This window comes from Nansenia antarctica (assembly GCF_963989245.1).
Source record: "Nansenia antarctica genome assembly, chromosome: 15".
Taxonomy (NCBI): domain Eukaryota; kingdom Metazoa; phylum Chordata; class Actinopteri; order Argentiniformes; family Microstomatidae; genus Nansenia; species Nansenia antarctica.
Window position 1 is genome coordinate 12,269,276 of NC_137685.1, and position 60,948 is coordinate 12,330,223.

The 60,948-nt window shown below is 44.9% G+C and overlaps 1 protein-coding gene and 2 pseudogenes across 3 annotated transcripts; all 3 read left to right on the forward strand.

Moving 5' to 3' along the window:
• The first annotated feature begins 33,589 nt into the window (after window positions 1-33,589).
• On the forward strand, window positions 33,590-34,521 carry LOC308171124 (annotated as a pseudogene). Its single transcript has one exon. The product of its transcript is annotated as an uncharacterized misc_RNA (transcript).
• Window positions 34,522-35,619: 1,098 nt separating this feature from the next.
• Window positions 35,620-41,096, forward strand: LOC308171126 (annotated as a pseudogene). The gene is made up of 5 exons: window positions 35,620-35,830; window positions 36,396-38,048; window positions 38,264-38,548; window positions 39,834-40,171; window positions 40,866-41,096. The product of its transcript is annotated as an uncharacterized misc_RNA (transcript).
• Window positions 41,097-41,532: 436 nt separating this feature from the next.
• LOC308171127 (inverted formin-2-like) lies at window positions 41,533-60,691 on the forward strand (the record flags this gene model as incomplete). The annotated part of the gene is made up of 3 exons (XM_080545996.1): window positions 41,533-41,743; window positions 42,338-44,002; window positions 60,516-60,691. The coding sequence occupies 3 exons, from the start codon at window positions 41,533-41,535 to the stop codon at window positions 60,689-60,691; spliced, it is 2,052 nt and encodes a 683-aa protein (XP_080402122.1).
• Between the last annotated feature and the right edge of the window lie 257 nt (window positions 60,692-60,948).

Sequence of the window (60,948 nt, forward strand, 5' to 3'; positions counted from 1 at the left end):
TTTACACTGTCAGTCAAAACAATGGTTTTAAGTGTATATGATTCATGACTACCAATAATTATAGTCATGTGTCCTCAAAAGCTAGTTAGCAGCATTCCAATCCTAACTGCCAACCCCATAATGACACACACATCTTTAAACTTCAAACTCTGCTTTTGGGTACAATATTCAAGCTCTTATCACCTCAGAGAAATGCAGTATGCTACCTTCCTCTTCTTGTCCTCATCATACTGTACGTGTGTATGAGAGACATTATCAATGGTTATCAACGGTAATGGCGAGGAGTCGACCCTGCTCTTTGAAGTCGGATTCGACTCCCTCCAATTGAGAGGGAGAAGAATCGACTCCCATGACTCTGTGACTCTCAATTCCACTGCTAATTTATGTCTGAGACAACAAAAGTGGTAGCTAAGGTCTAGGGAATGGCAATCTTCTCTCGATGCTAGCCCATTGAAAAAAAAGAAAGAAGAATTAAGCACTCACGCACACATCCTGATATCGCAGTTACAGTAATCATTTTTGGAATAGTTTGCCATTTTGGAGCCATGCTTTCATCACCTCTGAAAGCAGTCGTGTTGGGCTTTGTGTTGGGCTTCAGACTCCAAAAATCTGGTCGTACGCCACTAGACATGGGTATAGGATCTCTCCTTAAAAAGCAAATTCCCACCAACCTAGATTGTGTGGCAACAAAAGTATCTTGTCTTGTATGTTTTTTTGCCTGCATTGATGACCACAGAGAAGTCCCCCTCTCGTTTGAGTGTGTTATTGACAGTAGGTGGGTCCATTCCACGTGGTCAGGGAAACACTGTACCCACAGCGACCATCTAAGGCAGGGGTGTCAAAGTCAAACTTACTGAGGGCCAAGCTTTGTGAATTTAGGGCCGGTTTCACAGACAAGGCTTAAGCCTAGTCCTGGACTAAATCACACTTTCAATGTAAAATCTCCATTGAAGATGCTTTTTAGTCCAGGATTAGGCTTAAGCCTTGTCTGTGAAACTGGCCCAAAATGTTTGTCAGAATTTATTGGCGGGCCGGATTAAAAGTCGTTAAAAGCGGGCCTCGTAATTGACATGTGTGATCTAAGCAGAAAGTAAAGTAAGATTCTGAACAGGGAATAACAAGGTTATGTAAGAGACTGTAAAAGAACATGGGGGGGGGGGCGCTCAGGGAGGGGGGAGTCGACCCATGTGCCCTGAGACAAAACACAGGGCACACCACTTAATGGGGGCGGAGCGTTTGGTAAAAGCTTGGATTCAAAGGGCAAACGCGTTGTTGGTTATGTGATAACTTAAAAGTTCCCTCAGTCATAATTCACTTTCCCTTCATAGAAGTGTATGTACATGTACGTGACTGATATTTCATGACGTTACAGTACCAGTCAAAAGTTTGGACACACTTCCCACTGTATAGAATTAAAGAAAGCTTATATTTCAACCTAGTTTTCAGTTTGTCCTTATGAATGAATGAATGAATGAATGAATGAATGAATGGTCTTTATTGTCATTGATATAGTACAGGTACCATACAACGAAATTTGGGAGGGGAGTTTGTGTATGTGTCAGTGTTGGCTTTCATGACCAGAAGGTACATTCTTATACAGTACTAGACCTGCTGATGCTACTGTGTAGGCAGTTCACAACCATAAAAAAAGACCTGTTTTCAAACTTCGATCCACCAAAATAGATGAACCATGAGTGTCGTTGCCAGTCCTCCACCCAGTATAGAATTGCCACAGTTATATATTTCTCTGCGCAACCTCCTGAAGTTATAACTCCTCCCTGTCCCTCTCGGCATATCCTACTGTACCAGTCGTACCCCAGCTGCGCAAAATGTGTGTTTACATTGTTTAGCATTGTTTAAAACAATGGAGGAAAACTAGTTTACATGTTGGTTTCTGATGCGGGACAGCTGAACTAAGCTCATGAGGCATTTATAAGTTAAATTCTTCAAGAATCAATATATATATATAATGATTAAGTCCAAAGAGCCGTTGACTTCCGCCATTCTATGTCTTTAGGCTAAATAGGTTCATCAATCACCTGCTTAGAATGGGTCTCTTTTTTTCTCCCAGTTCACTCCAGGACTAGACTGTAATAGTAATGAAGTTTGCCTTCCCCTGTTCAGGCCCCAAACCCACTCCCCCGAGGCTGCCATAGGTCAACAAGAGGGAACAACAAGCTAGCCAAGTAGTGGCTAAACCCCCTGATCACACTTACAGTTAATAAGAAACTATGTGACGGCAAATGGGGCCACAAGAGTCTGAAATTCATTAAGAAAATACCTGGTTAGTGGTGTTCATTAGCAATTGAAAAGTATTTTAATCTGAGCTCAAGTTTTGAGAAAAGCTGTTAAACTCTTTGTGCCTTTTTTTGCATTTTACAGTAAATTATGTGTTTCTTACTGTATGTGAATGTGGGTTTTCTTTGGATATCTGGGAAGAAAGAGCCTAAGGAAAAGCATGTAAATGAATGCTTGATGTGGATAAATGAAAAACATAGTTTTCATCTTAAGTCTTTAATTTCAAGAGACAAGAAAGAGAAATACGACCCAGATTTTGGTCAAGTCATTTGGCATACAGTCTCGAGAGAAAGTAGGAATAGAAGCATATACTGTATACACTCAGAGGACGGCATTCTCTCACAGCGCTTGCGGCCGAGAAAGAAAACTGGGATGCTGAAGACATTCAGCTCCAGCTGGACTTTATGCAGACACACGGTGTGGTTTCAGGGGTGAAAAAAGACAGAGAAAAAAGAAAAAACATTCCTAGTGCTTTATGCAAGTTTTCACCCTATCATTGTTATGATTGCCATTTGTGTTGCCTTCCTGGAAAGGAAAAAGGCCTTTTAATGGAATGGTATTCATGGAATACGAGAGGGAGTGCATGTCTGTCTCCACGGTCTAAATATGGGACATGCGCACATCCACGCACGCACACACACTTAAATACACACACACACGCACACACGCATGCACATAGACGCAAATACACGCAAATACACACACACACATGCACACTCACACACAAATACACACACACATGCACACACACACACACACACACACACGCACACACACTCAGGCACATACAGACACATTTGCTACCAATCACATTTGGGGGATTGTAGAAAGATTTGAATCATAAACGTGCTACATGTACTACTCTTAGCCTAAGTTGTGGAGGAGAGTACGTGTGTGTGACTGTAGTGGGTGGTGAGAGAGTTTATACTTACTATTTACATATTATGTGCCTTTCTCAGCATGCATACGCAGCCCGTAGGAAAAAGAAGCAGTAGCTGAGGACATACAGTATAAACAGTATGATGATCGATGACAACTGTTAAGTTCAGGTATCAATAAATGTATCAATAAAGGTATCAATAAATGTTGTTTTCACCTTACACTTACTCGTGTATTGTGTGATGTTTTCAGAGGCATCATGCCCCTCAGATTGACTATGACTATACTTCAATCAGCATCGCTCATTCACTGACTTATCAATGTAGCTAGCATACATACAGTACATTTCAGGTACTTTTTCCCTGTACTTGACTCGCCCCCTTCTGCACACCTGGCCAGGAGTTCTTCTGGACCATCAGACCATGTGACCGAGAACTAGAGCCCAGAGATTTTACAGGACGTGGCCCTACAGTATGTGCTATGTATATTATTATGTATACAATATGGACTTGATATGTCAGTGCAGGAGCCATAGAGTCACAGAGGATAGCCCCGCGGTGTACGGTAACTCCGAGCCGTTTTACATCCCAGTAATATGCAGTGGCGTGACGAGACGGAGAGGGATCCTATGACCTAGCCTCTCCTCCTATTTCAGCTCATTCCAGCTGTGGATCTCTTAGGTCTAAAGCTTGATGTCCGAGGTGGTTCTCTCTCTCACATAATCAGCCGCAGCTGGTGTCATAACTTATACATCTTTATTCCCTTTCATCTCAGTCATCTGTTTCTATATCATAAAACTCAAGCTTCATACCTCTGCTTGTAACCCCTATGGCTCCCGATATGGGTTATACTGTACTGTATCAATAGCTATGAGTTATACTGTATCAATGAATGAATGAATGAATGAATGAATGAATGGTCTTTATTGTCATTAATACAGTACAGGTACCATACAACGAAATTTGGGGGGGGGGCTCCCCTGGTGCTAGGAAAAAAATACTAAAAACAAGAAGGGAAAAGAGCTGGTTTACATAAATAAAGGCTATATACACTATCCACTATACTATACTATACAAATAAAACACTGTGCTGTACTCTATGCTATGCTATAAATATCCTAACATTTCCTATCTCTGAACCTTATGTACACGAGGGTTGTCATATTGCACATAGTATTATTGCACATTCATTTAAAGTGTCGCAGTTTGCAGGTTTGAAATGTTCACAGTTGTGTTTCATTATTGCACTTGATTACAATCTAGTAGCGGCCATCAAATTGTCTAGATTGTCCAGGGCCCAGAACCTAGGTCTTTGCTGTGTACAAATATACAGATATGAGTTATACTGTATCAATAGCTATGAGTTTTGCCTGACCAGGAAAACCTCAGCAGTGCCAACATTGGCTATTGCTCAAGGCTCAGAGTTGTTCCTGGTTGTAAGGTCGTACTTAAGTCATACGTACAGGTTATACTAGTCATACGTATGTTAAGATGAATTGAAAGTTGATATTGTAGACAGGAGAAAGCTTAGCAGTTTCTTAAGAAAACAAGTTTTCACAAGTTGTACATTGATATCAATGGAAAATATCTCAAAACAAACTAAATTGAATTACATGTGCAGGTCTCAAGTTTGGGGATTTGTTTTGGGATCCAATGACATCAAGCTGTGGATGGATGTAGCAGGGGATGAGGTGAGTTACTCTAGTCTAGCGTAAGCCAAGCCGTTTGAGATCTCGAAATAAAAGACGGTCTGTGTAGTAATACGCAATCCACAGACATACGCATTGGGTTTGTGGACTCTCGTTCAATTTCTCACTGTTATATAATCTTGGCGCTGCTTCCCTGGGACACAACGATGACTGATTTATTTCAGACCAAGACTCCTCTTGGAGTCCGTAGTCTGCATGAACGGAAAGTCATAGCGGTGCATATTCGTCTCAAAACCCCCTGTGTCTGAATAGGGGAAAATGTCCAAAACAATAAATGAACCATTGATTCAAATACAAGGTTAAAGATCACCACGGCCTGGTCCTGCAATAACAAGCCAATTGTTATAGAATTGTGTAGCTCTGGTTTTGTGCAAAGCAGTCAAAGAGCTTCAAAACAGGAAACCAGCCTTCTGGCTTAATGACAGTGCTGGTAAGCTCTCTCTTGTATGCTTCATTGATAATTGCTATGTAGCTCTGCGTCTGCATTAAGCGCGAATAGACCGCAAGTGTCGTAAGCACCGTTGGCCGAGTCCTAATTTGAGATCTCTGTGCGTAACTCAGGTTTTGATGCCAATCTGCCATTGGTATCAATAATGTCTATGCAAAACTCTCAATAGGTTATTATTATGGGTGGCCCTGCATGAGCTATGAGCTGCGTCCGTGGAGCGTGAGTTTGAAATGAAACAAGTACAGAGGGTTAACAAAACGAGTCAAGGGTCAGATGATAGGGAAATACTTGGTCCTGACAGTACCATGGGTCAACTTCACCTCAAGGAATCATCTAGAAATGTGCTGTAATCATTAACACCACCGGCACAAAACCATGAGAGCTGACAGTTTCACGACTGAACGTATGGGAATATTCGCACACCTATGAATGCATGCACACAAGCACTCACAGGCACACACACACACACACACGCACGCACATGCACACACACACACACACGCACACACACACACACACACACACACACATACACAGGGCTGCACAGATGCCTTTTCATGAGATAAACTGCAAGTTTGTTATGTAATTCCGTGATCGGCCAGATGTTTGTTTGCCTTGGAGGGGTCGACCTGTCGTTGCACCACTGATAGCAAACCCCAGAGGGCCTTCTCTCCCAGACAGAGAAGCACTCTCCTGCTGCCCCTTTCCTAGGCTGTCTAGGCTTAGCAGTCACACTGCTCTGCATTGACTATAAATTGGTGCTTTTAAAAACTACAACTAAATTAGCTCTGGTCAGGAGGGGTGGAAGACTCTGCTTGTCAGAGTTTGTTTAGCGGAAAACACAACCCTCAGTGTCCACCCTGTGTAGGGGTTACTGTGTCGTGGATATATTTCACCATGGAAACTTGTGTGTGAGGTCATGTCTTGTCGCTCTGCATCTGTGCATGAATACGTTTTAACTTGTTGATTGACTGGACTGAGATGAGTGTGTACCTTGTTTGTCGGGCCGACCAGGATACACTTTTACTCTCACTCTTACTCTTAACTCTCACTCTTACTCATTCTTACTCTTAACTCTCACTCTTACTCTTACTCTCATTCTTACTCTTAACTCTCATTCTTACTCTTAACTCTCACTCTTACTCTCATTCTTACTCTCACTCTCACTCTTACTCTCATTCTTACTCTTACTCTCACTCTTAACTCTCACTCTCACTCTCACTCTCACATAAGTGTGCATGCACAAACACACACACAAACAAACATATGAACAGACAATGAAGTCATGGTGTCATTCAAAATGTAAATGAACCTTGAACCGACCAACAGCAATGAATGACACATTTCAGCTCGACAGAAATCTCCTCAGTGACATCACTTCTAAGCTATTACCTGAGATCGGTTCCATTGGAACCACTGCTTTCCATAGACCTGTCATCTCGGCCAATGGAGCATGATGGTTATGACTACATTACCCGTGACCTCCTCCTGGAGCGAATTGTCAGGGTGCCACTGCTGAAAGAACTAGAAGAGTGATAAGACTGGGAGGAATGTGCTGTACAGGTCTGAGCTGAGGCACAGGAGGAGGACGGAGGGTGGAATGGTAGGCACAGGAGCCTGGGGCAAGCAACGTTTTAAACACAAAACACATGTGGAACGGTGAATGCCGATGCCCCAGATGTGTGTGTGTGTGTGTTGTGTGTGTGTATGTGTGTGTGTGTGTGTATGTGCTGGCTTGTGTGTGCGCGTGTATGTGTGTGTGAGAGAGAGAAAGATGAGAAGAGAGAAGAGAGAGAAGGACCGAAACAGAGAACATTTGCTATAAAGCACAGTACCTCGGATCTTGGCATACTTTTTTCACTGGCCAGAACGTCGTTTTGGACCCTTATTGTTCCGCATGAGCGATAATCGGCCTGATTGAAAGGAACACAACTCCCTGGCCTCGGCTCAAGCTGAGGTTTACTGACATCTGAGCAGCAGCCATTTTAAACACTTAAATATAAAGACAGAAATGAACCAAGAATGTATAAGTCATTATCCCGACTGGAGCACATAACAAAATGCTTAGGGAATCAGATACATGTATACAGTTGCAAAAACACACATATACAGTACATACACAGGTATACCCACATAAGAGACAAGACTGAAGCCGGTTTGATTTCTCACTGTTATGGCTGCTTTCTCATTGTAATTACTTTCCCTGAATTGCATCGCTTTTAAGTATCATTTAACAATGACACTGCAGGATCTTGAGCTTAGTTGCAGCTGAACTACAGAGAAACTACAGAGGATGACTTTATAGTATACGTTTGGAATATACTGTATATACGATCGGTTCCTCATAGTCGTGCAATGTCTCAACTTCGGCCGGTCACCCATATGCATGTGCCCGCACACACGATAAACACACTGGATAAAACATGCGTGCTTTCATGCATCAGCCAATAGCAGCTGGCTGGAAACTACAAAAGGAAGAGTGGTTTGTTAGGTGGTAGAATGGAGTGGTGGAGGGCATATAACCAAGAATTTCACGGTTGAGGTCGGCATTGGGGCAATTTTGACAGAAATGCTTTTAGTTTGATAACGCCTCCCTTTGACGACTCACTCTTACTATAACCACTCAGGTTATGCCTAATAGGGCCTAACCACCATGTTAGTCTTTTGCTGCATTCATGACCAAATCATCGCCCACCTGTGATCTCGGACCTCGGAACATTGACCCCGTTATAATGGTTTTAACTTTCAATTTTGCACGTTTACAACTCTCCAAAATGCATCTCATGTGTGACAACAACAAACTGCAGGGTGTTTTCAATAGCTTAGAAAATCCTTGTTGTTATATTTCCACTTCACTTAGGGTAAGCTTCTGAAAACAATGCCATGCTCGTGGTTACTTTCTTTGTTGGGATGGACGTCAGAGAATTATAGGTTTGAAACTCAGAGCTAGAGGATAATCCCAATGACGAGTTGGGGGGGGGGGGGGGCCTTTACATGGATTATTTCCACTCAGAGGTTGCATTTCAGAGTTTCTCACTTATCTTGAACGACCATAACCACTCAAAGTGAATGCCTAATACCATCTAAGTGCTGGAAGTAAGTCGAAGTACCAGATTGTAGTGGCCTTTTATCCCTTCTTGTGGGTGGCTGATTGAGCGTACTCCTGTAGATTGATACTGACTGGCTTTGAGCAGCAAACAATTAAATGAAAGGTAAATGAGGAATGTCCACAAATGAAGTTAAAGTTGAACTCAAAATGGCTTTATTCCATATTCCAGGTTTCCCAAAAAAAGGTTTCTCCGCATACCTACTGGTTATGCGGAGTTATTACAGGCATGTGTGTGCCTATACTGTAATTCATGCGAAGTGAACGTGACTCGTAATAAAATTAACAATGTTGTTATCAGCCGAGAAAATGAGTTTAAATTAGTTTACCTATGTGATGGGTCATAATGTGTGACCTATGTGATGGGTTGTTCAAGAACATTGGACTTGGTCTTGATCTTCACTGAAAGAAGGCCTTTTTGCATCTGGCATGGTTTCCGTTACTCTTCCCAGCATCCATGACCCTCTGTGTGCATTTGAGGCAACAGTCATGACAACATCACCATTTTCAATGCTCTTCTTCTTCTTTGTCCATTTCTGTGGCTCTTGCATGAATGACAAATATTCTTGGGGCCACTTGACTCTTCCAGAATAAGTCAGCTTTGTATTGAGCTTGTCTCCATCGGCGCTTGTGGTACATGTCAGACTTTTCTAGTGAAAATACCACTGCTCATCCGTTAACAGATTTAGCTGAGGTGCTGGAGCTGCAGAGTACCAAATAGAGTGAAACAAGCAGCATCCGCACACTCACAATCTGGGCAAAACAGATGTGAGTGCGCAGATGCTGCTTTTTTCACTCCACATGTCAGACATTTGAAAGAGCCCTGTTGGCAGAATGGGTTCAGATGTTAAGATCAGGATATAGTTGGGTGTCAGTGCCTCCACATCTTGTAATTGACATGGTGGTGATGGGCCCGACTGTTGACAATCGCTTCTACCTCACACAGGATGGTACATGGCCTTCATCGTCTAGCACTTGCTGGTGTAAAACTGATAAGAGAACTTTTCTCACCATTCGGATGAGTCTCTCCCACACTCCCCCGTGGTGTGATGCTGCTGGAGGGTTGAAAGACCACTTGATACCATCTTTCAGCAAGGAATCTCTGAGTTTGTCCTGGTTTAGCCGCCTCACAGAGTTCTCTTTTTGCACCAACCAAATTGGTGCCATTGTTGAGCAGATGTGAGACACTTGACCTCTCTCTAAACCCACTGCTCTACTGACCATACAAGTAAAAATCACTCCATACCGTTTGATAAGACTTCTGGCCCTCCTTGTTTCAATTGGTCCAAAGTAATCCATCCCTATATCCGTGGACGGTGGAAGACCAAGCATTTGTCGTTCTTGGATCTTCTGCACTCTTGTCTTCCCTGCTAAACATCTGCACACCATGCACTTGGTGATTACCAACACTGGATCCAACTTAAATATCCATGATATCCACGCCGCCATTTGTGACTTTACCAATTCTTCAGAAAATGTTGAGTTCCATCCGTTTCTTTTTCTTGCAAGCTTCAGAAGCTCTCATCTTCTGAACTTCAAGTACCATGCTACTGCCTTCTGGAGTCTCAGCCAATCATAGTAGTGTGACAGCAGCTGGTCTTGTTGGGTTTTGTTTGTCTAGGACATTGGTTCCATATGAGACGATTTTACTTTTGACCTGGGGTTAGCTGGCCATTACTTTTTCGGGTTTCGTGAAAAACGATGGACCTTGTATCCATCGCTTGCATTCAACACCTTTCTTGGCACTTAATCCTCTGGACGCATCATCAGGTGCGTTTGACTTTGTGTCTACAAACCTCCATCCTGCTAGCAGCTTTATTTATTTGTCGCTTGTTTTACACTTCAGTAGTGCTTAGTGGAAGCGTGCAGATTTCATGCTACAGTAACGTGCAGAGGAGCATGTGACGGTGACCTTGTTCTGTGTTTCTGCATGCACGTTTTGCTAGGAGACTAGGTTGCAATGTTTACGATAAGGAGCCCTCTCTAAAACGGAGACTTTGCTAGGATGTGGTTATCGTTGCTATGGTGGTGATGTCTATCAATATACTATCAAGCAAGTGTGGGTTTCCCCGAGCATGGCCACAGCTGTGTACACAGCATACTGTATCTGTGTTTATGAATGAGACATGGGAAATAAATACAAAGCATACCACAATGACATATGAGCCATATTGATACTATCTAGAAAATGTTCTCTTCATTCATGACCACGACGTTGAACATCTGTTTGACACTCTAGACTCAAGAGAAGAGGGGCTCCAATGTGAAGATGAGGGAGGAACAGAAGTGATCTAGTTGTGCTTATTTGTGTTCATTTTGACACTTCCCTACCATTATCATCCTTTTACAAGTGTTGGACATAGCCTTGCCATACAGTAACAGTATCTGTCTTATTACGTCCAAACATGTTTTTTTTTTTCAGAGAAGACACACTTTGTATGTTGATGCTGTCCAAGGCCTCAAAACAAATAAATGAACTTTAGTCGATCTAGGCAAAAACACAGGCATTTCTGTGGATTCCTTAAACACAGTTTTTTCGCTGACTCATGCACATTTGGCATGGCTTGTGCTGGCTACAAAGATTCGCCCTCAGAATGAAAATGACTCATGGTTTGGCCACCATATGTGCCTTTTTTGTATTTGAACATAACACTTTCAGTGCTGGGGTAAAAACAAAGTATGCACTGACTGAATCCACCATTTGGGAATCTGTCATAGTCTCTCTGTTTTCTCTCAGTTTGTGTTAAGTCAGCCTTACTACTTCGGGTTTATGGTGAGTGATTTGAACATAGCATGAAATGGGGTGTTTGTGGACATTTTATACAGGTGGGACGAATTGATAACAGAAATCTGTCTTATCCTCCCTTCTCAGACAGGCAAAATATTAATTTTACGCTCCATAGCTTTGAAACTCAAATATGAATTATGGATCATGTCATAATTTACAGGCACATGCAATTTTACCTAGCAGTGCTAGCTCTTAGGAAAATTAACAGACAACCAGAAAAATGAATCCTTTCCGACACATCTGCTGTCCAGATATATCATTCTTTCCCGGTTGCTTTGGATACACCGAAATAAATCCAGACATGATGTGTCATATAATAAAACTCAATGTCAATTCCCAATGATGGGTGAAACCTGAAACCTTCCTAGTGAAACCCTGCTCAGTATTCACATCCACATGACATACACATTCCACCAGCACATGTCTGCCCAAGCCGAGGTGTCATAAATCCACTGGGCTGCTTTCATCCAAGCGTGGCAAGCGGAGCTAAATTGACAACAAATGTCGTCCCCTCTTTTCCTCTCCCTCCCTCTCGGTCTTTACAAAGTGCTTCCAGAGAACAGGCTGGTGAATAGCCGCCACGTCCAGAGGGGTCAGATGAATGGCCATGGGAGCTAGCTGAGTTATGTGTGTGCTAATGTGCAGTGGAGTCACATATAGCTCCATGTGGTACACTGTCTAGTGTACAGGACTATAATGCACAGGAGGGACTTAGGGTTTTGAATCCCAGCCCAGGGACTCGTGTTCTAGCGCTGACGGATAGCCAGTGACACACTATTCTCAAACACACTGTTTTCCATTTTGATGGGATGCCAAGTCACTTTCATGTTTAATCGACCGACATGGAAAAGGTTATCGCCACATGATGTAGCGACGCTAAGTCTTAAAACATTCAACGTCGCTTGATTTAACTTTTATTTAGATAAACGTAAAGTAGAGATCCATTTTCCTTGTGCAAAGTAACCTGTGAACTGTGCAAAGACCTGGTGCACTGGTGACTTTGGCATTTTCGAGTCACCTTGCAATGGGTTTGTTGCACAGATCAACACAAACCTCCAACCTGTCCATATGTTTTGGAAATACTGACGTAGGAGGCTCTATCTCCTGAGCTACCACCACCCCACTGATCCCAAACATTCAGTACCTGCCAAAGCTGCACAGTTGAGATCTGCACAGATATGAACCACACAGTTGAGATCAGCCCGTTTTGCTCAAGGCATTTTGCTCAATTGAAATGTTGCCCGGAGTGTTAGGTTTGAGCACAAGGCCCGAAAGTGCCTTGGAGAAATAACCAGTAAAGCATGATTCACTATATTTTATGCCTCCTCTGTCTGTCCAAAAAAACTGCTCTAAGCAAAGACTCTATCCACAGATATCTGGAATAAACTGCCCTTTGAGCTGACCATACTCCAACAGCACTATTTTAGGACTATTTCCCCAGCTCCATACATGAGTTATTATTTAATAAGCAGTTTTTCCTTGCTTGTCAACACAGACAGAATGTCGACACTTAAAGCCGCTTTGATGGATTTCAGTGCGCTTAAATCACTAACAAACCCACCTAAACACATGAGATTTGAACAGCACACACGGAAACAATATTGTCTCTCATTTTCTGGCAAGCAAAGACTCTTTTCAGGAATCACCAGTTGAGTATTCACATTGACACTTGGTAGAGCTCCAGCAACGCCCCCTTTTACTTCCACGAATCCTGTCTTGAATCTAATCTTGTCTGCAAAAAAACACACAGAGTACTCTGACACACACTCACACTCACTCACACTCACACACTCACACTCACTCACACACACACAATGCCCATTCTGAGAGACCCCCAGGTTAGCCAGTAGCACTGTAGCCAAAGTCCACACAGAGCCATACACCCAAGTGTTCATTTTCCACCAAAACATCATGTTCTCCCCGCCGCCTGCCAACCAACACAAGGAGTAAGGGAATCGAAAGGCCAGGAACACTTTGCTTAAAGGTTATTTTTTGGAGTGTGGTACACTCTTGTATTTTTCCGTTGTATTGGATAGAGATAGTGGCGAAAGACAGGAAAGTAAGGAGGAGCGGGTATGTCAGCAGGGCATGGGCTGGATACGAACTCATGCCAACATGGGTATATGTGTGCCCATGGTGGTAGACCACTAGACCTCCCCAGGCCATGGCAGGAACACTTTGTTAAAACCGCACTCTACACTATGTAGACAAATCAACATTGTGTCTCTCTGTTAGGGCTTTCACACCGCCAAGGAACCGTCGCCTGTCTGGCGAACCAGCCCACGTTCATACCAGTGTAACCGGAACCATCAGCGTTGGGTGACGAAGGGGAGGGATAAACAAAAATGTCACAACAAGATGGCAGCTACTTCACTGGAAATGAGGATAATATCTTCCACTACAGTATCTGAAATAAACACCATTTTCTATGAAACAAAAGAAAAGACACTTTCTAAACACGTACTATCCAGCTGCTCCATTACTGGAATAGAAATGGCTTATGAAGTTTGCGTTTGCATGTGTGTGTGCGTTTGCTAAGCATGTGAGGATGATAGAGAGAATGATGAATAGATTACATTTTGTCTCCTTCCTTCTTGCTAGTCTTCACAGCCTATAATATGACACACCCACTGACAACGTCATGGTTGTAGTTTTTGGTTTGCGCTGAGAACCAAAATGTTTTGGTTCCAGCTGCGAACCAACTTTTCAGCCTCCGAACCAATTTATTTTCAGACTGAACGCGCCGGCCGGCCCTAACCCGGCTGATAATAACAGTATATAAGAGTTATATATATATAACAGTTGCTGATAATAACAGTAAGTTATATATATATATATCACACGCCTACCGCCCAACCTGGATCCATACCAGTTCGCCTACAGAGCCCACAGGTCCACAGAGGACGCCATCGCGACGACTCTCCACGCCACTCTATCCCACCTGGAGAGGGGAAACAGCTACGCGAGACTGCTCTTTGTGGACTTCAGCTCCGCCTTCAACACCATCCTTCCAGACAGGCTAGTGACCAAACTACTAGACCTGGGTCTATCACACTCTATATGTGCATGGATCAAGGACTTCCTGACCGACCGCCCCCAGAGGGTGCGGGTGGGCCCCCACACCTCCACAGCCCTCAGACTCAGCACTGGGTCCCCCCAGGGCTGCGTGCTAAGCCCCATCCTCTACAACCTCTACACCTACGACTTCACCCCCGTCCACCCCAGCAACTCCATCGTAAAGTTTGCAGACGACACCACCGTGGTGGGATGCATCTCGGGGGGGGACGAGGCGGCGTACAGGGATGAGGTAGAGCAACTGAGCAAGCTGTGCAAGGTTAACAACCTGCTGCTGAACAAGTCAAAGACCCAGGAAATCATCGTAGACTTCAGGAGGAAAAAGTCCGAGATCCAGCCCCTGCTCATCGACGGAGAGAGCGTGGAGAGAGTCTCAACCCTCCGATTCCTGGGGGTGCACATGCAGGATGACCTGTCCTGGAAGGACAACACAAAAGCCACCATCAAGAAGGCACAACAGCGGCTATACATCCTGAGAGTCCTCAGGAAGGAACACAGCAAGCAGGAGATACTGGTGACCTTCTACCGCGGCGCAGTGGAGAGCATCCTCACCTACGGCATCTGCAACTGGTTCTCCAGCTGCACAACCGCGGAGAGAAATGCGCTACAGAGAGTCGTGAGAAGAGCCCAGAAGATCACCGGCGCCCCCCTCCCCTCTCTGGAAGAGCTGTACAACACACGCTGTCTCAGGAAGGCCTCCAAGATCTCCAGGGACCCAACCCACCCTGGGTACGAACACTTTACCCGGCTGCCCTCGAAAAGGCGGTTCAGGACCATGGCCGCAAGGACAAACAGACTGAAGAACAGCTTCTACCCCAGGGCCGTCCAGGCCCTGAACACAGCAAAGACCTAGGTTCTGGGCCCTGGACAGTCTGGACGGATTGATGGCAGCTGCTGGACTGAAAAAATCAGGTGTAGTGCTGAGGCACAAATATGTACATTTCAAGCCTGCAAACTGCGACACTTTAAATAAATGTGCAATAACACTATGTGCAATATGACAACCCTAGTCGTCTATCTGTACAGTATAGTATAGTGGATAGTGTACATAGCCTTTATTTATGTAAACCAGCTCCTTCCCTTCTTGTGTTTTTTTAAAGTGTTTTTTTAAAGTTTTTTTTTTCTTTCCTAACACCAGGGGAGCCACCCCTCCTAAATTTCGTTGTTTGGTACCTGTACTATAGCAATGACAATAAAGACCATTCATTCATTCATATATATATATATATATATATATATATATATATATATATATATATATATACGTATATATATATATAGATATATATAGAAAACAATTGCTGATAATAACAGTATATAACAGTTATATATATATATATATAACACTTGCTGATAATAACAGTGTTAACAGCAGTGACACAACTCTTCCTGATATTGGAACTGTGAGACACACACGCCACTCCAGTTACAATTAAGATTGTTTATTTTTTTACTTTATTGCAAGATGCACAGAGGGGGACAGTAACAGTATTTTTATCGCTGTCCTTATGCAGTGCAAAGGCCATTTCGTCGCCTGTGCCTCATCGCGCAACTTTGGAGCGGTCCGTTGCGATGTCTTAAGCAGGCCTCTAGGGAGTCCAATGAGAGCAACAGGTTCGGGGATGTTCCTTTCAGTGTTTTCTGAGCTTTCACAACCACTGATCACAGCAGCAAGTAGGAAGAAATAAAGCTTTTTAGTGTTATTGCCATACGTACTGGGATACAGGGCAGTGTATGACAATTCAATTCTTACTCGCTCTCATCTTTGAGAACAGAATACAGTAGTAAAACAACAATAATACAGTAACATCGCAATACACCGTCTATACTAGTAGCTATACTAGTAGCAGTGACTGTATATATACAGTATATACATATACATATACTGTATGCACAATAATATCAAAACCGTAGCGACTCTATGAGATATAAAGCCAAACCATTTACTGTATATGCTACAAAATAGCTAAGTACATCAAAATGCTCAATGCTCAATGTCTTGTTGGTTTGGATACGCCCAAGATAGCATTCAAGATTTCCATTCTACTATAATTAGAAAAAGTCATCACATGCTACAAAGAGTGACATGGACAATGCTGTGGCACTAGACAGGACAGTTAGACAGGACATTTAGACAGGACAGTTAGACAGACAGATGAAATGGCAGGGGAGCACATGGCTCTGTGCTGGTATCCAGTCTGCCCATGTAGGGTTTTCCCCTGGCCTCTCTGCCTGTGACAAACTTGCACACACACACACACACACACACACACACACACACACACACACACGCACACACACACACACACACACACACACACACACACACACACACACACACACAAATACACACACGCACACGCACGGAGGCATATACACACACACACACACACACACACACACACACACACACACACACACTTGCCTTAAGGGCAGAACAGGCATCAGGTTACTCTGTCACAGACAGCAGTGTCCGAGGTGGTTAAAGGGCAGAAGAACATAACTGGAGTCAAGTGTGGCTCCCCCTTGAGGTTGGAGCCTGTAATGGTCAAACAAACAATTCAGTGTCCAAGACTGAATGCTTTATGAAATGATGTGTTCATGTTTAAACCGAATGAATTAGAATTGAATGTATGTATGTAAAGAGGTATGTACTGTAGATGTTTTCCTGTATCCATGCCTCCCTCAAAATGTAAGGGAAATTCAGTAGAAGAACATTGTTCACAAAATAGAATACAGAGGATACAGAAAGCATTCCTGACCTTTTTCGTTTTCCTTGGCAGAGTCTGCCAGTGATAACTGATTCTTCTAATTAACAGTCATTTAGTAGAACACCTGTGCGGCAGAGTGATACATAGTTAAAAGTCCCAGTGGTGTTATACTGTATATCGGCACTCATGGAATGCCTCTTGTCCAATCAAATTACTTGGTCCCTTTAGGACGTTGAACCCAGTGTGCGCTCCGGCGCTCTCAGAGCGAATTTACAAACGCAGCCAATGTAAAACCCTGCTCATTAATAATAGAGATCCTTGTCTTGAATACAGCTATTGGTTTTGGTTATCGTCTAAAAAGAACACTGTATGAAAAGCACACAGACACACACACACATTATTCCAATAAAAGGTGCATAGAGGGATGGATAATATTTGCGTCCTCTAGTTTACCAACATGTCACATAAAAAATGTGACTGGTGTGCTCCCTGCACTGAAAATAGAAAAGCCTTTTAGGCCTAGAACATTCCTCAACATATTTACGATATTCTCCCATTCCGACATCCAACATTAGTGCACTGTGTACATAAACTAGGAGAAAATGTTGATATAAATACACACAAAGTGAATAACAGCAGTGATTCATAAGACAGGGTGTTAAGTTGAGTCTGTGGTCGACTTAAGATCCTCCATCTCCTGACACACTAAAACATTGTGTGAGACTGCTGGGAGAAGTGGCTAGGACGGGTTCTGGCCTCTCTGCCTCGATGTCTTTCTCGATGTCAGGCTGCTCTCTGCCACCACAAGGGGGCGGTGTGCTCACTACAACGACAGCCATTGGGGTCGGATGCATTAGATTAGATTCAACCTTTTTTTGCCATTGCAAAGAAATTAATGTTTTCTCTCGGCACAGGGTCAGCCATAGTCAGCACCCCTGGAGCAGTTAGGGGTTAAGTGCCTTGCTCAAGGGCACAACGGCAGTAGTAGGCACCTTCGATATGATGCCAGCAACCCTCCAGTCACTCTACAACCAGGCCCTGCAGGGTGGGGGAGACCTGGAGCTGAGAGGCCGTTAAGCTACTTGGACTACATGCACTTGAGCACTTTATCTTGCACTTTTTACATTGAGCCTGCACTGTTTTATTTATTTATTTATTGAATGTTTTCTGTCTAAGACTAAGCTAAGCTGTTTGACAACAAAATTTCCCCATTGGGGACAATAAAGGTTTTCATTCATTCATTCATTCACCAGCTCACATCCGGCTCCCTCCTGAGGCGGGGATCGAAAGAGCGACCTTCCGATTGCTAGCCGGCCTCTACACCTCTAGGCTACCACCGAGGTAGGTCATCATCGAGCTTGAGAGGCCTGTACTAGGCCAAAGAGGGATGATATGGTGTCAATATGGAGAAGTGATCAGATTTGGGGGGAGGGGGGGGGGGGGGATGTTCAAAGACATCATGCACAATCGTGACGGATACCACTTGTTTTCTTTAAAAGAAATACAACATTTCCGAATCAACTTTATTGACATTCTCACTCTTCTCTCTTCTCTGGGGTGTATAACTTGATGGCATCAGAAGCCCCTGGCACTGGACTGAAATTCCTCCTAACAGAGCAGTATATTATTTTTATACCCCTGCTGCCATGCTAGGTTGCTAGGCTGCCATCCATGCCACCGCCCAGGGCCAAGGTGCGGAGGCCCTGCCTGGGGGTAAAGGGATACGGCCGAGGGGTAAAACGGGCAAGCGGCAGGGTGCACATCAAATCAAATCAAGGGTTATTTGTATAGCGCATTTCTCACACAATGTGATCCAATGCGCTTCACAGAGGGACAAAGAAGATAAAGCAACAACTAAGATGGACATCTAAAACCACATGATGACAGAACACGCAAACAGGCAAGGGAGAAAGACCTGGACCACATGGATGCTCACAAGGGTGCTCACAAACATACACACACGCACACACGCATGCACACACACACACATGCTCACACACACACACACACACGCACATACACAGACAATGCCCATTCTGAGAGACCCCCAGGTTAACCAGGGCACTGTAGCCAAAGTCCACACACACTCAAGTGTTTATTTTCTACCAAAACATCACATTCTCTCAACACACAGCCACTTGGTCACACTGTTGTGTCCTCTCTCTTTCTCTCTCTTAGTTCCCTCATGGCCTTTAGTGCTCACTCCTTCCTCATCTCTCCCCCCAACCCCCATGGCCTTATCCTGTAGTGACGGCTTTACTGGACGGGTCTGATTTATCATGAGTGAGGAGGCCGGGGTGACTTAGAGAAGGCCTTGCCCACCAAACAAGCCGCTCTGATCTCTGATCTATCAGCGCTTTGGCCTTCGCAGTTTCGCTCTGAGTCAATTGTGTTTGTCTCGTCATTCTCCCTCTGATCCAAGCTATGAATACCTTGTCACAATTAGCAAGGTGCTCGATTAGGGACAGTCAGTTGGTCCTAAAGAAAATAGGATAGAGAGAGAGAGAGGTTTGAATCAAAATGTCGTTATTAGGTCTGTTTGTTATCGTTTGAAGTCAGTTCTCCCAATACTTAATACAATACTACCAATACAGTACTGAACGGATCACTAAAGTGATATCAATACACTTGATCTCAAGGTATTATCGCACCAGAGATCTCTATCTATCAAGTATTCTTGAGTAGACCGTTCTCTTTCAGGCCTATTCAGTCTGAAAACCAAAAGTACTTAAGTTGGGGATGGTGTGGTTGTGTGTCTGTGCGTGCGTGTGTGTGTGTGTGTGTGTCTGTGTGTCTGTGTGTGTGTGTGTGTGTGTAATAGGACAGGTGTGTTAGGCCATTCCAGGAAAGAAGTTGGGAGGACAGAGTGTGCATTTATTTATAGAATATGAATCTCTACCTCTGTGGAACCAAAGCTTTATATGAAAATACCCTCAGACTTATATACACAACAGCGTTATACAGCTTTATATGAAAATACCCTCAGACTAATATACACAACAGCGACCCTAGTGGATAAATGACAGCCAAAGTGTGTGTGTGTGTGTCAGGGGGGTGGTCAAAGTTGAGCTGTGGCTGGGGATAGAAGTTATAATTACTGTGTATGATGGATATGTGAGGTCACAAGCCAGACTCCCTGGCACACAGCATCCTCTAGAACTTGAGTTTGTAGCTAGCAAACATCAACAAGATAGAGTTCATTTAATATACAGTACAGCAAACAGAGAGGATAGAGTTCATTTAATATACAGTACAGCAAACAGAGAGGATAGAGTCCATTTCATATGCAGCACAGCAAATACAGACACACACCCCTTTTTGATGAGATGAGAGTGGCTTTGTCAGTGCCTGTATGAAAATGTGGCCCGACTGTGTTTCTGTGGATGTGTTTGGCCGTCAAAAGTGTAGTCCAGTCAATCTGGGGAGATTTTCCTGAGATTGGATAAAAAGCTGAAGTAGCAAGTAACAGGTCTCTCTATATAGGCATCACATCGTTGACACAGCATACATACAAGATTGTTAATAGTTACAAAAAACACCTCACAACGAAATGCCTCACTGCCAGTGAGGATGTGATCAGGAGTACTAGATTCATCTGCTGTCTTTTTTCTTCGAGCACCGATTCTGGGGAGGCGGGTGAACTTTGAACTTGTGCCGGCGGTCCCCTCGTTGGGAGTAGGCCTAACGTTATCCTCCTGGGGCTGGGGATCATCTGATTTCTTTTTGAAGAAGGATGTAAGCTTTGGTATTATGCTGATAGTTTCTTAATTTCTCTCCTTTTTTTGTTGAGCTTGTAGCTCCGCTATCATATTTTCTATTGGTGAGACATTGCTGTGGACTAGCTAGCCGACAAACGCACTACTATTGATTGATTATCAATATTGAAGTTGCTTGTTTGCCACTTCTCCACCTGAAATCTAGGTGTAAAAGTATACAGAGTAGGTTGTCCTACAAAGACACTTAGATTTAGATTTAGTCATCTAAAAATTATAACCAAGGACTTTCATAAAACCTTGATACACATTTGAGCTTTTCAAAAAATGCCGGTTGAGAGAGGACGCTGGCGTTGCTTGTTCGCCTCTTCTCCGTCCGACATCTAGGTGTAATTGCAGTATACAGAGTAGACTGTCCTGCAAAGACACTAAAGGTTTTTGCACACCAATGCGGTTTTTTCGCATGCATATTTTTAAATCCGTCATCCGAAAAAAAACGTTACGCACAGAGACCTTGCACACTGACCTCCGATGCGTTTATTTGTTATATTGACGTTGCGAAATTTCGCAATATGCACTCTACATTCCAGCTGGCCAATAGAGGGCGCTAGGGCGCCGCCCCCACCTTCCAACGCAGCCCCACTTACATATCTGTGTGTGTGTAAAATTCACTGTGAAAATACATAGGGGAGGAGTCGGGGCGCCGGCCGAATGCAAGTCTACGTATGGCAGGCCAAATACTTTTGGCTTACACGTGAGCTGTAGCAGCGCTCCAATTGGCTGTCTCCTATTTCAAAAATGCGCCCCGAGCATGCGCAGATTATAGGCTTACCTAGGCTGCAGCCTAGGGCCACTACCACTAGGGGTAGTGTCATGGTTTCTTAGGTTTTCATTTTAGAGACATCTAGTGGACATTTTATGACATTACATTCGTTACTCTCTTTATTCATTGGATATCGGTTTTGTTTAGTCACATGACGTGAGCACACTGTTCAGACGTGATAGTAACTCGTAGCAGCAGCTAGCTGAGAGAAAGAGCTCCGGAGAATCTCATTGTTTACATTCTTGCCCTGGAAAAGGCTTTGCTTGTAAGTTTGCCTTTTATTTTTTTGCTTAACTACAATGTATAATGTATATGTTTATAAATACATAGCTTATATTATTTAAGTATACATATTGTAGCGAACGGAGACTTCTAGTGTAACTCGCCCCATGCGGGAATCGAACCCCGATCTCCCGCATAACCGACGACCGCGCTAACCATTAGACCAAGAGAGTTAACTCTCTTGGTCTAATGGTTAGCGCGGCCGTCAGTTATGTGGGAGGTCGGGGTTCGACTCCCGCATGGGGCGAGTTACACTAGAAGATTCCCGTTCGCTACACTGGAGTCAGAAGTGGGGTGGAACGAAGGCCATCGGAGAGGCGTGTCCACGTGAGGGACTTGACATAGTGAAGCGTGAGGGCACGCTCTCCCGAACGGTGAGGATAGTGTAATGATCCTGTATGAGACCCCGTTAACAGCTCCTCCAAGGGAGTTAACTCTCTTGGTCTAATGGTTAGCGCGGTCGTCGGTTATGCGGGAGATCGGGGTTCGATTCCCGCATGGGGCGAGTTACACTACCAAGTCTCCGTTCGCTACACTGGTGTCAGAAAGTTGGGATGGAAGGAAGGCCATCGGAGAGCCGTGTCCACGTGAGGGACTTGACATAGTGAAGCGTGAGGGCACGCTCTCCCGAACGGTGAGGATAGTGTAATGATCCTGTATGAGACCCCGTTAACAGCTCCTCCAAGGGAGTTAACTCTCTTGGTCTAATGGTTAGCGCGGCCGTCAGTTATGTGGGAGGTCGGGGTTCGACTCCCGCATGGGGCGAGTTACACTAGAAGATTCCCGTTCGCTACACTGGTGTTAGAAGTGGGATGGAAGGAAGGCCATCGGAGAGGCGTGTCCACGTGAGGGACTTGACATAGTGAAGCGTGAGGGCACGCTCTCCCGAACGGTGAGGATAGTGTAACGATCCTGTATGAGGCCCCGTTAACAGCTCCTCCAAGGGAGTTAACTCTCTTGGTCTAATGGTTAGCGCGGTCGTCGGTTATGCGGGAGATCGGGGTTCGATTCCCGCATGGGACGAGTTACACTACCAAGTCTCCGTTCGCTACACTGGTGTCAGAAGTGGGATGGAAGGAAGGCCATCGGAGAGGCGTGTCCACGTGAGGGACTTGACATAGTGAAGCGTGAGGGCACGCTCTCCCGAACGGTGAGGATAGTGTAACGATCCTGTATGAGGCCCCGTTAACAGCTCCTCCAAGGGAGTTAACTCTTTAAGTGTAGCGAACGGAGACTTGGTAGTGTAACTCGCCCCATGCGGGAATCGAACCCCGATCTCCCGCATAACCGACGACCGCGCTAACCATTAGACCAAGAGAGTTAACTCCCTTGGAGGAGCTGTTAACGGGGTCTCATACAGGATCATTACACTATCCTCACCGTTCGGGAGAGCGTGCCCTCACGCTTCACTATGTCAAGTCCCTCACGTGGACACGCCTCTCCGATGGCCTTCGTTCCACCCCACTTCTGACACCAGTGTAGCGAACGGAGACTTGGTAGTGTAACTCGTCCCATGCGGGAATCGAACCCCGATCTCCCGCATAACCGACGACCGCGCTAACCATTAGACCAAGAGAGTTAACTCCCTTGGAGGAGCTGTTAACGGGGCCTCATACAGGATCGTTACACTATCCTCACCGTTCGGGAGAGCGTGCCCTCACGCTTCACTATGTCAAGTCCCTCACGTGGACACGCCTCTCCGATGGCCTTCCTTCCATCCCAACTTTCTGACACCAGTGTAGCGAACGGGAATCTTCTAGTGTAACTCGCCCCATGCGGGAATCGAACCCCGATCTCCTGCATCACCGACGGCCGCGCTAACCACTATACCAAGAGAGTTAACTCCCTTGGAGGAGCTGTTAACGGGGCCTCATACAGGATCGTTACAATATTTTGGAGCTGTATTTGTATTGCTATTGATATTATATGTTGGCTACATACTGTTGATGTTGAAAGTGTAACAGTATAGTTTTGAGCATTACAGTAATTGTACTCTTATGTTTATTTACAGTTTTACAAAATAACCAAACGACCACTCATGTTTCTGAAGATTTAGTAAAGAACTAAACTTTACTCCAGCGTCTGAGGATTCATTGATGTATCAGTGTGTGTTCGCTATCTGTTGAAGTTGCACCCTGGTTATGTGCAGTGGGAACAGAATACGTAGTAAAAATTAAAAAATGCGTGAGACTTGAGAGCCCTGAATATCCGGTTGTTAAGTCTGACGTCAAACGTGACGTTTTGCAATTTCCGGCTCCAAAGCAGAAATTCTCCAGAGTACCAGTGTACTACAGCGGTAGAATGACAGTTTAATCGTTTTTTAGACTCGGATCTATTCATACAACAAGGGACACAGCACTTTCCCGTTTTCCCCATATTGTCAGGGTATTTGAGCCTCGGAAAAGCGCTATATAAATATAATTGATTATTATTATTATTGCGGCATTTCGAAGACAGCGCCTCAGCCAACTTTGGACCCGGAAACACGTCGCGACTTAACAACCGATATTCGGACAGACAACAGGAGAGGAGAGCAACAGAGAGACAGACAACAGGAGAGGAGAGCAACAGAGAGACAGACAACAGGAGAGGAGAGCAACAGAGAGACAGACAACAGGAGAGGAGAGCAACAGAGAGACAGACAACAGGAGAGGAGAGCAACAGAGAGACAGACAACAGGAGAGGAGAGCAACAGAGAGACAGACAACAGGAGAGGAGAGCAACAGAGAGACAGACAACAGGAGAGGAGAGCAACAGAGAGACAGACAACAGGAGAGGAGAGCAACAGAGAGACAGACAACAGGAGAGGAGAGCAACAGAGAGACAGACAACAGGAGAGGACAGCAACAGAGAGACAGACAACAGGAGAGGAGAGCAATGGAGACAGAACTGAGGTGAGGTGAGCAACAGAGATAGTTCAGGATGATAACAAACAGTTCAGTATGACAGAGACAACTAATAGAAAGACAACTGTATGATTATAGAGTTTACATGTTCAAGGAAATATTGTATGATAATAGAAAGGTACACTTGAATTTAATTAAAGAAATAACAAAGAACACATTTATTATCACAATTGCATTGTGTTCCATGTCTTTCTCCATTGAATAAATAATGCCTAGTTGAATGGCTAAACAAGACAACTGTCTGGACAGTACTGCGAGAATTATTCACCTTACCGCTGCACAGATAGACAAAGGGTATAAGTCCATTCTGTTAACATTAGGTCTACTCTGCTAACAAAGACTATTCCAGTTGATTTGTCAGTTGTTGTGCATTATTATTTTGTTGTGTTTGCAGTTTGCCCTTTAATAAGTTATATATAAAAAGAATTAAGTTATATATATATTCTCATGCTAAAATCGACTGTAAATCCAGATTTTAAAGTTGATATTCTTCCCTGTGGAGCATGCCCCCATAACCTGTGCCCCACCCAAAATGTTTATCACCAGCCGCCACTGGGTGCGTGCGTGCGTGCGTGCGTGTGTGCGTGCGTGTGTGTGTGTGTGTTCCGTAGTATGAAAAATGCACGCAGCTCCAAGTCCAGCAAGAGCCGACACTCCCATGGCAAATCAGGGAAAGGTCCTGGACCCAAGTTGAAGCGAGATAAGGATGGGAATGTTTCTGCTGATGTGCGTAAGCCTGGATTGGGGCCAGGCGCAGGCGCAGGGGCAGGGGCAGTGGAGGTGCCCTGGAGTGAGCCCCGGGTCAAGCTGGAGCGTATGGGGCTTGTAGAGGACATGAAGAAAGGAGCCAAACCTGTGGTGGTGCTCAACAAACTCACCATTGACGAGGTGCAGAAGTTCATCAACAGGGAGAGGGAGGATAAAAATGCACGCAGCTCCAAGTCCAGCAAGAGCCGACACTCCCATGGCAAATCAGGGAAAGGTCCTGGACCCAAGTTGAAGCGCGATAAGGATGGGAATGTTTCTGCTGATGTGCGTAAGCCTGGATTGGGGCCAGGCGCAGGCGCAGGGGCAGGGGCAGTGGAGGTGCCCTGGAGTGAGCCCCGGGTCAAGCTGGAGCGTATGGGGCTTGTAGAGGACATGAAGAAAGGAGCCAAACCTGTGGTGGTGCTCCACAAACTCACCATTGACGAGGTGCAGAAGTTCATCAACAGGGAGAGGGAGGATAAAAATGCACGCAGCTCCAAGTCCAGCAAGAGCCGACACTCCCATGGCAAATCAGGGAAAGGTCCTGGACCCAAGTTGAAGCGCGATAAGGATGGGAATGTTTCTGCTGATGTGCGTAAGCCTGGATTGGGGCCAGGCGCAGGCGCAGGGGCAGGGGCAGTGGAGGTGCCCTGGAGTGAGCCCCGGGTCAAGCTGGAGCGTATGGGGCTTGTAGAGGACATGAAGAAAGGAGCCAAACCTGTGGTGGTGCTCCACAAACTCACCATTGACGAGGTGCAGAAGTTCATCAACAGGGAGAGGGAGGATAAAAATGCACGCAGCTCCAAGTCCAGCAAGAGCCGACACTCCCATGGCAAATCAGGGAAAGGTAAGGGAGAGCACCCTGCTGTCTCTGCATTCTTGTCTGTGCCAGCTTATATTGTATTTGGACAGTTTAATTCCGTGCTAACCTGTTGACATTGTGTTCAAGTCTCTGAATAATTAGTTTGAGTACATTGAAAGGGATTTTCCACTTTTAAAGTTTTTGTTGGCACTGGCCAGAGCTGTAGTTGATCAGGTCTATAAACTAGCTGATAGAATTTGGAGAATGAATTCAGCTCACCTCCAAGACCCTGAATTTATTATATATGTCAATGATAAAATAAATTGTTTTATAAGTACAAATGTGGAAGTAGAGGATGTAAACAAACCACCACCTGATATAATTTGGGAAACTTTCAAGGCATATATTAGAGCAGGGGTCACCAACCTTTTTGAAACTGAGAGCTACTTCATGGGTACTGAGTCATACGAAGGGCTACTAGTTTGATACGCTCTTCTGAAATAACACATTTGCTCAGTTTGCCTTTAGTTATATATTATTAATAATGATTAATGATACTCATCTATGTGAAGACACTGATCACGTTAATGATTTCTCACAATCATTCTCAAAAATGACAACAAGGTGGGAAACAGATATCAATATTCAGCACTTTATCTCTATTAATCTCAGTAATTGTTACATTTTCAGATGATCACTTACATCACTACATTTCATAGGAAAAATTACCCATTTTCACTAGCCACTGACAAACCCTTTTAAGAAATCATGAACTATGTTGCACCATGTTCCAAAAAGTTATCAATTATGTAATGTTAAAGAAAAATCAACTTACATATTTTTAAATACATCTTGTCACATTTTGAACTAATGACCAAATCTGCTGCATTTTTAACAAATTATAACTGTTACATGTCATGAACACACTTTTAAATTGAACACAATTCTTCAATATTTTAATTCAACTTTGCCATGGCACTGCCATGTTGCCACTGACAACATCTGGTATCTGTTTCTTTGTTAGTGCCATTCAACACACACACACACACACACACACACACACTTGTAGAACCCCAACTCTTTTTATGTGTATAATGTGAACGAGTCACGGTGTTGTATTTTTGGTGCTTTACCAAGAAGTTTTGTTTCTACTCAGCTGTTGTAGTATATGTTTGTACCATATTTTGTATGTGATTTGTATTTATTTGTATTCCTGTAGCTGTGAAGATTATATCCATTCGTTTGTAAAGAAATTGGTATCAGTATTTTCCTAACACTGTGGTCCCCTAAAGATGCTCTCCATGGGCCAAAGAATCCCGTTTGTGAATGAATATTTTTGGAGACAGAGTTGAGTGGAAACAGCCAGCCATGTACAAGTAGTTCTGTGTTGTTAAATAGAGGTATTTTGTTCACAATTGCCTCTTTTTTTTTCTTCACTGCCTGTTATATGGTTAATTTTATATCTGTATATTATAAGTTCAGTGTGCTTTGTAAATAACTTTTGAGTGAGCTGTTTCAAGATGCTTCCCAATAAAGTGGTTTTAATGATTCCGTAAAAAAGGAGAGAGCCTCGACCCTGTGGTCACTCAGAGGCCGGGGAGGCATCCAGGGAAGGCCACCCCGGGGGGCCAGGCAGGAGCCACTGCCTCCCAGAGAGCTGCCCAGCCTGCCTGGATTGGTGCCTGAAATCACACCTCTCTGGAGCCAAAGCAGGCAGGTCACCAGCACCAGTAGACTAGGGTCTATCAGACCAGGGGTTAACCAACCACAACCACCCTCGGAGTAGGATAGAACCAGAGCAGGTCAAGTCCAACTTTATTTGGAGTGCATTTTAAACATCTAGGGGGGGGGGGGGGGGGGGGGGATATATCTGATGTGACACCAATTGCTTGTGTAGTGTTATTCATGACAGTCATCATTCATGACATTCATCATTTTAGTTAATAGATTTTGCAATGCAGTACTAAGAATGACCTACAGCATCTGCTGTAGTTTGCAGTCCTTGAATCAGACACCGGTGTTTGTTAATGTTTTAACCAGTATTATAATATGAATGTTTTTATATTCTACTCATTTATGATTCTAGTATTGAATAATTGTATTCTGAATGTTTTTGTTTTTTTTCTGAAAATAAATGTCCTTGTGTTCTGCCTGTGTAGAATCCAGTAGATGGCAGCCTTTCCTTGGGAAACTATTTAACATCCAAGACACCACAGACCTGCAAGTTAATATCAGACCTGCGTCAGAATAGTATTTGTTTTCCCGGCATCACTTAAGGTGCGCTTGATTTAGCTAAGTTACTGTTATTGGCACTGTAAGCAGAAACGGGTTGGCTGTACAGCTGTCGATAGGCATTCAATTATTATTATTATTATTATTATTATTATATTATTATTATTATAATTATTATTATTATATTATTATATATATATATATTCTGTCCCATCGTGCTGATACCTTGCCGTGGTGGGGCAGCTTGTGTGCTTCTATGACTCTGAGAGCTATACCGGCCGGGGTTTACACCCCTGGCAGGTCCAACCAAGCCGGGCAGGTTTCAGAGGAGGGGCCAGACGAAAAGCAGCACCTGGTCCTCCAGGTTGGGGGTTGGGCGTGGGGCCAACAACCCCATCCCGTAGAAAACAATCCGTTACAAAAACGTTGACAACAGAACAGACCTCAGCCCTGGAAGAAGAAGGATCCTCAATGAGAGGAAATATGACGCTGTGTGATGAAAGCTGTCAAGTCACAGAAGTCACAGAGCTGAAACCCCTTCTGTCAACCAGAGACATACGAATTGGAACATGGAACGTCAGGACCTTGTATGAGACCGGAAAAACCATACAAGTAGCAGCAGAAATGAAGAGGTACAAACTAGATCTTTTAGGAATTAGTGAGTCACGATGGACACAATCTGGACAACAAAGACTGCAGACAGGAGAGCTGCTACTCTACTCTGGGCACGAAGAAGACAAAGCCCCTCACACTGAGGGGGTTGGCCTTTTGCTATCAACAACAGCAAAGAAAGCACTGATTGGATGGGAGGCACATGGATCAAGAATTATAACAGCCACCTTCAGAACCAAGAAAAGGAAAATCAAGTTGAACGTGATACAATGCTATGCACCAACCAATGACAGTGACGATGGAAAAAAGGATGAGTTCTACAACAGACTGCAGAGCATCCTGGATCAACAAAAAGGAAAAGACATCAACATTCTCATGGGGGACTTCAATGCAAAGATTGGCAGAGACAACACAGGCTTCGAAAAAGTGATGGGAAAGCATGGCCTAGGAGAAATGAATGAGAATGGAGAGAGATTTGTGGACACCTGTGCCCTGAACAACCTGGCTATCGGAGGAAGCGTCTTCCCACATAAGAGGATCCACAAGGCAACCTGGGTATCACCGGATGGAGTGACCGAGAACCAGATAGACCACTTCTGCATAACCAGCAAGTTCAGGAGATCACTACAGGACCTGCGAGTAAGGCGAGGAGCAGACATAGCATCAGACCACCACCTACTAAGCGCTATGCTCAAGTTGAAACTGAAGAAGCACTGGATGGAAACATCAAAGAAACAGAAATTCAATGTCCACCTCTTAAAAGACACACAGACAAGAGAAGTGTTCACACTGAAGCTGAAGAACAGATATCAAGCCTTGCAAGATCTAAGCAGTGACGAAGGAGACCAGCAAGACCAATGGGAAAGGATAAGGGAAACCCTCATAACAACATGTAAGGAAGTGATTGGAATAAAGAAGAGAAACCATAAAGAGTGGATATCAGCAGAAACACTACGCAACATAGAAGAAAGGAGACAGAAAAAGACAAACGTTAACAACAGCCGAACAAGGGCAACCAAGGCAAAAGCCCAAAGAGAGTACACTGAGGCAAACAGAAAGGTCAAAAGAAATGCCAAGAAGGACAAGCGAAACTACATCGACAACCTGGCTAAAGAAGCAGAAGAGGCAGCAGCAAAAGGAAACATGAAGGAACTGTATGACACCACCAAGAAACTGTCCGGAAAGTTCAGCAGACCAGAACGACCAATCAAAAACAAGGAAGGAAAGACCATCACAAGACTGGACCAACAGCAAGAGGGATGGGCAGAGTATTTTGAAGAACTCCTGAATAGACCGACACCACATAACCCCCCGGACATTCAACCTGCGGAGACTGACTTAGTCATCAACTGTGGAAAGCCCAGCAAGCAGGAAATCCAACAGGCCATTGCACAACTAAAGAATAGTAAGGCAGCAGGACCAGACAACATCCCTGCCGAGGCACTGAAGGCAGACATAGACACCTCGGTAGAGATGCTACACCCCCTGTTCGAGAAGATATGGGAGGAAGAGGAAGGGCCAACAGACTGGAAAGAAGGCTACTTGGTCAAAATACCTAAGAAAGGAGACCTCAGCCAATGCCACAACTACAGAGGAATCATGCTTTTATCAATGCCAGGAAAAATCTTCAACAGAATCCTCCTCGAGCGAATAAAGAAAGTGGTGGATCCGCAGCTAAGAGACCAGCAGGCAGGCTTCCGACCCAATAGATCATGTGTAGACCAGATTGCAACCCTCCGAATCATAGTTGAGCAATCATTGGAATGGAACTCTCCATTATACATCAACTTTGTAGACTACGAGAAGGCATTTGACAGTCTCCACAGAAACACCCTCTGGAAATTGCTTCGACACTACGGCATACCAGAAAAGCTTGTCAACATCATGAGGAACTCCTATGAAGGAATGACCTGCAGAGTCATACACAGCGGGCAGCTCACACGAAGCTTCCAAGTGAAGACCGGAGTAAGGCAAGGCGGTATACTGTCCCCCTTCCTCTTCCTCCTGGCCATTGACTGGATATTGAAGACCACAACGGCACAGAGGAGAAACGGGATCCAGTGGACACTCTCAACACAACTGGACGACCTAGACTTCGCAGACGACCTTGCCCTACTATCCCACAGTCGACAACAGATGCAGGAGAAGACAAACATACTGGCAGACACCTCAACACAACTAGGCCTCAACATCCACCAAGCAAAGACCAAAATCCTGAAGATCAACACAAACAACGAAGACCCAGTAAACCTGGAGGGAACAGCACTCGAGGAAGTAGAATCCTTCACCTACCTAGGTAGCATCATAGACAAGAAGGGTGGCACGGAGGCAGATGTCAGAGCAAGAATCAGCAAGGCAAGGGCCTCATACATCCAACTAAAGAACATCTGGAGCTCCAAGGTAATCAGTCAGCGGACAAAGATCAGACTCTTCAAATCCAACATCAAGCCAGTACTCCTATACGGATCAGAGACGTGGAGGACAACCAAGATCACAATGACTAGAGTGCAGTCATTCATCAACAGATGCCTGAGGCGGATCCTGAACATCCACTGGCCAGATACCATCAGTAACAACGATCTCTGGCAGAGAACGGGCGAACAACCAGTGGAAGAACAAATCAAGAGAAGAAGGTGGGGATGGATCGGCCACACACTACGCAAACCAAACACCAGCACCACCAGACAGGCCCTTAGATGGAACCCCCAAGGCAAAAGGAAGAGAGGCCGGCCCAAGAACACCTGGCGCAGGGACTTGGAGACAGACATCACACAGAGTGGACTAACATGGAAACAGCTGGAAAGCAAAGCACAGGACAGAGGACCCTGGCGAACTGTTGTCGACGGCCTATGCTCCTCCAAAAGGAGCGATAGGCGTAAGTAAGTAAGTATATATATATTATATTATTATTATTATTATTATAATATTATTATTATATTATTATTATTATTATATTATTATTATTATAATATTATTATTATTATTCAATTCTGCCTATCCAATTAGCGGCCCGGGGGCCGCATGCGGCCCAGACGTGACCCCCGATTGGCCCAGCCATAAAAGCAGAGAAAAACGTATTTCGCAAGTGTTCAGAAATTCATGCAGAAATGTCTACAATAGTAGCCCACAGAACGTGAATATAACACTCTAAACAAACTAAGCGGGGAGCTTAAAACAACAATGGACAACGTGATGGCTACAATTAATTTTATTCGCTCCACTTCGAGCCTCCAACAATATTATTATTATTAACTTATTCCGCAAGCTGCTGTCAGAAATGTCTGCTGAGCACCACGATCTGCTTTTGCATAACGACGTCAGGTGGCTGTCCAAAGGCAAGGCACTGGAGCGTTTCTGTGATCTCAGAGAGGAGATTACAACTTTCCTCCGCAGCAGCAAGCAAACGAAGGCAGAAACACACTTGAATCGCATACTGGACGACAACTTCATGGCTGATGTCTGCTTTCTGAGCGACATTCAAACACCTGAATGACCTAAATGTGGGGCTACAAGGCAGAGACAAAACTGTGATTGATCTTGTGGAACAGGCGCGTTCCAAGTCAAACTGGAGCTTTTCGCGGGCGACTTCTGCACCGGCAGAATGCTGCATTTTTCCGACGCTCCACAAATGCGTCTCATCCCCGGCACAAATCACAGATGTGATGACTGTTTTCATTGCGAGGTTGAAAGAGAACTTTGGTGGTCGACTGGATGGACTTGCTCTGCCCTCAGAGGTGATGGGCTTTGCCAGAGACCCGTTCACTGCTGCAATAGAAGGGGACTTATCAACGGCCCCATATCTCTCCATCTAAGCAGTGGAACAGGACAGCCATTCTGTGCCACGGAGAGAGGACCGCGAGGGGGCAGCTAACGCTAACTTAGCTTCGCAGGGGCGCCATCTTGTGTCTGTGGACGTGCACGTCACTGCTCCTTAGCCGTGGAGAAGGACAGTCTTCGCTGCCTCAGTGACGAAGCACAGCAGAAGTCGCAGTTTATTTACCTGTCGGCGGACCGTTCACCTCTCTCTCTCTCCCCCTCACGTGGGTCGGTTACGTTGCCGTAGCAACTGGTGAGTCGTGACGCCCTGTGTGTATCTATCCAGGGTAACTGTCTAACTGTCATTGTTATGGTCGGATCAACAAACACACACACTTGTAGAACCCCAACTCTTTTTATGTGTATAATGTGAACGAGTCACGGTGTTGAGAAGTTTTCTCTCTGCAGAACCGAATTAAAACTGCGCACCGAAGTCGCCTTGGGGAGGGCAAGGTCACACGGCTAATGCGCATTGCAAGTTGCGGGAGACACTTTGCACCTTTGATTTCAAGTCCGCAGCTGCACGCTTCAATGCTGCCAAAAAGCGACGTAATAAGTAGCTGAATGATATGAGCAGCCATTGTTATTTTTTCAAATAATGGGAGGAAATGCCCAAGCCCAAGGCCTCCTAGGTCAAATCCAAATGCCCACTGCGGGGAAGAAGCAGAACAAGAAGAAGGTGGAGGAGGTGGCAGAGGAGGAGGAGGAAGAGTATGTGGTGGAGAAGGTTCTAGACCGCAGGGTGGTCAAGGATCGGGTGGAGTTCCTGCTCAAGTGGAAAGGCTTCTCAGACGATGGCAACACGTGGGAGCCGCAGGGCAACCTGGACTGCCCGGACCTCATCGCCGAGTACATGCAGAACCACAAGCCCACAGAGAGCGACAACAAGAAAGAGACCGCGGGAGGGAAGAGGAAGACGACGGACCGACTAGAGCCCCCCAAAGAAGAGGTCAAGCTGGTGCCCACTGCGGGGAAGAAGCAGAACAAGAAGAAGGTGGAGGAGGTGGCAGAGGAGGAGGAGGAAGAGTATGTGGTGGAGAAGGTTCTAGACCGCAGGATGGTCAAGGGTCGGGTGGAGTTCCTGCTCAAGTGGAAAGGCTTCTCAGACGATGACAACACGTGGGAGCCGCAGGGCAACCTGGACTGCCCGGACCTTATCGCCGAGTACATGCAGAACCACAAGCCCACAGAGAGCGACAACAAGAAAGAGACCGCGGGAGGGAAGAGGAAGACGACGGACCCTGAGGAGGCGGGAGGAGAGGAGAGCCGGCCCAAGAAGAGGAAAGACGAGGCAGAGAAACCGCGGGGCTTCGCCTTAATCCGGAACGCATCATAGGAGCCACAGACTTCAGCGGAGAGCTCATGTTCCTCATGAAATGGAAGAACTCTGATGAGATGGACCTGGTCCCGGCCAAGGAGGCCAAAATCAAGTGTCCCCAGGTGCTCATCTCCTTCTACCAGGAACGGCTGACGTGGAGGGGAGTGGGTCGTCCGCGGGGGGGCGGAGGAGGGGTTGGGGGGAGGGGTGTGGCTTCTTTCATTACTACTCTTTCACGCTACACAGTATTCATATGACGTTTATTGGTTCTTAGTAAAGTGTTACATTGACTCATGTCTCTCGGTTTATGGCGTCACGGTTTTCCAGGGGTTACTTTTAATTGTTTGATGTTTTTGGACAATAAATCTTTTTTTTTTGTTAAAAATGAAATAAAAAAATAAATATATATATATATATCTTTATTTGCGTTCACATTTTACAATAAAATGATTGAACACACCTGGATGGCAGCAGTGTTCTTCTCTGTTCAACTCTAATAAACATGTTCATGGAACCCCAGTGGAGGGTATCAAACGTAACTGGCCTGCTCTGGTGATGGAGCTAAATGAAGAGGCTGTGGGAGGAAATGCCCAAGCCCAAGGCCTCCTAGGTCAAATCCAGCCGTATAGCTTTATCGCCTGGACTCACGCACTGGCTGATGTGCTACCGGTGATGACCAAATTGAACTTGGTTTTCCTGAAAGACGACGTAAATCTGAACATGATCCGACCAATGGTTCACGCATCCGTAGCGGCACTAACACAGCTACGAGATGCCCCAGGCCCAGTACAATGATGTCAGAGTGACACATGTAGGTGACCGGTCCGTTCAGGCGTTTAAAAATGCCCGAGCACGCTACATCCAGCATCTAGTAGATGCACTACACGAGTGATTCCCCGAAGATTCCCTAGATGTACTGAACAGCTTCGACATCCTTCTGAACCCCTCCCAATACCCACAGACGCAGGATGGTAAGTAGAAGCTAGGCCTATTTAATTAAGTTGGTTGCAAAATGCATAGTATAATTCTTTAAATAGGCCTATCCTTTTTGAATAACCTAAAATGCTTGTCTAAATTGCGAAATGTAGACTATGGCCGCCGCCCATCATAGGCTAATAATAATTATCATCATCATAATAACAATAATAATTATTAGGCTATAATAACAACAATGATGAAAACAACAGGATAACATTTAAACCTTCCTACTTTTCAGTTAATCTGGCTGTTGACGTCATTTTGTCATAAAAAAAACAGGCCATCACTGATTCATTATCACTCATTCCGTCCTCTCAGCGCTTGAAGAATATGCCGAACCGGCCATCCAGACCATCATTGGTCATTTTGGCCAAGAAATGACCAGCGATGATGACTCAGCACCAGCCACAGCCCCGGTCATCGATGCCACAAACGTACAACGAGATGCCATCGGTGTCATGACAGCGCTTCGTGGTTATGGGGGCTTGCGTTTCTCAACAGCCTGCGAAGTCCTCATCCGAGACTTCAGCAAAATTTACCCAAAGTGGGCCACACTGGCCAACATAGCCTGCTTGATTCCCGTCTCCAGTGTGCCCAATTAAAACTGCGCACCGAAGTCGCCTTGGGGAGGGCAAGGTCACACGGCTAATGCGCATTGCAAGTTGCGGAGAGACACTTTGCACCTTTGATTTCAAGTCCGCAGCTGCACGCTTCAATGCTTTCAAAAAGCGACGTAATAAGTAGCTGAATGATATGAGCAGCCATTGTAATTTTTTTGTTTATTTTCAGAGTTTTTACTCTAGGCTATTTTATTTAAGGCTATCCCCTATCTGGGAAAAGGCATAGGCGTATGCGCATTGCAAGTTCATTTAAATCCTATGTTAGAAAGGTTCCAATATTGAACGTGCCACTCTGCTGGCCCACGACTCACAAATGGACTCCGCTGAACGTTTGATGGAGCGCCTGCTCTCTTCCATGAGACAACAGATCTCAGCCAGTCCCAAGACCAAGACCACCAACAGGGCAATCCAGACAGACTTGCTCGGCAGCACAACCAACCAATCAAACATGGCTTCCGTAACTCCCCCTCCTCCCCCTCCACTTCCTGCTGCTACCCCAAACCCTCCTCCTCCCCCACCCCCACCCCTGCCAGGCACCACTTATGGTGCACCACTTCTGGCACACTTTTGGTGCGCCACCCCTGGTGCACCCCCACCACCTCCTCCTTTACCTTGGATGCCACCTCCTCCTCCACCACCTCTACCAGGGATGGGGCAGGGAGGTCCACCTCCTCCCCCTCCCCTGCCTGGTATGGGCCCCCCACCTCCCCCTCCCCTGCCTGGTATGGGCCCCCCACCTCCCCCTCCCCTGCCTGGTATGGGTCCCCCTCCCCCACCACCCCCTCCCCCAGGTATTGGAGGAGGTATTATTGTGCCCCAGAACGCTCCTCTCCCCAAGGCCAGCCGCTGTCCCACACTGCGCATGAAGAAGCTCAACTGGCAGAAGCTGCCCTCCAGAGTGGTGTCTGAAAGCCAATCCATGTGGTCGTCAGTGCAGTCTGATTCCCTGGAACCTGACTACTCCAGCATTGAGGAGCTCTTCTGTCTGCCAGTGACTGACTCAAAGGCCAAAAGTACCAACACTATGGTCAAACGAGAGCCCAAATAGATATCCTTCATTGATGCCAAGAAAAATCTAAATTTGAACATATTCTTGAAGCAGTTCAGATGCTCACATAAAGACTTTGTAGCTATGATCCAAAATGGGGACCGTTCCAAGTTTGACGTCGAGGTGCTGAAACAGATGCAGACGTTACTGCCGGAGAAACATGAGATTGAGAACCTCAAGTCATACCAAGGGGAGATAGAGAAGCTGGCCGGTGTGGATCGGTTCTACCTCGAGCTCCTATCAGTTTCATGCTACACCATGAGGATCGAGTGCATGCTTCTCTGTGAGGAGACCGCTTCTGTGTTAAAGATGCTGCAACCCAAAGCTGAGCTGCTGGACGCAGCCTGTGAGAGTTTGATGGAGAGCACTCGCCTTCCAAGTTTCTGCAAGCTCATACTTGACATTGGAAACTTCCTCAACTATGGGAGTCACACAGGCAATGCAGATGGCTTCAAGATCAGCACCTTGCTGAAGCTCACAGAAACCAAAGCCAACAAGTCCCGTATCACATTGCTCCATCACATCCTGGAGGAGGCGGAGAAAACCCATGCTGACTTGCTGAACCTTCCGGATGATCTAGAGATCTGTGAAAAGGCTGCTGGAATAAATGTGGATTCTATTCAGGCGGAGTCGAGCTCACTGGTCAAACGATTGAAGGGTTCTGAGAAAAAAGTGTCCTCTTCTTCTCAGGAGGATATCAAGCAGCAGTATCTCACTGCTATGAAGGGGAACCTGGAGGCCTGTGAGGAGCTGCAGGAGCTCTTTGCCTCCATCGAAAAGAAGAAGGAAGAGCTAGCAGAGTATCTGTGTGAGGACACGTCCCGCCTCTCACTAGAGGAGCTGTTCAACACCATCAAGACCTTCAGAGGACTCTTCCTTAAAGCAATCAAGGACAACCAGACCTGGAGAGAGCAGGCCATCAAGGCAGAGAAGAGGAAGAAACAGCAAGAGGAGGATGACGCCAAGAGACCGAGGGGGGAGAACGGAAAAATAATTTGTAAAGCCCCCCCAGTTCAGGAGGAGGGCTGCATCATAGACCACCTGTTGGCTGACATCAAGAAGGGCTATGCACTAAGGAAGACCACCAGGGCCCAGGCAGACAGGGGCAGCCTGCCCTCTAATGACAAGAAAAGGGATAGCACCCAGCCTGAACATGCCAAGCTTGAGCGATCATCAGCCGTAGATACCCAAGATTGCATAGAAGTGGACAAGGTGGCATCAATCATTCAGCAAGGATCGCAGGACAGACTGCCACACACAGGGGAGTTCACATCAGGCCTTCCAACAGGACTCAAACTGGATTCATCAGAGACCATCGCCCTCCTCAATCCTGGATTGGATCCCCTGCTCAAGGAGGGAGGAGGCTCTTCCTGGATCTAGAGAGAAAAGCCACAGACCCCACCAGGTTCACCAACAGAGGAGGGGCCCTCCTCAAAGAGGAGAGACAGAGGTCAGAGTTGCACAAAAGCCTGCCCAAGCTTGAGAAGAAGCTGAAAGCCCAGATAGACGTGTGGGAGCAGGAGCAGGGGCGGGACTTCCTGGTCAACGGACAGCAGTTCCTGCAGTTTGTGGAGGAGCAGTGGGAGACGCACCGCGTAGAGAAGGAGCAGGAGAAACTGGAGAGACAATTGAAGAAAAGCAAGCAGACAGAAATGGATATGCTCTATGGAACGTCCGTCAGAACACCAACTAAAAGGAGGTTCCTTGGCACTGTGACCCCCAGTGCCTTGTGATCCTGCCAAACAGAGAGCATTGTCAACACAGATCCCACACCTCTCAAAATGCAGTTTAACAGAAGCCAGTAAAGCTTTAGATCAGCAGGAAAGTCCAAATGTCCTACCTCATCACAATGAAAATGATGTGAATTACTATCAGACAACTGGACTGTAAACGGCAGAAACAACACGGACCCCCAGTAATCAGGGGATGTGATGTGTAATTGTTAATTCCTTATGGCCGTTTAGAGCTTCTGTGTTTCGCCCTCTGTTTTTACTGTCCTTCCGAGTAGGTAAACATGTTTTGTTGTTCTGCTTTTAGCTTTTTTAGTATCCGTATTTCACATAACGTTAAAGGCCTAATGTTATTGGTGTCAGCATTGGGGTCCGTTCAGTTTCATTCAGTTTAGGCAGTTCACTGAGGTTCCGGTTCTTAAATGTTCCTCATTGAAAAGGATGGGGGACATTTGGAATTGGAGTTGCAGTTTACTTCCTGAATTGATTAATTTTAATTGAGTTGACCCCAACCCTGATTGGTGTGAACCTCATGAAGAAAGGATGCTGCAGCACTAGATGTAAAAACAATGTTGCACTGATATATTTAAAAGATCTATGTGTTTTATGATATCGAATTGTGAAAAAGAGAGAGAGAGAGAGAGAGAGAGAGAGAGAGAGAGAGAGAGAGAGAGAGAGAGAAAGAGAGAAGGAAAAGACAGTGTTATGGTTTATTCTTTTTATATGGTTTCAGATGAAATGATATGAGGCTGAAATGTACAATTACAGAGATGTTTTTCATTATTGGAAAAAGCTATACACGTCTCTAATAACGTCATGTTTTATTTACCTGCTATGTTATATGATATCACCTTGTGTTTTTGTACCGTCACAAAATGTATGTGCCATTCTTTTTCTACCCCCCAAAAAAGAAGTTTTATTTTCAATACTGCTTCTGTAATTCGCTGTCTCAGATATTAAAACAAGAGGAGAAAATAACTAAGTAAAAGCAGTGAGGCCTTAAAGACTGAAGTAATGTTACTACTCTGACTGACCATCCCCTCTACTCTGCAGTCAGCCCCGACACCCAGCCCGTCTCTGTTGTCTCTGACTCAATGACTACTACATTCCAAAGAATTGGATCAAATAAATGATTGAATAAGAAAAGAAAAAAAAGAAAAAAAAAATCTACCAGTTCCCCGACTGTGACTCAGACTCAGACGAGGACTTCAAACAGCAGGACCAGGAGCTGAAGGACAGCATTCCCTTCGCGGTGATCGGCAGCAACACGGTGGTGGAGGCCAAGGGGAAGAGGGTGCGAGGCCGCCTGTACCCCTGGGGTATCGTAGAAGTGGAGAACTCGGCGCACTGTGACTTTGTGAAGCTGCGGAACATGCTGGTGCGTTCTCACATGCAGGACCTGAAGGACGTGACGCGGGAGACCCACTACGAGAACTACAGGGCCCACTGCATCCAGAGCATGACCCGCATGGTGGTCAAGGAGCGCAACCGCAAGTCTGCGGAGTCCTCCTCCATCTCTGGGTCTGTGGAGGTGAACGCCACTTCGCTCCACTTCGAGCCTCCAACATTATTATTATTATTAACTTATTCCGCAAGCTGCTGTCAGAAATGTCTGCTTTTGCATAACGACGTCAGGTGGCTGTCCAAAGGCAAGGCACTGGAGCGTTTCTGTGATCTCAGAGAGGAGATTACAACTTTCCGCAGCAGCAGCAGCAGCAGCAAGCAAACGAAGGCAGAAACACACTTGAATCGCATACTGGACGACAACTTCATGGCTGATGTCTGCTTTCTGAGCGACATTCAAACACCTGAATGACCTAAATGTGGGGCTACAAGGCAGAGACTAAACTGTGATTGATCTTGTGGAACAGGCGCGTTCCAAGTCAAACTGGACCTTTTCGCGGCCGACTTCTGCACCACACACACACACACACATTTAATATCTTTATTTGCGTTCACATTTTACAATAACATTCTTGAACACACCTGGATGGCAGCAGTGTTCTTCTCTGTTCAACTCTAATAAACATGTTCATGGAACCCCAGTGGAGGGTATCAAACGTAACTGGCCTGCTCTGGTGATGGAGCTAAATGAAGAGGCTGTGGGAGGAAATGCCCAAGCCCAAGGCCTCCTAGGTCAAATCCAGCCGTATAGCTTTATCGCCTGGACTCACGCACTGGCTGATGTGCTACCGGTGATGACCAAATTGAACTTGGTTTTCCAGAAAGACGACGTAAATCTGACCATGATCCGACCAATGGTTCACGCATCCGTAGCGGCGCTAACACAGCTACGAGATGCCCCAGGCCCAGAAGAAGTTAAGTTCCAGGCGGACTGCCAAGACGGCCTGTACAATGATGTCAGAGTGACACATGTAGGTGACCGGTCCGTTCAGGCGTTTAAAAATGCCCGAGCACGCTACATCCAGCATCTAGTAGATGCACTACACGAGTGATTCCCCGAAGATTCCCTAGATGTACTGAACAGCTTCGACATCCTTCTGAACCCCTCCCAATACCCACAGACGCAGGATGGTAAGTAGAAGCTAGGCCCATTTAATTAAGTTGGTTGCAAAATGCATAGTATAATTCTTTAAATAGGCCTATCCTTTTTGAATAACCTAAAATGCTTGTCTAAATTGCGAAATGTAGACTATGGCCGCCGCCCATCATAGGCTAATAATAATTATCATCATCATAATAACAATAATAATTATTAGGCTATAATAACAACAATGATGAAAACAACAGGATAACATTTAAACCTTCCTACTTTTCAGTTAATCTGGCTCTTGATGTCATTTTGTCATAAAAAAAAAAACAGGCCATCACTGATTCATTATCACTCATTCCGTCCTCTCAGCGCTTGAAGAATATGCCGAACGCCAAGAAATGACCAGCGATGATGACTCAGCACCAGCCACAGCCCCGGTCATCGATGCCACAAACGTGCAACGAGATGCCATCGGTGTCATGACAGCGCTTCGTGGTTATGGGGGCTTGCGTTTCTCAACAGCCTGCGAAGTCCTCATCCGAGACTTCAGCGAAATTTACCCAGAGTGGGCCACACTGGCCAACATAGCCTGCTTGATTCCCGTCTCCAGTGTGCCTGCAGAGAGAGGATTCTCTCTGCAGAACCCAATTAAAACTGCGCACCGAAGTCGCCTTGGGGAGGGCAAGGTCACACGGCTAATGCGCATTGCAAGTTGCGGAGAGACACTTTGCACCTTTGATTTCAAGTCCGCAGCTGCACGCTTCAATGCTTTCAAAAAGCGACGTAATAAGTAGCTGAATGATATGAGCAGCCATTGTTATTTTTTTGTTTATTTTCAGAGTTTTTACTCTAGGCTATTTTATTTAAGGCTATCCCCTATCTGAGAAAAGGCATAGGCGTATGCGCATTGCAAGTTCATTTAAATCCTATGTTAGAAAGGTTCCAATATTGAACATGCCACTCTGCTGGCCCACGACTCACAAATGGACTCCGCTGAACGTTTGATGGAGCGCCTGCTCTCTTCCATGAGACAACAGATCTCAGCCAGTCCCAAGACCAAGACCACCAACAGGGCAATCCAGACAGACTTGCTCGGCAGCACAACCAACCAATCAGACATGGCTTCCGTAACTCCCCCTCCTCCCCCTCCACTTCCTGCTGCTACCCCAAACCCTCCTCCTCCCCCACCCCCACCCCTGCCAGGCACCACTTATGGTGCACCACTTCTGGCACACTTTTGGTGCGCCACCCCTGGTGCACCCCCACCACCTCCTCCTTTACCTGGGATGCCACCTCCTCCTCCACCACCTCTACCAGGGATGGGGCAGGGAGGTCCACCTCCTCCCCCTCCCCTGCCTGGTATGGGCCCCCCACCTCCCCCTCCCCTGCCTGGTATGGGCCCCCTACCTCCCCCTCCCCTGCCTGGTATGGGCCCCCCTCCCCCAGGTATTGGAGGAGGTATTATTGTGCCCCAGAACGTGCAGTTCTTGGGGGCATCCTACTACGCTCCTCTCCCCAAGGCCAGCCGCTGTCCCACACTGTGCATGAAGAAGCTCAACTGGCAGAAGCTGCCCTCCAGAGTGGTGTCTGAAAGCCAATCCATGTGGTCGTCAGTGCAGTCTGATTCCCTGGAACCTGACTACTCCAGCATTGAGGAGCTCTTCTGTCTGCCAGTGACTGACTCAAAGGCCAAAAGTACCAACACTACGGTCAAACGAGAGCCCAAAGAGATATCCTTCATTGATGCCAAGAAAAATCTAAATTTGAACATATTCTTGAAGCAGTTCAGATGCTCACATAAAGACGTTGTAGCTATGATCCAAAATGGGGACCGTTCCAAGTTTGACGTCGAGGTGCTGAAACAGATGCAGACGTTACTGCCGGAGAAACATGAGATTGAGAACCTCAAGTCATACCAAGGGGAGATAGAGAAGCTGGCCGGTGTGGATCGGTTCTACCTCGAGCTCCTATCAGTTTCATGCTACACCATGAGGATCGAGTGCATGCTTCTCTGTGAGGAGACCGCTTCTGTGTTAAAGATGCTGCAACCCAAAGCTGAGCTGCTGGACGCAGCCTGTGAGAGTTTGATGGAGAGCACTCGCCTTCCAAGTTTCTGCAAGCTCATACTTGACATTGGAAACTTCCTCAACTATGGGAGTCACACAGGCAATGCAGATGGCTTCAAGATCAGCACCTTGCTGAAGCTCACAGAAACCAAAGCCAACAAGTCCCGTATCACATTGCTCCATCACATCCTGGAGGAGGCGGAGAAAACCCATGCTGACTTGCTGAACCTTCCGGATGATCTAGAGATCTGTGAAAAGGCTGCTGGAATAAATGTGGATTCTATTCAGGCGGAGTCGAGCTCACTGGTCAAACGGTTGAAGGGTTCTGAGAAAAAAGTGTCCTCTTCTTCTCAGGAGGATATCAAGCAGCAGTATCTCACTGCTATGAAGGGGAACCTGGAGGCCTGTGAGGAGCTGCAGGAGCTCTTTGCCTCCATCGAAAAGAAGAAGGAAGAGCTAGCAGAGTATCTGTGTGAGGACACGTCCCGCCTCTCACTAGAGGAGCTGTTCAACACCATCAAGACCTTCAGAGGACTCTTCCTTAAAGCAATCAAGGACAACCAGACCTGGAGAGAGCAGGCCATCAAGGCAGAGAAGAGGAAGAAACAGCAAGAGGAGGATGACGCCAAGAGACCGAGGGGGGAGAACGGAAAAATAATTCGTAAAGCCCCCCCAGTTCAGGAGGAGGGCTGCATCATAGACCACCTGTTGGCTGACATCAAGAAGGGCTATGCACAAAGGAAGACCACCAGGGCCCAGGCAGACAGGGGCAGCCTGCCCTCTAATGACAAGAAAAGGGATAGCACCCAGCCTGAACATGCCAAGCTTGAGCGATCATCAGCCGTAGATACCCAAGATGGCATAGAAGTGGACAAGGTGGCATCAACCATTCAGCAAGGATCGCAGGACAGACTGCCACACACAGGGGAGTCCACATCAGGCCTTCCAACAGGACTCAAACTGGATTCATCAGAGACCATCGCCCCCCTCAATCCTGGATTGGATCCCCTGCTCAAGGAGGGATCTTCAGAGAGAGATGAGGGCATGGCTACTGAATCCGGGGTTGAGGTTAAGGATGTGAACCGTAACGAATTATCCTCTACTGGAGATGCTACTAGGGAAGGAAACACAGAAACAAAGGTGATGGATAAGAGAGGGGCTGATGGAACGGTGGTGGATGGGTGTCCAGTGTCAGCACCTACCTTGGCCACAGTTGACGGAGACACAAAGTCCAAAGAAAAGACGCAGCAAAGGAGTAGGGGTAGATTTCAACCCCTATGGCTTGTGGCTCTGTTCGAAGGCCTTGGCTTCCAATCGAGTCACACTCGAAAATGAGCCATAGGGGTAGAAAAAGGAATCGGGATTGGCCCTTAATGTATTCCTCTCTACCGGTGCCATACTCTCACACATCCACCAGGGGGACCAAACACTTTTGAGATTGCCAGTCTCAAACCCTTCCAACCTCAAAGCCAGTGCTAATGCTTTTAGTACTTCTTCCTGCCAATTACAACAAAGAAACATCAACAAATCTTTGGAAAAAATAAAAATAAATAAAAGAAAGGTTCCAATATTCTAAGTTCATGATTATTATATTTGGTTATCATTTCCACCTTAAGAGCTACGCTGTGCGTAATATCACCTGCCACCTTAAGTGCGCAGTGCATTCAGGACCGCATTGATTCAGATCGGAGAAGAAGTTGAAAGTACCACAAGTTTCTCATGTTACAACTCCAGTCAGTTAGCCAGCGGTGTGACATCAACAGTAAGGCAACAGTTACACTACTGTTATTTTATGAAACTCCGTTGTCAGATGTTGTTGTAATTGTTATTTCATTTTTATGAATCTGTAATTATGAGTCAACGACGGGTTTTGCAAGAACCACACATACACCCATTGTAGTGTTTGCAATCATCCTACCCATGCCTGAACTGTACCCTGCCTGAACCCACTAAAGAAACCTGAACACAAAGTCAATCTCCTGTCATGTGTGTCCTGATCGACGCCCCGGGGGCGAATGGAGCATACTCTCATTGAACTATTCACCTTATACAGTCCTTTCCCATAACCTCACTAACAGCCTATTTATTTTCAAAGTTTTATTCTATTTTATTTTATCTGATAAAAGGCATATGAACGGAAATTAGGCTAGCCTATGTGTCACGCCAGAAGCCTACATGTAACCTCTTGCACTTTTCAATAAAATGTTATAAATCTAGACATTGTGGTATTTCTTTATATACGTATCCCAGCCTGCCTATCAATTGTTTCTCAATAAACAGTTATGTTCTCCTCATTGTCATACTCCCGAGTCCGATTAAGTATGATTTGACAGGCAGCTAAACTAAATGCCTTCCCAACCAGCGAGACCTGGTTATAGAAATGACGTTGTTTTATTGATAAAAAAGGGTAAAACTGGAAAGAGAAAATAGAAAACTCACATTAATCCCAAACAATTTAACAGACTTCAGTTAACGTAATGTGGAGTCCGTTCATTGATCGATGCAGTCTGTTCAGTTCCCAGTGTGGCGCGCGTTCAGCGCTGGACATATGGCATAGCGCGCATGCGAATCATGAAAGCCTATATTATTATATTTATTATATAGCTCGCATCTAATCGTATCGGATGAGAAATAGACATTAAACGGCATATATAGGCTACACAACAGTAATCACCGCGACAAACAGCTATATTATATTTTAATATGATGACCGGAATATCTCACGTTTGTCCGGTAAATTGAAATCTTCCCGGACACGTTGACCGACACCAATTTTTTCTAACGGAAACCCTGACACACACACAATAACTTGTGTACGTTCGTACACAACAAACAAAACCACACTAACAAAAAACAAACAAACAAGCTTCTAACAAAGCTAGATAGCTAACAAGCCAACACCTGTGTGGCTAGCCTAGTAAACACTGACACAGCTTAGCATGTAACTCAGTACACTAGTTAACAAACTAACACGTTTGGCTATGGAATGTGATTACATAGTTAACAAACTAACATGTTTGGCTATGGAATGTAACCTACTACATAGTTAACAAACTAACACATTTGGCTATGCCATGTAACTCACTGTCGGTGTGTCGGCAATAAACATACAAACTTGTACATACACACAGCTTAGTAAACAATGCAGGGGGGTATTCCACGTACGTTGATTAGTATATCAGCGATTAAAATAAAAACCGTGTTCAGGCAACTCGTGAATGGGATTCAAGCCTCAGGTGATTCCTCGAACGAGGATCAGGCTTATGTCATCAGTGTTCACAGAAGACGAAAAATAAGATGTAAAATAGTGCAATACTGCCGCAATTAACAAGGCGAGGGAAATGGTTTGGCAAGAAATTGCTGACCGATTAAATGCGTAGGTCATACTAGCCCCAGTTATTGTTAAATGTTCATATTTTAATGAATGAATATTTACTACTGTGGTTATATCAGTAGCAGGCTACATATAGTCATATTGTCACGATGACATAGTGGTTTTGACCGCTGCCATAGTATTAAATCATCATTTTAAGACGATGGTTCAAATCCCTCTTCAGACACACTTTTTACTGCATTTCGTTGTCTGAATCTAATCTAAAATCTCATCTAAAAAAGTATGTAGGCTATAAAATGATGGTGTAGAGTAGACTCAGAGGATGTGTCAGAGTTGACTGAAGATGGTGCCGTTGCTGATGACAGCGAGGACACACAAGTAAAACAGCTCCAGATTAACCAGTTTCTGATCAGCCAGATGGAGAATCCACAGACCATGCCAAAGTACCAGAGGAACTAGCAGAAGCCTCAGATCTGTATGACAGTGTTATGGCTGCCACCATAACCGGGACAAAGCAAGTGAATTACTCCAGATCATAGCTCAGCGCTTGGAGGCAGAGAAGACAACCTTGGTAGATGACCGGACAGCAGCACTCTGGCCACAGTACATGGAGATGATTGACCTAGTCCGTGCATTCATCAGATTGGAGAAAACTGGAAATTGGGATCAGCACCTTGATAATTAATAATTAATACTAGGCTGGACTATCCCCCGACCTTGTAATAGAACAAGCCCTCATGCGAAGTATGAAACACAACGTTTGGTTCTAGTGGATGTGGGTTCTTTCCAACCCTGCAACATCTGAAATCAACAATGCAATGAAAGAAGTGACAGGGGTAAACTATTAAACTAGTGAACAGCACAAGGACCGTTCTGCATCAACACAGGAAAGAGACAACGCAGACACTAAATAAACAGACATAGGCAGACATCAAAATACTTGATGATACTTGATTGTTGGAGTCACAAAATCTGTTGCCGGGTATGAACACCTTCAACACCTAATCACTGGTGTGACAGCCCATAATACGGTGAATGTGGACCATTCAAAAGAGGTTGGTAGAAGGGTCTTAAATCTCACAACATAGCTATCTATCTCACGGCATTTGATAACAATGTCGAAGCGAGAGGCGTTTATAGCTTCGGTCTGCAAAGAGAATGTGGAGGACTTTCTACATTTCGAAAAACTCCACGTAAGTTCTAACTTTGGAAAGATTACACCACGATTATGAACAGCCTTCATTTAAAGGACATGGTAGGGAAAAAGGTGACAGAATATACCTTCAAGAGGAAAGCACATGCAGTCACCATGGATTACAAATCCACAGTCAAACTGAACAAATTATCTGAAGACTTCCAAGTATGAACTCTGTGGGTATCCACCTGCGCTCTGCTCAAAAACAGTGTTTCTCCCAGTGAACAAACCCCAAATTGCAAAAGCAATATGGAACGCAGTCCCTCATGATGGTGCCAGAAAGAGACATCCCGTACTTTACTTTACTTTTATTTATTTGTATAGCACTTATTAAGACAGCAGTCACAAAGTGCTTCACAGAACATTAGGTAGAATATTGCATAACACAGCAAATAAACAGCCAGCGTAATTCATAAAAAAGTAAACAAGCATTTCACACAAGCAATAAAACAAATGATAAAATGAACGAATGATAAAATCAATGCAAATATCAGAAGTAAAAAGAGAAAACAATGTATAAAAATGCCATCCTATATAAGTGGGTTTTTAAACGTTTTTTAAAAAGTGGTACAGACCCAGCTAACCTGACAGTGAGGGGGAGGCGATTCCATAATGTTGGAGCTCCAACAGTAAAAGCACGGCCACCCTTTGTTTTGAGCCAGGTGTGTTTTAAGGAGGGATTTAAAAATCTCCAGGGTCTGAGCGGCCCGTACGTGGAGGGGGAGGCTGTTCCAAAGTTTAGGTGCAGCAGCCGCAAAGCCTCATGGTCATGGGTAAAGGTGAGCCCATGTGGCTGTGGCGTCGTGTTGAAGACAGGCTGAAAGCGATGCAAATGACTCCACCCTGCCCCCACTGTGATAGATGACACCAGTCCAGTATGGAGGGTTACCTGCTGGTTGCCACCTCCAAAGTGAGTTTCTTTAATCTCTCTGCTATATTTACAAGAATAGTTCTCACTATAGTCTACGTCAGTCATGTCAAATTCAAATACACAGGGGGCCAAAATAAAAAATTGTTACAAGTGGAGGGCCGGGCTGGTTCAATGTCTATTAAAACTCGCAATTATTGCACATATTGAACCAATACCAATAACACAGCCTATATTGCACTTAACATTAATCATTAAATTAAATTAAGTAAAACATAAATAAAATCAGTTGCAATATTTTCTCAAGGCTCTTTCAGTAATAAATTGAAAACGTTTTTTTTCTCTTCTTTTTTTTAACAGGTAAACAGCAAAATGTAATTTTCATTCAAAGCTCAATGGCAAGATAAATGCAAAAATGAAACAGCATGCATTAAAAAACAAATCAGTTTGCTGCTCTGATCCTCACCAATGACTGTCTTTTATAATAAAATTAGAAAAGTTAGTCCAAACGTGCAAAAGTGCAAAACAGTTGCATTAATTTCTTAGGCAACATTTCCCTGGGTCCATTCAACTGGAGAAAAAAAAAATCCCGTCAAAGAAATATCAAGTCCAAGTCCTTTCTGCTCACTTGTCTGAGGCTGAGCCCGATACTTGGTGTCTCATCTTGAGTACAAGTTCATTAATGTTTGGGGTCAGGCTCTGAGCTGAGTAAATCCTCAGGCTGGAGTTCAGGTGTTCATCAGTAAGATGCACATGCCCAAGATGCTATGTGATATTTTGTTTAGTTTCATCAACGAAAACAGTAGTTCACACACGTATGTGCTGCCAAACATAGACAGCGTGCGAGCAACTTGGGTGCGCAGCTCAGGCATTGTGTCGGGGATGAAACGAGCAAACTCAGCAGCGCCACGGACGCCATTTTGCCTTCAGTGTGTCATTACAGCTCCATTTGGAGATTTGCTGATGCACTTTCCACGTCAACTGCAAATGGATTGCTGAGCAGTTGAAGCCTGCTTTTTTGGGCTTCAAAGTCTGAAAATCTCCGCCTGAATTCGGCGGTTTGTCAGCAAACTGTGTACTCGGGAATTGACGGCGATGTTTAGGCCTCCATTGTGACTGTGCTGCTACTGCTCATGACTAGTACTGACGTGAAGAGAAGACGCGGGGTCGCGCTCGCTAGCGGGCACTCGGTACGCGCCAATGCACTCGCAGTGCATCTTGGGACTTGTAGTATTATGGTGCTGCGGGCACAGAATGCTGCGGGCCGGTTTTAATAGTAATTAAATATCATCCCGCGGGCGAGAGAGAACTCATTCACGGGCCTGATCTGGTCCGCGGGCCTTGACTTTGACACATGTGGTCTACGTGAATAACTACGTCATTCTGGGTCAGGGTTTCTCTCAAACTCCTCAGTCTTTCAAACTGGTGCTTGATATTGTAAATGTGCCTGGAGAAGTTTGAGAGGTGTTCCTGTGTGAGCTCCACCAACTTCTCAATGTAGGTATTCATCAGAGCAACGCATCCGGGTACTTTCCCCTCCCGTAATGTCCACGCCCCTTTTTGGGTGATAGAAGAGTAGAAGTTTGACTGGCGGTCAATGGGAATTTCTGTTCTTTGCTACTTTAATCAGATAAAATAAGAAAACCGTAGTGCTTTTTAGATATTAGGAGCACAAATCCGATGGCCAGTTAGGCAAACTATTATATAGTGTCATTGCCGATCAATGATCGACGTCGTTATATAGAGAAAATGAATGAAATAGGGGTTGATTCATCAGAGCAGTCATACGTCATCTCCCTGTCATCAGGCATTTGTAGTTCTTCAGTTGATTTGCCGTGTAAATCCCCAGATGAGTGTTACATTAGTTTTCTTAAGATAGGATAATAAATAAATCTGTTCAATGGGCATTTGCCAAAGTAGCCTACTGTTAATCAGTATTTATCCTGTATGGTGTATATCAGGCCTATTCAATTAGCGGCCCGGGGGCCGCATGCGGCCCAGACGTGACCCCCGATTGGCCCAGCCATAAAAGCAGAGAAAAACGTATTTCGCAAGTGTTCAGAAATTCATGCAGAAATGTCTACTGTAGCCTACAGAACGTGAATATAACACTCTAAACAAACTAAGCGGGGAGCTTAAAATAACAATGGACAACGTGATGGCTACAATTAATTTTATTCGCTCCACTTCGAGCCTCCAACATTATTATTATTATTAACTTATTCCGCAAGCTGCTTGTCAGAAATGTCTGCTGAGCACCACGATCTGCTTTTGCATAACGACGTCAGGTGGCTGTCCAAAGGCAAGGCACTGGAGTGTTTCTGTGATCTCAGAGAGGAGATTACAACTTTCCTCCGCAGCAGCAAGCAAACGAAGGCAGAAACACACTTGAATCGCATACTGGACGACAACTTCATGGCTGATGTCTGCTTTCTGAGCGACATATTCAAACAACACCTGAATGACCTAAATGTGGGGCTACAAGGCAGAGACAAAACTGTGATTTATCTTGTGGAACAGACGCGCGCGTTTCAAATCAAACTGGACCTTTTCGCGGCCGACTTCTGCACCGGCAGAATGCTGCATTTTCCGACGCTCCGCAAATGCGTCTCATCCCCGGCACACATCACAGATGTGATGACTGATTTCATTGCGAGGTTGAAAGAGAACTTTGCTGGTCGACTGGATGGACTTGCTCTGCCCGCAGAGTTTTTTTTTGATTGATTGAAAACTTTATTAGAAGATTTGTAGAAGTAGGTACATGAAAGTACATATTACATACAAGGTCAACTAACAGGATAAAAACCCAAGAAAGCCACTGGCTTATTTCAATTGGGGTCCTTGATTCTCAATTCATCGTTACATGTAAGACAGACCAAAAAAAACTAGTACTATCTACAAGATAATACAGACAAATAACTAGTACTATCTACAAGATAAACATACATCCATCATGGGAAGAACAATACAACAAAACATAAGGTATGTACAGCGGGTAGGACAGGTGGGGACATACACCACAGGTGGGGGCGGGGGACAAAACACAAAGTATGTACAGTGGGTAGTTCGGGTCTTTTAATCTGATTTTTGATTTAGAGGGTCCAGTTACGGATTGCAGCCTCCTGTAAATGTTTTTTGAGAGTGGTTTTGAAGGTGGGCAGTGTTTTGCACTCCTTTAAGATTATAGGAAGGGCGTTCCACATTTTTACTGCATAGTTTGCAAACGAGTTTAACCCCTTGTTTGTGGTGCAACGCGGTTGAACGTGGTTCGTGGAGCTTCCTCTGGTATTGTATGTGTGGACGTTGTTCACTTTTTGGAAGTATGTTGACAGGTACTTGGGTGTCTTTGTGGTGTAGCGTATCTTGAAGACCAGGCCCAGTGCAAGCTGCTGCACTCTGTCAACTACTCGTAGCCAATCAAGGTGATGGGCTTTGCCAGAGACCCGTTCACTGCTGCAATAGAACCCAGAATCAGAATCAGAATCAGAAGACTTTTATTGCCATGACATGTAAACATGTTAGGAATTTGGTTTGGTACCATGGAGCACGGTTTACAGAAGGACAGGTGCAAGACAGGACAAGACAGTGCAAACCAACATCAAAGTGCAAGTCATAATTAATATAAATATAAAGTGCAGAGATCAAGTGTTCAAGTGATCAAGGACTCAAGGAAGATACACCTGGCGCCACAACCAAGTGCTAAAGTGCTTGGCTGCCGAACTTGAGCACAAGAGGGTAACCACCAACGCCATGCCTCTAAATGCCCAGACTACCTTTCCACGGAAAACAATCTTCATCCGGGAAGGGGAGAAACAGCGGACCAAGCCATCACCTCCAGACTCAGGCCCACTGAACGCAGCCCGGGATTGGGAAATGCGGGTAGACCTCAGCCAGAGGCTCACCTTCCCACCCGAAATTGCAGCGACCAACCTGCGCCCAGACCTAGTCCTCTGGTCCAATACCTGCCGGCGTGTCTTCATCGTAGAACTGACGGTCCCAGTCCTCGGTAGAGGGCGGTCCCAGACCTCGGCAGAGGGTTCCTTGTGATAAATGGCCGAAACACCCAATGAGGTCGGGGACCACAACTGAAGATGTGTCGTACTAGTGGCACCACGTGATCATTGCCAAATTCCACTCCACCCAAGAGGACATCTCCAACTCCACTCAGTCAATTGTTGTGCTAATTATTTAGGGATTTTAACATCTAGTCCTATTAAGAATCCATATCCAGACAGTGCAAAGCTCTCTGGGTGGGGGTGGAGGGAGGGTAGATAGATAGGGGTCAGGTCAGGGGGGGGGGGGGGGGGGGGGAGGGGGGGGCAGCGGCATTTAGGAGCCGGATGGCTGTGGGGAAAAAGCTGTTTGTATGTCGGACCTTCACAGTATTTATGGACCGCACCCTCCTGCCTGAGGGGAGCGGGGCGAAGAGACCGTGTCCTGGGTGTGCGGGGTCAGCCATGATCTTCCTGGCCCTCCCCAAAGCCCTACTTTTAAACAGGGCCTCAAGGGGGGGCAAAGGGCAGCCAATCACCCTCACCGCCGAGCGTATCACCCGCTGCAGCTTGGCCTTGTCCTTGGCCGCTGCAGCGGGGAACCAGATGATGATGGCGGAGGTGACGATGGACTCAATGATGGCCGTGTAGAAGTTCACCAGCGTGGTCTTAGGAAGGTGGAATTTCCTGAGCTGCCTCAGGAAAAACAGTCTCTTCTGGGCCTTTTTTGTGAGGGCGTCGATGTGGGGCCCCCACTTCAAGTCCCGAGAGACTGTCACCCCAAGGAAGCGGCATGACTCCACTGTGGTGACTGGAGTGCCTCCCAGTATGATTGGAGAAGGGGACTTATCCACCAGAGGAAAGGGAGTGGTGCCTTCCATCGACGAGGGGAAATTCATACTCGAACTTGTTGACATGCAGTCATCCGTAACCATGGCACAGGAGCTTCGCACTAATGGACCTGCGAAGTTTTGGAGTGATGTCAACGTGCACCAGTTCCCTAACGTTAAGAAAGTAGCAATCCATGTGCTCAGTATGTTTGGATCAACATACACCTGTGAATCAAGCTTTTCACACATGAACACAATAAAAAGCAGCTCTCGTTGTTCCCTGACTGACAGTACTCACCAATGCCTTCGGATTGCATTGACATCTTATGAGCCAAATGTCACTGCTCTTGTTCAGAATAAAACATGTCACTTCTCACACTAAGAAAGTCAGCAGGGTAAGATTAGATTAGATTAGATTCAATTTTATTGTTTAACTGTAATTGTAACTTGTTAAATTGTGCACTCAAGGCGTTGATGGTTATTTTCATTCAGTAAAAAGCACTTTGTGATGTGCCTGGGTCAGCTATGACCAACATTTATATTTTACAAAAGGATATTTTTTTATTGGTATACTACTGTACACTTTTCTTATGCACTTTGAGATGACTTTTGACGTGCCTGTGTCAGATGTTACCTAATTTAAAAGGAAAACTATAAATAAACTGCTTGTATTTCATTAGGCCTACATTCATTTGTGTTGGTTTGAAATGTGTCATTACCTGGTGCCTAGGCTACTGGCCGCTGAAAATGTCTGGCCCAGCAACATTTCTTGGTTTTCAAATCTGGCCCAACTGAATTTGTAATTGAATACCCCTGGTGTATATGAAGATGTTATGACGTTTTATCATGAAAATAATGAACAGCAAGCTCGATCCAAAACTAGGGCCGGTGGAGGAGGGCAATTGTCACATTGGACAGACTACCAAAACAGAAAAATAAAGTATCTTAACGACAGCAAAAGTGATGGATGTCAGAAATACATTACCTGGAGATTCAATAAGGTACTTTTATATGACAGGATATTGGTTAGGGTTATATGACACCTGTAGCGAGATAGATAGATAGAGCCAAAAGTAAAAAGTCGCTAATAAAAAAAGTCGCTAGTAATTGTATGACGCGCCAAACAATCCGCTGAGATGAAAAGTACGTTTTAGAGCATTTATTGAATAGAACAATCAAACTTGGCGACGTACAAAAATAATCCATAAGCGATCAAAACCAGAAAAATAACAAACTATGCGTATAGAATATGCGTATAATGCGGTCAACAAAAATACATCGTTCCCCTCTCTCTCCACTACCGCCATGCAAGGTGCGCAGGTGATTAAATTACCTTGCAATATCACCCCCCATAACCATATGACTTCTCAATACGGTGATCTAGGCAATAAACAAACAATCAAAGTAAACTCACAATAAACCCATTAGCCTGTTATACTAAATACCCCCTAAATCATATTCATACCTCCTACAACACCTCAGGCCTTTAGGTCGGGTGGTTCATCCACATGGATGGAGGCAGACTGAAAGGACACACATTCATTGCCTATTTCATAAATGTTCTCCATATAACGACGTCGATCATTGATCGGCAACGATACTATATAATTGTTTGCCTGACTGGCCATCGGATTTGGGCAGTCTGGGGATTTACACGGCAAATCAAATGACAGGGATTAAAGCAAAAAAAATAATCTCCTAACGGAAAAAGAAATTCAGGCCAAATCGGGGCCGGTGGCTTTCCGTGCGCAAAGCGCGCGTGCGATTTTCCGTTCTATGTTCTAATGCTTTGACTTTTCTTTCGAAAAATGTGAACACATTTCCGTGTTGTATAAAATCAATGACACATCGCTAGTCAACTAACACAGCTTGTTTTGTGAGCCTGCTAACAATGTAAAGTAGTGTTCTAGTTAACTAGGTAGCAGTCCAATCCATTTCGCTGCAGTATTTTGGCTTGACTAGCGAGTTTGTGTTGTGATTCTCAACAACGTTGAAACGTAGTTTCACCCTTTTCCATAGTTTTGAATAATAAATGTGTGGACTGACGATGTAGCGCAGCCTAACTTATTCTAATACTTATTTAACATAGTTTTATTGTGATAATTATTCCCCCCTCCTCCCAGACTTACAAGGTCACATTATTATTGGATTGGTTGTTTGCGTGCCGGGTGAAGTTGGCTAAACATTTAACCTGCTAGCTAGCAAGAGACACATAATGTCACTCTCCAAAGGTCTAAAGAGGAAAGTTGACGGTGGAAACAGGGCATTTAAAGAGGAATGGACAGCGAACTATGCGTTCATCCTACCTGGTTTCATCAATGCAAAGCCGTTGTGAGACTCACATTTTACGTGCTCACAATGAATGTTCCCTTCCACCTATACATGCGAGTCGTCCTTTCGGCAATGAATGCGATAAAGACGGACTAGAGGAATCGATTGATGCATAAAAACCTTGAGAACTGCCGGATTAAAGTGACGTCCATAATAATAACAAATAATAATACATTAGACTTATAGCGCTTTTCTAGACACTCAAAGACGTCCATATCACCAGATAGCCAACAAATAGTGACCGATGGGAGATGCCAGTTTTCTCATTAAGTGAGATTTAATAGCCTAATATTATTTTTTCTATTTTTAATGAATGGCTCATTGTAATTATTATCCCTAGTAATTTAGCGTGTTCGCTCTGTAGTTTCAGGAGCATATAGGCTAAGCGGATTCAGCTTTCTTTTTTTTGCGCCGATTTTGTTGTCAATGTTTTTCATAAAATTAAACTGCATTTGCTTTGTTACTGTTCACATGTGTGGTGCAGTCACATTCACATAGCCTATAAGTAAACATTAAGTTTGAATGATTTACTGAGCTGGCGTTACTTTTTTCAAACCACACACCGCATGTCGGCTATTTCAGCACCACGCATTGTCCACCTATTTATCACTATGAGGGGTTCAGCGTCAGTGCACCCCGCTCTGTTACTGTCGCATAGTTGTAGCCAATAAAGGCCTATATGTAGGCTATATAGGCTATTATATATCATTTATATACCTAATACCAACATCAAAATAGATTGTATGCCTCTACAAATCATATTACACCAGGTAAAATCCGTCACAACTTGGAATAAATCCGTCACAATTTGGAATAAATTGACGGAAATCCGTCGTAGCGACGTAATCCCTGAAATTAAGAACTCCAAATCCCTGATGACAGGGAGATGACGTATGACTGCTCTGATGTCTGAGGCTTGTTTCGGATCCGCTTTTCCATGTTTCACGTCAGGGTGATGCCTCAATAAGTGGTTTCCGTAGATGTGTGGTGTTTCCACAAAATGTAACCTCCACTGCGCACAGCTTGCATATGGCTTTGCTTTTGGCGACTGTAAAAAGTATTAATGTGTGTAGACTTCCTAACACTGTAGGGTATTGACTTCCTACACTGTATGAGGGTGTAGCAGGTTACTTTCTGCTGGGTTAGTATTCTGCGTTGTGTCTTTTTCACGAAGAAACACCGGTTGGATGAGCAGTGGATTTATTCCCTTTAACATAGACACATCAGAAACAGGTGTCACATCAGTTCTCTTCCACCATCCACATACTGTAAAAAATAAATACAATGATGAACACCAACATATTGTGACGTTAGAATTATATCTATCTCAATTTTGGTCAACATTTAGTTTTCTACATAATCTGATCCATTAGGTGTTTATTAATGCCTGTGTGGTGTTATCTTTAAAATGTTGACATTTTTCAGTTAGTAATTAATCAAATACAAAGGTTCCATCTCATAGAACATAATGGAATGTAAAAACTTTGGTGCTCAATATCTCTGAACTACCCTAAATGGAGATAGAACATTCTCATTCTAAGCTCACGTTATACTGTATCACGAGGCAACATCGCCATTACAACTGGCACAATGTACATTCTCAAGACCAGCGCGCGCCTCTCCCCTCACGTTCACACGGTGGCTAGCTGCTAGCATACAACCTAGTAGCCAGTCTCACTCCTCAATCTTAATCAAAACAAAATATAAGAAGACAATTTCTTCTACACAGCTTAGCAAACACATAAACATCCACATTATATTCTGTTACAGTGTGTGTCGCAAACATATTCAACCCCAAAATCTCAAATAACGATGGAGAGAGCAGAAAAAGACTGTGTCACCAGCTCAGAGTAAAACGCGTTCTGAGCTGGACCATGCGTGTCACCGTAATAGCGCCCCCACGGGAAACAAAAAAAGGTATGCAATGTAATTAACGGGGTAGGAACCAATAATCTCAATCTCATTTTGGGGAAATTCACAACACAAATAAAATAGCATAATAGACAATATTGACTTGGCTACAAGGGCATAGGCTACTGTATGCTAATTTATCTTGCTGTAACCTTCTGTACTCTTCCTGTAGTTCTGGGTGGGTGTACATTTTGGCTCTGAATTTTGTCAGCCTAGCCTTTGCTAAAGCTCTCTTTTTTTCACTTGCTGACTGTCTGCAATGAAACAGGACATAAAGCAAAAAATATAAACAGATAGTAGGCTACATGTTTACTCATTATACATAATTAGACAATAATGAAGTATATAAATGTCATCTGTCAACTGTATCATAACACCGCTGATTGGTTGATTTTCAACTGCATGAAATACCGTAATGTCTATGGTTCACAGAGTCGGTCAGGAAGAGCTGAAGTAGCAAGTAACTGGTCTCTCGATAGGCATCACATCTTTGATGCAGCATACATACAAGATTGTTAATAGTTACAAAAAACACCTCACAACGAAATGCCTCATTGCCAGTGAGGATGTGATATGGGGTACTAGATTCGTCTGCTGTCTTTTTTCTTCTAGCACCGATTCTGGGGAGGCGGGTGAACTTTGAACTTGTGCCGGCGGTCCCCTCGTTGGGAGTAGGCCTAACGTTATCCTCCTGGGGCTGGGGATCATCTGATTTGTTTTGAAGAAGGATGTAAGCTTTGGTATTATGCTGATAGTTTCTTAATTTCTCTCCTTTTTTTGTTGAGCTTGTAGCTCCGCTATCATATTTTCTATTCGTGAGACATTGCTGTGGACTAGCTAGCCGACAAACGCACTACTATTGATTGATTATCAATTGTGAAGTTGCTTGTTTGCCACTTCTCCACCTGAAATCTAGGTGTAAAAGTATACAGAGTAGGTTGTCCTACAAAAGCCCTGTCCGGACGGCATATAAATTACCTGAGGACCTCGGTAATATATGTTTTACCTGGGGTAATTCGGTAATTTTTATCCCGTCCGGACCGACCATATCAGTGATTTACTCCGGGGACCCCAGTAATTATTTCGGCTGGAATTACCTACTGTTTTTCAGCAAACCCTGAGGTCCTCTGATAATTATATTAACGTCCGGATCGACATGTCAGTATTTGGTACGCATTGCATGATTTCGCGCGCGATATTAACACTAGAATTTCCAGGTTTTGACCACAAACAATGGATGTGGAAGACATTATTGACTCCCTTGAATCTTCACTATCTACGCCTGTCATCCCCTCATGACGACCAATAAGAAGAAGAAGAGTGATCAAATCGATCAGAAGAGCCAGGTCTTGCAAGCTGCAGAGATGGGCCACACTTATGACGTTTGCCGGTAAGCTCGTTGATGAACTGCTAATAATAGCTAGCTAGCCAAATAATGTTAGCCAACACAGCCCCACTGTTCTCTACTGCAGTGCTACTGAAATAGTCACATGTTGCTCAAATCGGAGGGGAGGGGAATCCTTACCCGTTTCCTTACGTCGTATCTCAAATATGAACGTTATCCATGGGTACCCCCATCAGTAGCACTGCAACTGTGGGACAGTTCGGACAGCCCAGCCGTGACTCTGGGCTTATATGTAATAAACCAGTCGCGGCTTGGGCTAGTCTTAACCCAACCCAACACATCTTACCCTACATTTAAAACATCCTTGATATTACCCCCCTGTATTATTAATGTTTTGCTCAATGCACGCACATTGGAATAAAGCTAAATTCACCAAAAAAGAATGTTGTTTGCACCATACTGTATTACAAAAAATACTGTCGATTAGGGCCAGCAGTTGTATTGTTTTTTTAAAGACCACCTTTCTCTGCCTTCTATATTACAGTGAGCAGTTGGTGTCCCACCCCCAGCGCACCAAGGGAGCGGAGAAGTCTGTTTTGGGAATGTGACGTCCTGCAAAACTTTGATGACACTGAGTGGTACCGTAACTTCCGAATGCCACAAACAACATTCCTCAACCTCTGTGACCAGCTTCGCCAGTATGTCAACCCCAAAACCACGGTGATGAAAGGCCCAGTCTCCCTGGAAAAAAGAGTGGCGGTCACTCTGTACAAGCTTGCAAGCAATGTTGAATTCCACGACCTGGGCAACCTGTTTGGAATTGGAAAAAGCACTGCATGCGACATCTTTTGGGAGGTGTGTCAGGCACTCTGCAAATTGAAGAGAGTGTATGTTAGAAGACCTACAACTGTACCTGAAGTGAAAGCCATCACTGGAGGATTTGAGAGGAAAACTGGATTCCCAATGTGTGCTGGAGCCCTGGAGGGTACACACATACCGATTGTAGCACCATCTGCCTACCATACCGACTACCACAACAGAAAAGGCTGGTACAGTGTCCAATTGCAGGGGCTGGTTGACCATGAGTACAAGTTCATGGACTTTGACGTTGGCTGGCCAGGAAAGTGCCATGATTCTTTTGTTTTTGAAAACTCTCGTCTTTGCCAAAAACTTGATAATGGCACATTCTTCCCCCCCTTTACCAAGAACATACAAGGTGTTGACATACCAGTGCTAATTCTTGCTGACTCCGCCTACAGCCTCACAACAAACATCATGAAGCCATACCCAGATGGCACAGCAAGGGGACCTCAAAAACAGTTCAACGAATGCTTGAGCAGTGCTCGCATTCATGTTGAGCATGCTTTTGGGCGCTTAAAAGGACGGTGGCGTTCCATTATGAAGAGGAATGACTCACAAACAGAACATGTGAAATACATAGTAGCAGCCTGCATTGTTTTGCACAACTTTTATGAGATACAGAAGCTCGACTACACACCAACGCTCCAGGAGAGGACAACCCACCCGAGCAGCCTGCAGATGACTACACACCAACGCTCCAGGAGAGGACAACCCACCCGAGCAGCCTGCAGATGACCACACACCTGCCCAGCCTGAGGAAGAAGACCCTGCAGAGGGGATCCTCCCTGCACTTACCACTGCAGATAGGATCCGTGAAGCTCTAGTCGCACACATTGCAGGCAGACAGGCAGTAGGATGAATTGTATATCAAAAACGTATCTTTATTTAAAGATTTTCTTTTGGTTGCTGACAGGTGAAAAGCACTACAGTTGTGAAGCATGGATCTTCTCCACAAACAAAGTTAACAACTTCAACGAAAAGTAGTGTTCAGTTAAAATAAAAGTATAAATGTAAAAGTAAAAATGAATGAATGAATTCTTCGATTTAATGGGTTCCATGTGCTCATGAGATTCCTTGGCGC